The 68,371-nt window shown below is 38.6% G+C and overlaps 1 protein-coding gene across 1 annotated transcript; it reads right to left on the reverse strand.

Annotated features, from left to right (window-relative positions):
- Positions 1-16,641: 16,641 nt before the first annotated feature.
- On the reverse strand, positions 16,642-56,246 carry LOC149932300 (uncharacterized). The gene is made up of 8 exons (XM_090155902.1): positions 56,076-56,246; positions 40,004-40,209; positions 23,208-23,343; positions 20,835-20,968; positions 18,808-19,015; positions 18,496-18,629; positions 17,781-18,015; positions 16,642-17,692 (listed from the first exon to the last, which is right to left on the reverse strand). The coding sequence occupies exons 1-8, from the start codon at positions 56,110-56,112 to the stop codon at positions 17,601-17,603; spliced, it is 1,182 nt and encodes a 393-aa protein (XP_090012028.1). The 5' UTR covers positions 56,113-56,246; the 3' UTR covers positions 16,642-17,600.
- Positions 56,247-68,371: the final 12,125 nt, after the last annotated feature.

A 68,371-nucleotide genomic window follows, 5' to 3' on the forward strand; every position in this document is an offset into this window, starting at 1 on the left:
TATTAATTAATTATTATTCGTAATGGAGGTTGAATTTGTATTGCTGCAGAAACTATTTGGTTTGATGAACTCACTGAAGTACAATCAGACATTTAAATCAATGATTTAAAAAATCTATTTATTTTACGGTTTTAAGACATTTCAGTTTTTTTATTTACACTATTCCTTGTGGTAATGCACATGGAATTTACTAGTATATTTCGTCTGGGAATGTTTTTGGTGGGTTGAAATTTGTACAACTCGCATATTTACCTGAATTTACCGAAATGTTCAATATTGGCTTTTACTAGGTTTTCTATTCGATCTATTTGATTGATTGATAACGTAAATATAATTAATGATTCATTTTTATATCAAAAACGTAAACTAAAATATAATTATTTCCAATTAGATTAAATTACTAACTATAATGCGGTTTTAATTTGCATGTCCACATAAACTATTTTGTTAATAAAGTCACTGAATTATAAATTTAACTTAATCAATTAATTTTAATCGCTAGTTAAAGCTTTAATCATTAAGAATAATTACTACTCTACGTTCTACAGGTAATTGACCGCGTTAAAACACGTTTAAACGTGGCTAAGATTAACTAGAATTATATATTTATATACAGGATGGAAGCCTCAGCCGTGGTCCAGCCTCGGTACTTCTCCTAGTACACCAGAGTGCTGCGGGTCGAACACTTCTACAGGCGCTGGTATTACCAAAATAGACCAATGGGATAATTATAAGCGCATCTTTATCCAATCGCCCGAAAAAGCATTTGGAAGATGCGCTTCTAATTATCCCATTGGTTTATTTTTAGACTAGGAAAAGTACCGAGGCTGGACCACGGCTGAGGCTTCCAATTCTCCCATTGGTCTATTTTTGGCCTAGCAGCGCCTGTAGAAGTGTTCCACCCGCAGCACTTTGGTGTACTAGGAGAAGTACCGAGGCTGGACCTCGGCTGAAGCTTCCACCCTGTATAGAGTAGTATCGCTCTGTAACTTTGGGCTATGGCCGCCATTTTGAGGGCAGTTTTTTATCTATAGGAAAAAGCATGGGTGACGTCTACATACGTCACGCCAATATTACTCTATACCGGTCGGTTGAATCAACCTTCCATTTTTAATTATATCGCAGTATTTGGCCAAAACATTTGGCGCAGATCATTAGAGAAATATTCTGTGGTCGTTTTCTTGGAGGAAATTTATCGGTTTTATTCGAGGAAGGAGGGAGGGGGTTCTTCTCCGAGCGCTATTAGTGGGCTTCTCCGGAAAACGTCGCCAAGAGCGCAAAATGGATAGAAAAGCGGCTGAGGGGGGCGCCCCAGAAGTCGGAAGTTCATTTGTATTCAAGGCGATTAATCATTGCGATTTGCATTCTTCATCCGCGCGCGCGGCGAAAGAATATTTTGAGCGCCCCCTCCCGCACCTTCTTCCCGCCTTTAACTTCCATACATCTGGATAAAAATACAATTCAGTCTCCGGACTTAAGAGAGCGCGTGCCGGCGGGGGAGGACTGCGAAGGGGCGTACGCTCCCGCAAATTAAACCAGCCCCGAAAACGAAGAAAAAGAAAATATATTTCGTAACCCTCCCCTCTCATCTAACCGAATTTATACCTTTTTCTTATTGTATTTTCGGGCCAGATTTGATTCCGTACCTGGCCTTAAAACAAGCCGTTCAAGATCCTCGCATAATTGCGCGATTATTTTGCTCCCAAAGTGGAAAATTCAATATAAATCTTGTAAGCGAGTCACGAATAACCTGAACTGAATTGAATGGACAATTAGAGAAACGGATCTTTTTATAGTTGGTTTGCATATACATTGTTTAGGTTGGTAAATAGTTTATAAAATAACCCTTAAATTATAACTAACGATAAAAATAAGCGAGTTTAGTTAAATTTTAGTCGAAGAGGCATCGAAATTTTTTATGGGAAATGGCTTTTTACAGATTTCTCGAAATTGAAATATGTTGTTACAGTTGGTCAAAGGAGCAAAATGGTTCACTGTCATTTTTAACTACCTCACACAGTTTGTCGGTTTTAGGTGCTCAATCTTGAACGAGATTTAAATATAGCCTATTTATTCAGGGTTTATATAGAAGCGGTAGCTGAGGGTTTATCGCGGTAGCTGAGTATTTAAAATTGTAGCTGAGGGATAATGGCTGTGGCTGAATAATTAGAGCTCTAGTTGAGTAATTAGAGCTGTAGTTGAGTAATTAGAGCTGTAGATGAGTAATTAGATCCGTAGTTAAGTAATCAGAATTTTAGCTGAATAGTTGGAGCTTTAGCTAAATAATTAGAGCTGTAGCTGAAAGCTTAACGCTGTAACTGAGTAATTAGAGCTGTAGATGAGTAATTAAAGTTGTAGCCAAGGGCGTGCCAACCACGGGGGAAGTGGGGGCAACTTTCGCCGTTTCTATTTCACAGTGGGGACGCTGCCCCCGCTACTTTTCCCAGAGCAGACTTTGCGTAGAGGTGTAGTTCACTCAGGATACTTATTTGCCAACCTGACAGGACGACTAAACATGCGACACCCTTGTGTTTTGTTTTCTATCTCTCGTCAATTTTTTCGGACGCAGCCTATTTAACAAGGTATGTGCTTATAATAATTGTTTTAAAAACATTGGCACGCCCCTGGTTTGCAGTTAAGGGCTTGGAGCTGTAGCTGAGTGCTTGGCACTGTTACTCAGTCATTAGAGCTACATGTATAGTTGAGGGCTTAGCCCTGTAGATCAGTAATTATTCTGTATTTGAGGGCTGTATTTGAATAAATAGAGCTGTAACTGAAGGCTTAGCCCTGTAGATCAGTAATTATTCTGTAAATGAGGGTGGTCTTTGAGTAAATAGAGCTATAGCTGAGGGCTTAGCGCTGAAGCTGCTTAATTAGAAATGTAGCTGAGTAGTTGGAGCTGTAACTGAGGGCTTACACCTTTGGCTGAGTCCCTAAGCAACATTATTTAGTTTCAGTTTGGAATTTTAGTTTCTCTACACGATTACGTACAGCCTATTACTTTCTGAAGTCGAAACCAGTTGCTCTGGATTTTATTATCCAACGTGTTTTTTTTTATTTTTATTTTTAAGCCATCAAGGGTCTGGACTTTGACTCTATCACTCATCGTTGGCTGATTCATTCTCAAATTGGTTGAGAGAGAAAATGCCCCCCCCCCCCCATACTCTTTTGACTTTCTGGGGTTTGCGAGAGGCCGACCAGGTTTCTTACAAGTTTCATTTTCTTTTTTCTCTCTGGGGTCTGCTCGCGTAACTCAATTATGGACATTAGCGGGAGACATCATACAATTTGAAAAGCATAAAGGCGCTTATGATTAAAAGTTCAAGCGATAAGATGGAAGATTGTCAATTAAATTTAAAATAACGCTGTACATCGGTTGACATTCCTCCCAGGCGAATATAAAACTTAAAAGAACGAAACTATTTTCAAATGAGCTAGTTTCAATCACCACGTCGCCATCTATCGGTTTTAAACATAACTAAAAAGATAGTACTTTTTACAACAAGGGAAACCATATGCTGACGTCATACGTCACCTACGTCATGCTGGAGTATGACGTCAAAGTACCATCCTCGTCTCCTATTGTCTAACCTTGGAGGAATAAAACAAGTATACAGGAGTTGCGGAGAGCTGCGAAATCGGTTTCGTCAGTGACCGTGATCTCGCGCGAGACGAAGGGGTTCAAACGCGACTAGCGCCAGCTGCATTCGGAATTTTGCAACTATTCTCATTTTATATCATTGTTTTCGCGTCGTCTGGTTGGTTTTGAAACATTTCTAAATTCTTTGCGCCTTTTTCCAAAATGACTCGTATTTGTTTGGAGGAATAAAACAAACCAGACGACGCGAAAACAATGCTATAAAATGAAAATAGTTGCAAAATCCCGAAGGCAGTTGGCGCTAGTCGCGTTTGAACCCCTCCGAATCGCGCGAGATCACGGTCACTGACGAAACCGATTTCGCAGGTCTCCGCAACTCCTGTATACTTGTTTTATTCCTCCAAGGTCTAACAGCGAATGCGTCGGATAGAATTGAAACTGGCTTTAAATAATTATTTTTTCTATATTGTTAATAACAATATACAGTATGTTAGCTAGAATGTATTTATTTATAGTTAGGGAGAATTACTATCTTGAAACGATTCTTTGCAAATGATGGTCGAATTCCCCCCCCCCCCCAGCACGAGAGAGGGAAGAAAAACGTCACTGATGCGCGCTTCAATCGCGTCGGAAGTCTTCAGTTTTAGGGAACCAACGAAATAATGGACTGATTTCATTTTTAGTTGAACTTCGATATATATATATATGTATATATATCGAAGTGGGACTATTGCTATGGACGGAATGTCGTTAAGTGTTGTTTGTTTGTTTGTTTGTTTGTCGTGGAAAGCGACGACACGGTAGATGGAGCTGCGAAAAATAATTTATATAATAGGCGACGCCGGGATTCGAACCCAGATTTCTGGCCGAGTAGTTTCCAAAACCGACGCCTTTATCAAGCCAGCCACGCTGTCCTCTTCGAATGGCATGCTTGAACTTTTAGCCTTGAACACTTTTATAGTTTGTATTTGGCTAGTGAAGTTGTCGCAATTGTCGTTCCTTTTTCCGCGTTATTTTACGTATATTTACAGCGTCTAAGGTCACGTGAACCTCAACCCCCCCAACCCAGTGGATTTTTTTACGAAGGGTGACACGGGCGTGGCGGGAAGTTTGAATAACGGTGTGGGGCTACACAACTTTTACCTATGGCCAGTTTCAGGTCTGTCAGGTAAACAGGGGCACAATTTCGACCCCATCTTTAATAACAATACGTTAAAGTCAACTCTTTAACTTAGAATGGTACTTTTTATATCAAACGATTGAACGCGCAGTGCCGTTAATTTCCGCCCCCTCCGACCAGCCCCCTTAAAGGGAGAGTGATCGAAAAAACAAGTTAATAAATTCATGGGCAATTGTTTTATGAAATGCGAATTTACATGACTTTTGGTGCCTAAACTACCCAAATGTTTGATATAAATTTTCTAAAATAAACCCATTTTAATCCCAGTTTAAGAATTTCTTTAAATCATATTTCCACTAATTTCAATAATTTAAAAGAATTATGTTCGTCGTGTTTTGCTTACCTATTTCACCTTTGATACTTTCCGTCTATCTAACGATAGGAAATCACATGGCCTCAACTGCTTTTGTATTGGTTAATTTAGTTTGCCCACCCGGGTATCCTGAGGGTGGGCGGTTGCCACTCTTTAACATAGGATGGTAAATTATATATCAAACGATAGGAAATCACATGGGCTCAACAGCTTTTGTATTGCTTTGCCCACCCGCGTATCCTGAGGGTGGGTGGCGCCTAAGTTTTAATCCTTCAACTTAGGATGGTATTTTATATATCGAACGATAGGAAATCACATGGCCTCAACAGCTTTTGTATTGGTTTTCCCACCCGGGTCTCCTGATGGTGGGCGGCATCCACTCTTTAACTTAGGATGGCAATTTATATATCAAACGATAAGAACTCACGTAGCCTCAACAGCTTTTGTATTAGTTTGCTTACCTGTGTCTACTAAGGGTGTATGGGTTTGCCCACTCGAATACACTGATGTGGAACTAATATTACGGCGTTGTATATGAACGCGTTGTTTGGCGGAAAAGTGTGTACAGCGTAGGGTGACAAATTAATTGGTATATCGGATACGAAAAACTAATTTGACACCAACAAAATTGCATAGTCTGAGCGGTTCTTTACTTACTAAAACATTTGCGTGTTGGTCTCCCCTTTTGCCGTTCAAACTGCTTATTTCATCCCAATTAGTTTAGCAACCTTGGTGGCCAAACTACGTGGCCTTTTAAATATGTATTCTTTTATGTATTCTTTTGTCCTTTTGTCTGGTTTAAAAAATTGTCACTTCATGAAGAAAACCTTCAAGTATTAATATGGCAAGAAACAAAACAAATCGAGGGAAGTATCCCACTTCGATATAACAAGTCGGCCCAGCCGTAATACAAGTTCCACATCGTATGTGTTAAGCTACTTCCCCAGGTATGTCCAAAACACTACACTCAAAAATGTATATCTCAAAGGGGAACCCAGTATCGTGTAAAAAACTCTTAGAGCGTCATTAAGTACCATACTGATTGATTTGGTTATTTACGATGGTACATTGCGCAGTTTCACTTACAAGGAGACGACCCGAGGTGTAACCCACCGATTTTGCTTAAACTTGGCGAATTAGTAGACCTTAACGTAACTTCAAAATTCCCAAAGGGAAAAGTTACGCTGGGTTTTCGTTTTGCCATGGCAACCGAAAAGGTTTTTGACAACACCTAACTCAAATTAATTAAAATTTACACGTTATTACTTATATTGTCGAATATTTCTCGTATTTAACATAACTATACCAAAATGTATTGTGTTATTCGGGTTTACCCAATTTTCTTGAAATTGGTCCAAATTAGTCGAATTTATCCAAATAAATTTCTATTTTGTTCACAAATATTTGAACTTACCTCAATCTACCCTACCTCGATCGCTTTTACCCAACGACGGACCAATTCACCCAAAAATAGTCTCTCTTACACAAAAATAATTTTTTTTCCCAATTTACATATTTTTTAAATTTTAATTTTTTGAAATTTCTTTGTTATTTCATAGGGGGGACCCTTGCAATATGTGATTTTCCCATGTTAAATCACATAGATAAATTTGGGTTAGGTGTTGTCAAAAACCTTTTCGGTTGCCATGGCAAAACGAAAACCCAGCGTAACTTTTCCCTTTGGGAATTTTGAAGTTACGTTAAGGTCTACTAATTCACCGAGTTTAAGCAAAATCGGTGGGTTTCACCTCGGGTCGTCTCCTTAATTTGTTAAGCCCCATTTTCAATCATGATTTCTCCGAACAAAAATCACGCTTTTGCGTCAAAAGCAACCGCGAGAAGCTTCTCTATCGGCTTTTTTGTCACGAGGAGCAGATTTCTAAATGGATTTGATAAAGGCTTCTTTTGAAATAAAAGCGCGTCAAAAAAGCAAAAGCGAACAGCCTGAAATTTATCGTAATTGAAAACGGGGCTTTAGTATCATACTTATTGACATTGTTACGTCAGCGATTCCCAAAAGGTGTTATGATTGCACGTTGAACACATCACTCACAGCTTCATTTGGTGTCATATTTATGGATATTTTTACTTATGATTGTACGTTAAACACACCATTCTCAGCTTCATTTAGTGTCGTACTTATGGTATTGTAACTTATGATTGTACGTTAGACCCACCACTCACAGCTTCATTTAGTGTCATACTTAAGGATATTGCTATCTATGATTGTACGTAACACAGTTACTACAATTATAGCAGTTTGCTTTTAACCAAAGTATTCCTTGGTTAAAAAGATACTTCTGTAATAATTCCTGTGGAATTATATATATTATCTCTCTCATTGAGACAGATACTACATCAAATCTTGCTTAAATGGCACACTCTTAAAATGGTTGGGTTGTTTTTAACTTACATTGGGTTGTTTTGGAAACCCATTTTTGGGTCCGTATGCAACCAACTAAAAATTGGGTTGTTTGAATTTCAACCCAATTTGTGTCACTTATTTCAAACCATTATTGGGTTGTTTAAATTATAACCCAATTTGAGTAATTTATTACAATCCAATATTGGGTTCAGTCTCAACTAAAAATATGTGTCATTTATTACAATCCAATATTTGGCTTTAATCAAATATGGGTCGAATTTAAAACCAAATTTTAGTTAAAACGTAGCCATAACTTAAGATAAAATTCAACCATAATTTTAGTTAACCTTCTTTTTTAGCCCATATTGGGTTGGAGAAACTAAGTAATTTTGGATCAATCAGCCAGGCATCTTAACACTTTATTAGTTAAAAGCTCAAAGCCATTTTGTGTAGATTCTCCAAAGCTAGTGAAACCCACCCATTTATAGGTTAATTATCTACTCAATTTGCAGGTTATAGACTTAACCTTTCTTATAAACATTAGAAATACATTAAGGGATTACAATTTGCACAAGCCACAATTAACTCAAACCTTAAAATAATGTCATTTTGTTAAATATTTTGAAATTAGAGAAACAACAAATGAAATAAGGCAAGATCATTTTAATACCGTTTGGGTAGTCGTTACAAATAAAAATTAAACATTTCTATGAAAAATTTTGCGCATATATAACCGAATTTCTCACAGTGGTATTTGGTATTTGGATCTTGCTTATCGGTTGTATATTTGTTTTAGACAGATAAATGATGTTTTACTTTTGCTTTCGATTACTTCACCCTGTCCAAATTTCATTGGGGTTGTGTTGTTTTGCGGTCTTTTGGTTCTCTTTTACTCAATTTTTCTTATATTAAATTTAATAGTGTCTTGCCGTTAAATCTATTTCGTCATCAGTCCTACCTCATCCAACACGTACAAAAATCTCGTTTTCGATTGCACAAGTTGAGATGTTTTTTTTCTCACTTCGTCACTGTTGTGCATTAATTCTTTGGCCAAAAATTTTCTTTCAATAAAATGCTTTGAAATTGTAGATTTTCAACACGCGTTAACTTCACTAATAACCATTTGCGGAAATTTAAAAAAAAAATCCAGCTAAATGTCGATGCTCAAAAAACGGCACGTGCATAACGTGTTCCAATGGCTCAAAACGCGGAAAACGAAGCATTTTGAGGTATATATCATTTACATATTCAGTTAACACCCAAATCCCTTATTTGTTAGAGTTAAGTATAGTCTACACACTTATTTCTACGTCATGTAACCTACTGCCACTACAAATTTCATTTTCAGTATTACTACTTAGTATACACCAAACATACATGTTGATTTCACGTGTCCTGCTCTATCTCAGGGTAAAAAGTATAGAACTTCCATTAAACTAGTTACGAAAATGCATTGAAATTGGCGATTTTCAAAACGCGTTCACTTCACTAATTCTCATTTGCAGTAACTAAAAAAAAATACCATCGTACTCCTTACACACTGGGCTTTCATCTAAATAAAAACAAACAAAAAAGGTGGGTGGGCTGTTCTTCACTTTGGCCAGCAACGATCCAAGGTCTAACCTATTTTAAAAGAGCAAAATGTGATGCATGAAATTTATAATCTAAAAAAAATTAAAGACAGTTCTTACCTTTTCTATGTCATTTCCTAGATTATAGTCATTCAAAGATGACAAATGTCAATTTTGCAACTTTAAATAAAGTACAAACGGCCGAAAAAAATCCAACCGTTAAAATGGCTGCTTCGAACTTTCTAGAAATGAGACAGCGCTGTCGAGCGTGTCGTCTTATACGTAGAAGATCACGTGAATCTTTTTAAGAAACCCCGGATTGGGTTGAATGTTTTAAATAACCCAAATATACTTAAAAGTGACTAAAATTGTGTTTTAAATTTTAACTAAAAGTTGGGTCAAATATCTTGACCCAAAATTTTTACCCATTTTAAAATATCTAATCGACAAAACCCAAAGTTTAGTTATTTTTTACTAATGATGGGTTAAATATATTTTAACTATATTTTGTTAACCCAACCATTTTAAGAGTGCAGAGAAGCAAAAGCTATTCCGAAATTATTTATATTAGGCCTATTACTTCGCCTAACGATGTCAAGTGTAAAAATTACATGCGGATATTTATTTTTAAAGCATATTTTCTTTTTGTATTTCGCCCTGCGTTACTTTTTTCGAAAATTGAACGGGAGCCTTCGAAGGTACGTGTTTCTAGCGTATGACATAGAGTAAGCTTGGGTTTTATTTTTGCTTTTATTTAGACCTTTTGTAGCTCCGATATAGTTTCTATCTTACTCAGCGGTAAATTAAACACCAACATAGTAAGAAAAATAATAGAATAAAGATAGAACAAAAAGTCATTGATAATCAAATAGACTATTTAAATTTCGTTCAACCTTTGACCTCTGATTCTGGACATACGAAGTGTGCTAGAAAATAATTACAATTGATAGTTTAATTTCCTTGACACCATATTTCAATTTAAAAATATCATCTAAAAGACTTTGATTTCTATTTGATTTGATTTTTTATTAACCTAAGAGAGTAATATTGAAAAGAAGCGTTAAATAAAAAACTTAATCATCGAATTTCGCAGATTCGTCTTAAAATTAGCCTGGATTTTCGTCCGGGCAAAGCGTCTGCTTTATCCCGCGGTTGATGAACTTCTATCGTGGGCTACTAGGTGGCTCTATGTAAACTGAACTGAATCGATGCTCCGCTCTTATTTGTAGACTATATTATTTTAAACTTAACGCGTAATAACTTTCTATATGTGTAGTAACATTTTCACGCGCAAAATAAATGTATGTTTTATTCCACTGTAGTTTCGCTATATCTTACTCACGCGAGGGAAATCGAAAATAGCATTAATCAAACGTTATTAATCCAAGAGGAATAATTTATACAATTCCCGAATAAAAAAATGGGTAATTACGACGGTATGGGTGGCGCACCGACACTTCATCCGGCTAAATTTCCATCAAGCAGCGACCATCAAGGTTCCCCTCTCCGTTTCCCCGAACTACTGGCTCGTCTTATATAATCATGATACGTTCCAGCTGGTGCTACAATGACTCACGCCGCGTTTAGAGCCCCCTCCGAAACCTAGAACGCCCTTGATGCATTGTTCCAGACACCCCGCGCTCAAAATATCACGCGACGAAATTCAAGATCAAAACTACACTATTTTAAGCAACTGAATACGAAATTCAACAAACACACTAACTTGTAAGTTAGTTTCTTTTTTTGTTACTAAAATATTTGAAATTTAATTCATTTTTGTTACTAAAATATTTGAAATTTATTTCCTTGATGTCACTAAAATGTTTGATATTTATTTCCTTTATGTGATTAAAATTTTGGTTTTTTTTTCCTATATGTGACTAAAAATTTAGTTTTTTTTCCTATAAGTGACTAAAATTTTTGTTTTTTTTCCTATATGTGACTAAAATATTTTATATTTATTTCCTTTATGTGACTAAAATGTTTTATATTTATTTCCTTTATGTGACTAAAATATTTTATATTTATTTCCTTTATGTGACTAAAATATTTTATATTTATTTCCTTTATGTGACTAAAATATTTTATATTTATTTCCTTTATGTGACTAAAATATTTTATATTTATTTCCTTTATGTGACTAAAATATTTTATATTTAATTCCTTTATGCGACTAAAATATTTGAAATTCAAGTAAATTATTTGTTTAAAATATTAAATTTTAAAGATATTTAAGCTGTGGTTACATTATTTGAATTTAAAAGAGTCTTATTTGGTTATCAAGAGCTAAGCATATAAATAATAACAATATTTAATTTTTGCGTATTTTGAAAGATATAAAAACAAATATATTTTTATGGAACCATTTCAGAATTAAAGAATAGCTGAGAGGCCCATATAATAAACTTTCGAAATAATTTTAAACAAATTTATAGCTAATGGTAAGAGCAAACAAAATTATCATTCTAACGTACAAAGAATGCTAATAAACTAGACCGTTAAATTCTTACGCACTATATCGTTTTCGGGATTAATACTTCGTATGGATTTAAATACTGTATAATGATGAGCTACGCTATATCGTTGTTGGGGAAAAAAGGGGTAAATGATTTGTAGTTTGTAATTTAAACCCCTCCCAATCGATTCGACGAGGGCGAACCAACGCGTATAGACGTTTACTCGCGCTGTTGTAACTTTTAAGCTCCGCACTGGGAATTCTTGCTGAACAAAACTTAAATTCATACGGAGTAAGTATCGATTTGAGCACCCTCTCAAGCCGCGTTAAAGTGAAGCATTCTTCCATCAGAGAAACTGGCCGGCTTCCGACTAAATCATTTAAAACTCCCCCTCTGGCCTAGCTCATCTCTCAGTCGGCCGCCCGTCCAACTACATTTCGATTGTAATAATTGAACGCGTTACGGAAATACCCCCGAATATACGGATGAATCTGTATTACTTAATCAATATTTGGAAATAAATGAACGCCGTAGACGGGCCGTAATCGTAGAGAAGGATTCGTATTCGACAGGCCGTAGTTACTCTTTCTGTTAATGAACAGATGTTGGTCAGACAGGGGTCAATTTATCTACCGATGTAGATTAGGAATTTGCAAACGAATAAAGACGAATTGTTCATTTTACGCGATTTCGTTTAGAAATTTGTTTAATAGAACGAGAATGACGGGAAATTTTAATAATTAACCGCCTTATTTTCGTTCTGAAAATCGTGTCAGCCAATCTTCTCCAAAGAATAGGTCAGGACCCCTTTACGGGTCATTTCAACTTGAAGCGCGTTGTTACGAGAGCCACTATATTTTGAGTAGATAACCGACTTAATTAGTTGTTTCATATTGGATACGTATACGTTTTAATAAATGAACCGTACGATATCTAATCAGACGCGAATTCCCAAAGTAAACTTGAACAAAAGCCTATTTAATAAATTAATATTCTAAAACAAGCCTTTACGCTATCCGAAATGGTACATTACGAGCGAGAATCGTAAAACATTTACTTCCCGAACCGAGAAATAATCTGATTGGTAGAAAGCAAAGCCCGATCGCGAAGAAGATGAAACTAGGCCGCGCATTAATTTGCTCCTTTTTATTCCGTTCTTAGCATCGTTGTTTCGCTCTTATTTGGGAGGTGGTGCCACTGGGGGGGGGGTCGTCATTCTGATTCGAGTCCGTTCATAATGCCGCCAGATTACTCGTTTTCCGCCGAAAGAAAACAATCTCGAAGATTGTCTTCGGTAGCCGAGAAAAAGACACGTGTTCGCGAGTGCTCGCTATTAATTTAATGACTAGCAAATTCGGGTTCCGCGGCCCCCTCTTTCAGCGTATAAAAAAGGGGCGCTCGAAGAAACGGAGGACAGGCGGAAAATCCTTTTTGGAAGCGTTTCAAATTAGCTCTGTCAAGGAAAACGGAAAAATAATATTTCTTCGCCATTTGCTCGTTTAATCGGATTGCTTTATTTGGGAAGCGAAGACGCGATAAGAAAGAATGAAATCGGCGCGCCTGGATGCGGAAACAAAGGGCCCGAACCTACTTTAAATATTCATGAACTAATGAATAGCACTCTTTCGGCGTCGTCAAGAGTTCGGAATTGGAGGGGAAACGCGCTAAAAGGCGCCGGATAATAAGAACGAATAAAAAAGGACGGATCGGAAAGCCTCAGTCAAGGTGAACCATTCCGAGATGTTTCGAGTCGGAAGAGCGAAATAGCGTTTCTTTCTCCGCGCGCATTTCGGATCGAAAAGACGCAAAAAGAGATCGTCCCAATTGACCCTTCTTTCGGGGGAAAGGTTGCTTTTTATTCCTCCTAATTGAGAAAGGAAACGATTTCAAATTAAATCTCGTTGGAAAGAGAGACGCGACGCATCACGAAAAGAGAACAGCCGCTAATCCGCTTATGAAGAGAAGGAACGGCCGACTCCGCCAGCGTCGCTATTGTCACGTCAAAGAAGCTTCGAAGCTCTTTCGAGTCTCCTTTATAGAGAGAAAACGTGTCGCGAATCGTTAGAAAGTCCTTTTAACCCGACGTTTGAGTGTCTACTTTGAAAATCAATGTACGAAATAAAATAAAAAAAATTCTATAAAACTTTAAAAAGATATAAGATTTAATATTTTCTGTCGGTCTATTTGAAGTTGGATAATACACCCATTCGAGGCTTATTTTGTTACGTCTGACGTCGAAAGATAACTACTTAGCTTTGAGAAGAAAGAAGGTGAACTTGAAAGTGAATTTAAAACCTGGAAAACTTCGCTATTACGAGATGATTCGTAAACCTCTTGAAATACTCAAAACCCGAACATTTTTACCAAAAAAAACTCTTCAGAAGAATCCGTTATAGGGGTTGATTAATCTACCGATATAGATTAGGAATTTGCAACGAATAAAGTAGAACTATTCAATTTACTCGATATAATATATTATTTTATTTATTAGATCGAAAATGGAAAACAAAAGATTTAATAGTTTAATGTCTAATCCATCACTTATTTTCCATAAGCCTTTACCGTAACAGCGACCGAGTTTTTGAAAATCCGATGTAAATATTCAAACAGTCTTCGCTCTACGTAGCAACGTCCCCAAAATAACCGACATAAATAATAATTAAGACCTCGATTCTTTTCTTTCAGGGACCTTGGATACGAAACGCGTTTTCGAGGAGAAATTTCAACCGGAATAACCATCGAACCATCTTCTTTTTTATCTATATCCGCGAAAGAGGGTGTGAAAAAATTTAAAATGCTCATGATCCCTATTGCTACCCGCGAATATAACTCATTTATGCAAAAAAAAAACCCCGTCGACTGAGAGAATGTATATACTCGGCTGCTTTATTCAACAGCGACCGAAGACCACGCATACGTTCAAGCAAAACTGGCGAAGGAAAATAGATTTTTGCCAAGATAGTCAAACAAGGCTTTATTTACTCGGAAAATATAAAATATACGCGCTCAAGTTGGTCGTTCCGTATATAAGGAATACACGTAGTCCTCTCCCTCCCAAAATTGGCTACTGTGGCACAAACCAGGGGCAAGAGGGGGGGGGCAGGAGGGCGTTGCCTCTTGGCGGACGCTTTCTGTTCTTTACCTAACAATTTATAAGCATACATTAACTTTCTTTCTTTCGATGGCGCGAAAGAAACACGCGCAGACGTTTTTATTCATAAACAACTCTTTCAAAAGTTTTCCCTCTCTCTCTCTGTCTCTCTCTCCTCGCTCTTTTTTTTTACTTCTTTTAGAAAGTACAATAAGCTCCGTAAGTCCACATTCATGAATAAATAAAATATGTAAACACGTGCTGAAAGATTGCACCACCCAGAGGGAGGCAGGGAGGCGACCGACGAAAGGGAAACGATTTTTCGGAGAACTTTTCTCGTTCTCTCTCGCTCGCTATCCTCTTTTGTCTAATAAAAGATTACATAGTTCTTTTCCTAGCGCGTATATACCCCTTTCGCGCGTTAAATAAATATATCGATTTTACAGCATTTTCTCGCAACCGCGTGCGCCTCTTACGAAACCCCCCTCCAAAACCCCCCGGACAAGTTAAAATGGCGTCTTTTCTTTTTTACAGAGGAAAGGAAGACGTCGCTACCCGCCTACCTCGTATAAAATTACCGTATTGCCAGCAATCTAGACGCTGGCTGGCGGGCTTTGAGAAATAGGATAATTTCGCGGCTTCTTGAAAATGAAAAATATTGTAGGAAAGGTGCCCTTACTTGGCCATTTTGAAGATATAGTTTTGGCGTTTCCCAATTTCGGGGTGGCTCCGTCGCCGATGTTTCCTTAACAGATTCAGTGGCCTTTGCTCAATGAGATTTCGTCACGGAGGCTATAATCATTCTAAATCTACGGCCGTTGTCTTTGAGGGTTTGATCCAAAGCCCGGATTCATAAGACTAAAATTAAACCATAAGTTTATTATTTTGTTCCGTAAGATACGTCGGCCAACGGGCTGACCCCTATCCGTAATCGCTGTACAAGCCCGTAGCTTTGACTGTACTAAAGTGATTACGTAATCGATTACAGATTTAGTGCTATCAAAGGCTGTACTCCCTGTATTCGGTATACAGAATTTAAGGAAGTGGTTAGCCCTTCGACGTCGGCGAGACGTTTTATATTCGGGGCTAATGTTTGCCGCTCCTTGCGGTTTCCACCTCTTTTGGTCTCAGGTTTCCACTGTAATGGCAAATATTTGAGACTGAACACGGAAGTCAGCGTAAATCGGTTTATTTTTTGATACATACAGTGGCGCACCCATGGGGGAGGGTTTGGGGATTCAAACCCCCTCGGAAAAAATTCAAATATTTTAAATAAAGTTTAAAATGTTAGATTCTAGTTACAATTTACAACTAAGACTGGTATTTTCAGCGTTTTTAGAGATATTTTCTCCACCTTTTTAACGGTACTGCTCAATTGCACAGTAATGCGCAAAAGTAGTAAAACATTCATGCGGGCTCCAAAGCGACCGCACTATACTATGGAAAAAGTCGGTCAACCATACCTCTAAACTATTTTTTAATATTTAATTTTAGTTTTTTCTCCCTAACCCCTCCTCTCCGAAAAAAATCCTGGGTGTGCCACTGGGTCTACAGTCCCAACTGAAGGATTAGCTTTCCAGATCGCAGTCTAAACCGCTATCGTATTCGCAGATCGGAGTCTGGGAAACTGAAGCTGCCAATATTACGAGGACACCCTCTGCATTACCGCACCGGGTGACACCTACCTTACTGCTGAGAGTCAATGGTGACATAATTCCATGGAACAGGAATCCTAAATCACTAGCAACTCTGACTTGAAAAGCATTAATATGGAAAATCAGCAAATCCTGGCATATTTTATTGCAAAGAAAATAGAAAAACGAATCGAGGTCTTTTGTATGTTAGGGCTACTCACTTCCGGTAATGTTATGACGTAAGCCTGGTCTATTGAAACGCTAATAACCGGAAGTTTCTAAAATAAAACCAATATTTTGGAAGTCTCACGGAAGCTACAGTTTCTTTTCCTAAACATTAGTGCGTTAAAATTAAATTTTCCAAAATTTTAGAGCAGCTATGTAAATGATATAAGGTGTATAAAATTTTTAAATTGAAAATATTTAATTGCAGACTTTTTGATGGTTATTTTTACACGTCTATTTACTTAACAAACGCATTTTCACGTTTAATTGTATTAAGGCAATCTCTTGACCGTCGACCTCATGCAAAAAAACTCTTTCTCCGGATAAAACAGCGACATCTCTCGCTCATTTCCGTCAACAACAAATTTCAATCAAATCGTTATATATGGTTTTATATATAGAAAGGGGGTTTTAACATTGAAAGATATATTTAATTAAATGCGCCCTTTTTTTGTTTTGCTTTTTTTTTTCACGCAATGCTGACTACGAAAGGTCGAAATATATTTTTACATTTATATTTAGTGAAATATTATAAATGTTATATAATTTTAAAGGCTTAAAATAAACGTATATATACTGTACAGTTCCGTAAAGAACAGAATCAATTATCGAATTTTTGAAATACATCAGTGAAATCTGAAATGATAAGATTACGGGGATTTCGAATTCCGATACTTGAGGAGCGTATTGACTTCCGCTATTTGAATTAGCCGAGATACCTTCATCCAAAGCTAAGAACCTCCGAGTATATTCACAGACAGACACCAAACTGAAAATACCGAGTCCATTCAAGATACACATTTTCAGCACCTAAGTAACGTAACAAAATACACGCGCGACTGACAAAATGTTGGCTTTCGTAAATTCTTCCAGCGTGGAAAATTTACGGGTTGACGGTTTATTGAGAGATCTCGGTAAAATATACGTGCCGACGATTACGCAAAAACACATTGAAATGTATGACTTTTGTTTCGAATAACATCGCGTTCAATATAGAGGTTTCCAGAGTAGAGTCGAGTAAAAACGGTTTCACAGTGAAAGCGGACTAAATGTTTCGTCTGTCGGTGACAATTTCTCGTTTTCGTACGAGTCAAACGAATGACGGACTGGCTATACGATTGACGGTGTTTGCTGGACTGATTTCTTTGATTCTGCACGAGGGTGGTTTTAGCCTAATAACGGATACAACACGCAAAGGAAGGGAATTGCTAGCGAAAGAGCGGGCGAAGTCGTCCATTTGAATTTGGCCCCGTTCAGTTCTGACGAATAAAAAGAAAAACGAAATTTTATTAGAGTAAAGCGAGAGAAAGAGATCGATGATTCGAAAAGGGTTTAAATGGCGCGTACTTGGGTTCTCGAAGATATGTAGCAAAGAACTCTGTTGGCTGCTTCCCAAAACCGGCTCGTGCGATTCGTCGTTGCTCATATTAATGACTTTCGAGTGCGTCGCCGTACACTTGAGGCGAATCTCGTTGGCGTTGAAATCGCTCGCTTTCATCGGGAATCGCAGGCCCAACACCGAAGACTTCAGCCCATCCTGATACGCGATCGGCTGGTAGTGAATGTAATGCTCGCTGGAAGCCTGCGTCGGAATCACGGATAATAATTCAATCATCCACCGACTAAGTGGAACCGCGACTAAACCGAAAAGTAGTAGGGACCGAAGTGAATGGAACCGAAAACCGGATTCAAAATTGGAGATAAATCTGTTAACTACATAAACTTAAAAGTTAAACTACCTCGCGCAGCTATTTTTGCTAATTTCTCCATTTCCACATATTTGGAAGTAACGTAGAACACGGGACGAAATGAAAACCAATAGTTTAGACCAAATTAAATTGAGTATTCTTTACATTAAACAACGCAATAACACACGTGACACAAATACTTTCGAAAAGTATTCGGTTCTTTCGGTTTGGTTCCGGGTTCCAATTTCTTGGAACTGGAACCGAACCGAACCGGGTATTTCGGTTCGATTACGGTTCTTCCGGTTCTAAACGGCAACCCTACTCCGATATGACGCGAGAACTAAGATACGAAAAGCGTGTCAGGGTTAGCTTACTTTTACGTCATTCAGATACCATTCGAGTTCCGCCGGTGGCTTTGACCTTGACGCCGTGCAATTGACGTTGACAATGTCTCCCACTTGATATCGGGGTAGGCCACCGGTGATAATCGGCCCATCACCTTCTTCGCCTATCCGTAAACAAAGACTTTGTATAAAAATCTTTGGCTCGGATTAAAGAAAATTTATAGGCCTTCGAATAACCGCGATCACTTTTGGAAAATAAAGAAGGCTTTAAAAACGCTAATTGATTTCTAAACTAGGGTTTTACGCTAGACGGATTGAAGGGTACGGGAATGCGAAACGTACTATGTTGTATTCGATAGGGATTATCTCCGACGAGAATCTCCTCGCTGCTCATCGAATACGCTTGAGAAATGACGGCCGTGCATCGAAGTTTGAGGATTCCCTTTTGAAGATGCTCCGGATCGACTCGGAAAGTTAGCCTCAGCACGGAACTGCGAAGTTTTTCCGATTGTTGAATTGCCGGTAAACGAGTTATCCACTCCTCGGGTGCCTGTGTCAGTCGACAAATTAAATCACTTACTACCGCCGCCAAAAGGGGAGTAAAAGTTTCAAAGTGGACCCGCTGAAAATGTTTAAAAGTGATACGAAACGGCTCTCCGCGAAAACTAACTTAAAACCATAAAGCGTTCGATTCTTCCATTCTTCGGAGCACTCCTGCTTTTCCCGCGAGGAAACGTTTGATGTTGCTCTCGTTTTAAAGCTTATTTAACACCGTAAACAGAAGAAATTTAATCAAGTTTAATACATCAAATTCTACTAGATCGAATTGAGACCATTAGAACACGCTTTTAAAACTTTATTTCCAACTTAATTCGCTATCTAAACCAAAAGTAACATAATGCCGTTAAATATGACAATTACCACAAAATATCCACGAGCTGATTTTTAGAAGTTTAATTCGGCATAGAGCCCAAAGTGCACTATAATAATAATCATCATCAGATAAGTTAATACCCAAGGAACCACACCTGCCTATAAGTCAACTAGTGACGCCAATTACCGGTGGCCCCAGTTAAATTGCCAACGAGAGTGGTGGCAAGCCCTTCGCACCACGCGAACCAACAGCTCCCTACACTTACTGTTACCGTTAAACTCAAGAAGTTTTGATGGCAGGGGAAGCCGACGAGCTCGGGGGAAAACCCCTCTAACCAGCAGGGAGATAAATTAAAAACTCAACGCGGTAGAAGTGGTTCCGAGTTTTCACCCAGTGGTTAGCATATTCGTCTCGCATCGAGAGGAGTCGGGTTCGATCCCAGCTTGTGGTGTGGGTGAAAACTCGGAAAAAATCCCACTGCGTACAGTTTACGATTTCTATCCCCACAAGATTAAGGGGTTTTTTTAGAGTCCTTCGGTTTTCCCTTAACATAAAAACTTGAAGAAGTTAACAGAAATAGTGAGTGTAGGGAGCTGTTGGCTCGCGTGGTGCGAAGGTCTCGCTACCACGCTCCAAAGTATTGTAACCAGGTCAACTGATTTAAAGGCATTTAAAGTAGCTAACTGAGTTGGGCCTAAAGTGGTCCCCTGGGTATCAGCCTAGCAAATTATTATTATTATAAAGTGTCATACTTAAGTTATTACGTTACTTACGTATATAATTAAATATGAAAAAACTTGACCAATATAATTTTCTTTAGACTAATGGCGTACCCTGAAATGTCAAGAAGATCTCAAAAACCTTCTAATAATATCTAATTTTAATATTCCGCAGACGTCCTAAAATTTCATTTGTTTTCGGCAATAATTTAAAAATGATCAAAAGGAATTAATTTTCCCAATTCATAAAGAGATTTTGAAGCTTCAATAAATTTTTCAACCTCCTGCTATAAATAGACTTCCAACGTACGTGGAATTAATTCGTATATTTTTAGCAGTCGCGAATATCTTTATGGTTTTGGGCGCCGAAGATCAAAGGAGAGGTTCGAGTAGATGACTTAAAAGTCCCGAGCGCTCATTTCTCCAAAGACAAAAGCGAAGAAGCGTCTAAAACGCGTACGGTAGAAAGCTTCGACTACGAATAAAATGAGCGGAAATTAAATAAGTGAAACATCTCCTAACAGCGCTATCTTCCGGGGGAACCTTTATACATATATATCAATAAATAATCGTTTATTATAAGCTTCTCCCAAATGCCTCTGTTGTTTTCATATCAAAGTTAGGCCAGTCATAGGTTAACGTTTATTGGTCAAAACAAAAGACCAAAGAAATAAAAATAATCAGTTATCTCTCTCCGCAGCCCGCCTTCATTCTAGCACGTACAATTTTAATCCGAGGAAAGGAACGGCGCGAAAAAAATGGATAATCATATTGACCTTCTTTCCGTTAATGTACCACTTGAGAGTGGCGATCGGCTTGGAAGGCCCGGAAACGCACGTGCTGTTGACCAAATCGCCCACGTGATACTGAGGTCTCGTCCCGTTTATCCGTGGACCCTCTTGCGGTAATACTGGAAAATAAAAACAATACCCGATTTGTGGCATTTGGGGTTAAAAAAGGTACTTGGATTATTGGCATTGTATCGTAAGAGGTTCTAAATGTGTCTGCGCCATTTGAAGAGCAACCCTGCTACAATGTTTCTTTTTAAGTAGGCCTTTTTAAGAAAGGAAACTAATATTTTTAATTATTTAATTTGGTATTTTAAAAGTCGATGACTTTAATATAGATAAGCTAGGCACCACCTTAGGCCTATACTCACTGATTTTAATTCATTGTATAGGGTTTTTCTAAAACTATTACATCTGGAAAATGATTTTTAAATAAGTATATATTCCAATACAGTGTAAATTAACATTTTACGCGGTTAACTTTAACGGCGATGCAGTTTGGCGGGAAATTCGCACCTAATGGAATCTGAGTTAAAGGGGAACGGCCAAGCTTTTCCAAATATGTCCTTATTTCCGTATCAAAAGATTAACAAGACGTTCAATATACTAACACGTACCTTTTTTTGTCTTGAAAAAATAGCTTTTGGCCCAAAAAGTTGTAACGAAAACTAACGCCAGGAGTTTGGGTTTGAATTTTCGCCGCCATCTTAGGGGCTGCCGCCAGCGCCTCTAACCCCGTATGAGCGATTTGCGAACTATCCTAACTTTTAAAATCGCGCAATTTAGGCTTAGGTCTCTTATAACTGGAACGCGCCGCGCGCGCGAAACAAATTTTTTGCGTCTTCAGCAGCGCCCGCTTTTACGTGGTTTTTTCTGTCTCACCGACTTCTCACCAGGTGTCGCGGTGGCCGCGCGCTTTTCGATTTCCCGAAATTTCTTTATTTTATTAAAAATTAACCACTCAATATTTTTTGACGCGGTTTTCGCCATAAATATTAGTTTTTAATGGGCTATAGGGCTATTTAACTGGTTAAAGCTTGACCGTTCCCCTTTAAGCCTGCGAAGGTACGCGTTTCATTATGGTCTAGTAAGTATAATATATAAGGCTGGGTGAATAACCGAATTAACCGAATGATTCGGTCGAATATCGAGACGGGTAACTGTCTCGATATTCGTTTCAAGTCTCTTTTGGTATTTGATCGAATATCGAATAACATTTGTATTATTCGGTAAATCTTCGATGAATATTCGGAAAATATTGCCTCCCCAATCGGTCTGTGCCACCGCATAACTGTCAATGGGGTGAGTGAAGCCAAAACCTGTTTTGGGGGAAGAAATTTCTATGGTAGAGCTCTCACTTGGAGGTTGACGGCTAGGACGGCAGCGCCCAATAAAATCAAATAAAAGAATCTATAGGGCAATTCCATATAAAAGAACGTACGACATTCGTCAGTTGGCTCTCAGTCTCAGCAGATACTTTTTTGTGCGTACAGATAGTTTTACTTTTTTATTTATTTCATAGTCACCTATGACGTCATTAAATAATTCAGTTCTACAATTTAGATATTTAAATTTAAAATATTTCGACTATTAGACCAGCTATTCGCCTAATATTTGGGCCTATATTAGACGAATATTTGAGCATATATTAGAAGAATATTTGAGCGTATATTTGACTAATATTTGAGCCTATATTCGACTAATATTTGAGCCTATATTCGACGAATATTCGGTATATTATTCGATGAATATTCGATAAAGTATTATTTGCATTATGCCTAACTATTCGGAGTTTGGTTCGAAAACTACTATTCGTCTCGGTATTCGATTAGAAAATGTTTGGGTATTCGATATTCGTCTCCATAGGAGAAAAGTGCTATTCGTCAAGCCTTAATAATAAATCTATATATTTAAAACTGGCCCAAAATTCGCCTCAATCGCTACGGCCCTTCATCCAAAGCACCCCAAACCTGCACTTACAATCTCCTCTATGAGGTTCGGAATGACGGACGTAGTGATGGGTAATGGCTTTTTGACGCGAAACAAAATCTTGCGGATATAGTTAGATAGGTCACGAAAAAGCTGGATTGTAATTCTAAACGAATCTTATTTTTCGATCGCGAAGGTATTCTCGATTTGTAGCCTATTCCTGTCGCAATTTTTCAACTTGAGAGGAATGTCGTGAGCTTATTTGGACGATCGTGCGGGGAAGCGAAATGTAAAAACTAGGCCGGGGGGATTCTAGAAACTTCAAAATCGAAACGATTTCCGAGGCACGTGAGATTTTTTCGCAAAGCGATGATGGACTGGTATTACGCGTTCTTCCCGAGTCTGGGCGGCGGGGATGATATCGTGACTTACCAAATATCGCCAAATCCTTGTCTTCCCTGACGCTGTGAAAGGAGGGCGACTCGGTCGAGACCTCGCAGCGATACTTTCCTTCCGTCTGTTGCGTTGAACTGTTGATGTACACGTTGCCGAAAGTCGACCTGGACAACTGCGAAAAACCGAGAAAAAAAAAACAAATGTAATCTCAGACTTATCAAATACGATGAATTATTTTTATTCGTAAGTTATTGATTAAGGATACCTCCGCGTTTGCTTCCCGAACTAGATGGTAAAAAATCAAATAACCTCGGGCGGTAATCTGGAAAATTGTAACTCAATAGAACCCAATTGAACACGATCGAGTCCTTCCAAAATTGATTATGGCGTTAAGAAGGATACCCAAAGGTCGCGAGTTCGTTTCCTGCCCAAGGTGATTTCAGTTTTATCCGTCCCGTTTGGGAAGCGAGAGCCGAGGGAGTAGATGAACCAAATCCCAAGTCGCTGAGACCAAATATCGCTTTGGGATCGGGCCCTTTACGAAGGAGGGGGCGCGTGAATAGTGGTTTGGGGCTACGATGGTATTACGCCCACTTGACTAAAACATTGGCTGTCTGTCCCTGAGAAGTATCCTTAGCCCATCTCTCACTAAAAATTAATTTCAAATCCGTTTAAGATCCGTTTATAGTGCTTAAAATCATCAAATGAATACATAGCGGAAATTCATAATTAATTGTGGTTGTATACTATTGGACCGAATCCCGTTTGACCGAATCCCATTGAACCGAAAAGTATTTTCGTTTATAGCCCAACATGGCGGGATTCAGTTGAATGGGAAATTTAAATCTGGTTCGTTTTCACTTCGGGTAGGTTAGTTCAGGTTGCGTTAGGTTAGGTTAGGTTAGGTTAGGTTGGGTTGGGTTAGGTTAGTTCAGGTTGGGTTAGGTTAGGTTAGGTTAGGTTAGGTTAGGTTATGTTAGGTTAGGTTGGGTTAGGTTAGATATGGTAGGCAACTATTTCACGTCGGGTCTTATCAAGATTATTTTCCAAAATTAAACCCGGAAAATATCAAATTTCAAGGGAAAAAGGTCTAAAAATACACGTCGGTACGAAATAATAAATATTTAAGACATAGTTTAGTCCAAATTAGATATACTATAGTCACGTAACCTACGATATATAAATATGTATCACTAACGGTATATTGAATGAAAATCGCGCAAAACACGGTTTTCGGTCGATTGGAATTCGGTTGAATGGTACATTCGGACGAATGGGATTTCGGTCCAATGGTCTACAATCATTAATTGTTAGTTTTGGAACTAAGGCAAAATTTGGCGTGTCTGTCTGCCCGAAGATACCGGACAGAAAACTATCTGGAGGTTTAAAGGCTACGTTAGCCTTTAAATAATATTTAAATAACGAAGTAAATGCCATATCGTTACAAGAAGCGAGTAAAGCGAATACATTCCGGGGGGCTGACCATCCATCCCATATTTTATATGGTCTGCCATATATTACCAATATATTCAACAGCAGAATGAATACAATCGATTTAGCTCGTATAAACTGGAGCCCTCGCGTGTCTAAAAATAACAATACTAATTCCGTAATTTAACCCTACGCGGCTATCTCGCGAAACCAGCTACGGCACATTTCCAAATGGCGCGCGTTTCGTGTTAGACAATCGTATACAATCCAGCAAGATAGGCAAGACGTAACTTTCGTTGGCGGTAATCGGCTTCTGGTAATAAATTGGCAGAAATTAATTGTCGGGGCGGCTTCTCTCGTTCAACACTCGCGATATGAAACGCGCATTTTAAGCCACTGCCTCAAAATCGAGTTAAAGACGGGCCCGAAGATGATACCTTCTCCGTATCCGTACTCTAAATGCGAAAAGTTAATTATACTTTTAGAAAGTTAATAAAAGCTAGCTGCTAAGAAGGGGGTTGGGGGAATGGAAGAGAGCGTTTTTAACCGTCGTGAGAACGTATACCCGACGTATCTGTGGATGAAGAATGCAAATCGCCATGATTAAGAGTCCCGAATACAAATGAATTTCCAACTTCCTTTTTCGACGCAGTGTCGGCTCGGCCTCGAAGTTGGCTCCGCTTGGAAACAATTGTAAGGAGGCACGGAAAGCGTCCGTATGACCGATATATTTCGCGGCGAAAGGAAGGGAAAGTGCCATTTAATGACCTTCGGAAAGGGACACTTAATTTGAAGACCGTTTCGCCGTATAATTGGAAGTAGAGCCGCTCGCCTTCGTGTCAGCCGAGAACATTTTGCATAAGTGAAGGAGCGAACCGGGAAATGAAGAAAACGACGCCGGAATACCAACTAACTTAAAGGAACCACCGCCGAAGACGCCAAATTATAACGCCGATAATTAGCGCACCCCCTTTGGCACCCACCCCGACTTCGTCATTGAGAAAAGGAAAGCGGCTTTTCGAAAATGCTAGAACCTAATCCCTCCCTCCTCCCCCTCCTCGCCTAAAACCTCGAAATTAGAGAGTTATTAAAGAAAACATAGTGCTTGCCCCTCGCGTTTTCGCGTCCTATTTCTGGACACGCCGCTTTTCCGAAAAATAACATTTACTAAGCTCTTAGTAATTAACGAATTAAGTAATTTTTAGAAACGGATTAACAATGTTTTCGTCTCGCTCCAGTTCGAGTTGCGCCTGTCACGTTGTTGGTCCTTTTTCGGAATCTAACGTTTTAACGGTGCTCGACTATAGATGGCGTTATTAGTCCCAGTCCCCGTAAATTAGCTTCTTCCTGAACGAAGGTGTCGCGCGTGTAGAACACTTCTACAGGCGCTAGTAGGTCAAAATTTCCAGTTGGCTATTTATAAGGTTTTTATTTTATAATTAATGGGAGACGTTTGAATAAAAGATACGAGATACCGTAGCGCACCCAATTACCTAAAAAAATATAAAAAATAGAGCGCAGTTTGTTACAACATCGCCACTCGGATATCGACCAAACCATAAAAATGTGGGCTGAACAAAAATAAACCAACAATGGTAGAAACGTGTTTCTATCTCTCGGCTCATTTTTAATGCAACTCACAAAACATTGCCAGCTTGCACGCCTTTTTAGCGTGCCTCGAATCCCTCTCTTACCACACACGGGCCTATCGACGTCTTTCATCAAACAGCGAAGGAAAGTCAACCGTCACTTCATGTACCAAGTTACCAAGTTTATCTTTTCTTCGCCCAAAGCGCCAAAGTTTTCACTCTGTTTTGTTCCTTTCCCTTTCTCGAATCACCCCCGACGACCGCGGTGGGAGGAAGGAGGCCAAATTCATTTAGGGGTTGGGGTCTTACAAAAACATATCGATTCATTTTCGCGGCGCGTGCGAAGAAGCGTGGCTGGAAAAAAGCGTTAAACATTCCCACTAAAAGTGAGAATGGCAGTGAGACGGCGAATGCAGGAGGGGTGGACGTTTAAATAGAAAAGAATAGCCAGGTTTTCTTGCCCTACAGGTGAGAATATTGGGCCTCCTTTTGTTAATCTTTTCACGCGAGGTTGAACTCGACGCGGACGGTGAGGAGCGTAGCTAAACGCATCGAGACCTCAACATTACCGCGTCCCCCTGTGTAAACGACGTCCAGACCCCCCTCCAGTTCTCGCGTCATTCCCGTTAAGCTTACATAACTTAAGGGCGTTCCTGGACAATGAGAGAGAGGGGGAGAGAGAGAGAGAGAGAGAGAGAGAGAGAGAGAGAGAGAGAGAGAGAGAGAGAGAGAGAGAGAGAGAGAGAGAGAGAGAGAGAGAGAGAGAGAGAGAGAGAGAGAGAGATAGGGAGAGAGAGAGAGAGAGAGAGAGAGAGAGAGAGAGAGAGAGAGAGACAGAGAGAGAGAGAGAGAGAGAGAGAGAGAGAGAGAGAGAGAAGCGCGCGGTGTAATCAGGAATGAAGGCCTGCCTGCCTAAAAGTAATAAAGCCAAATAGGAAGGCTTACCCGTAGAGCTCGGCCTAGTCGGGGTATGCGCGCGGGGAGAAAGCTAACTTAGAGAGAGGCTCTAAATATCGCCGAGGAAATGATTCAGAGAGCGTAGCGTATAGCGGCACGCTTGTAAACGTTTTTCCTCTTTTGTCGTCCGTTTTTGCGTCCGCAATTCCGCATGCACGCTTCTCCGAGACTGCTATATAAAGTCCTGTCCACCGGAAGCTCTTTATTACGGACCACGATTTCCCGGCGTATTGATGGGGTCTTGGTTGGACCACCCTTCTCCGACACACCCTCTCTCTCACTGGCCGAGCGGGTTCAACCAGAAACACGAAACCCATTGAAAAAGAACCAACCTTTTTTCGGTCTACAAATCTCTCTTATTATAGGCATTTTTTCATTTCCTTTCTAGTGTGTCTCGGGCGATTTCTTTCCGATTCAGCGTTACATTTAGAGAGAAGTAAAGGCTTTTGCCACCAATTGATATTAGATGATCGAATGAAAGGCTACAATTACGGTTATCCAATTTTCGACAAAAAATGAGACTTAATATTGAATAGTTGGATAAGGCTATACACCCAGGCGTTATTCGCTCTCAGTTGCCTTAAAAGCTTGCCTAAAACGAGAATCAGCTGAGCCGGAAATAAGTTACGCGACCCGGTCCCCTTTTAGAGACAAAAGCCAAATATAAGTACCACAAGAGCGAGCTTCAGTTTTAATATTAGGTTCTTTTAACTCTAGAGGCTAATACTCAATTCTCCACCTTAGGCCCAAGGCGGCTAGCGACTTTTAATGCCTTTAATTCAGCTGGCTGGGTTAAATTGCGTAAGAGGGTGGTGGCAATCCTTTTACGTCACGCGAGCTTACAGCTCCTACACTAACTATTACCGTTAACCTCCCCAAGCTTTTATCCCTTTAACCAGTGGGGAGAGAACTTGCGTACTAAGTTTTCGATCGATTTCGGCTCCTCTTGCTGCTAGCCAATTTACTAATTCTTGTATTTGATACGCTTGCCGCTGGGAATACTCCAATAGCCAATATTATTGTTTTCATTTGGACTGTAATTAGCAATTTATTGGTTTAGTTCCAAATGTCATTAGATTAGACGGATTAAGCCCACGCTAGAAAAGCGTAGGGTTAAGTGAAGGTCAAACAGTTTACGCGCAATCAAACCAAGTCAGCAATCCTACATACTCGTTTTCTGTCTTAAATTCGGAAATAATATCCCCAAAATTGGGTAAACAACTTAAACGAACGAATCATCGAGACAATTCCGAACTGAGTTGTTTGAAATTCGATACGACGAAACCCAGAGCTAAGGGAAACCTAAGTAAACCATCATCCCAATTCGCACCTTAAGAACCGCTCATTTTAAACTATATAGAAATTCTAAAGAAAGCGAGAGCGTGTTCGGCCAACCCCTTTTTGCGTTTTCGCAGCCTTCAAAGGGGAGCGCTCCCTGGAATGTTCCGTTCGAGAGAGATAGAAAGATTGTTGACTCTCAGGAGCGGCGAAGACGTTGCGCCTGAAACAGGCTCCGTTAGGATTATTACGGGAGACCTCTAGAGATTCAGACGACGGAAGATGACTGAAAGGGAACGAGCCGGGGCTCGGAAGGGTCGTTCTAAAGAGGCAACCAACGGGGGGGGGGTCGAGCGGTGGGGGCAGCCGAAGGAGCGGCGAAATGACTGTCCAAATAGCGGCGGTGTTGCTGCCGCAGCTCATTTCGTCTCGCTCTCCTCCGCCAGCTACTTTGGAGATTTGCTTCCGCAGGGTCCCTGAAAAAGAACCCTTCTACGGAAAAAGGGAGCCAAACGCCAGCCACCACCATGCTCGCTTATTACCAACTCATATTATGTTCTCTCCTCTCGTATATACGGAAAAGCCTCGCTTTACGATGAAATATTCGCGAGCTATATAGCGCTGCATCCTAACACGTACATACATACTATATATATATACACGTGTTAGGATGCAGCGCTATATACCGCGCGAATATTTCATCGTAATATATATATATATATATATATATATATATATATATGTATGTTGAGTAATATAAGGCGAGGTGGAAGGAGAACGCGTAGAGAATCTTAATATGTCATAAGCGGAAGTGTGTTTTAGCCTTTCAAATACAGATTTGAGTGTCCAAAGCAGATGGCATTACAACTCGGTAAAGAATTATTCTGGTAACTTTTCCGTATAAATCTGGTAAATGCGTTTCTATTTGGGAAGGGTCCCGCCTCCTCGCCGTTACCAACTACAACCGCCAAGGGTCAGACGACATTCGACCCCAGGGCTGACAACTATACGCCGTAGCTTTGCGCTACGCGGTTACTCTTCGAAATATTTAAGTCCGGATTGAAGTTATTCTTTCATAAAGAACAATAATTAAGGTTGAAACGGCATCTTCATCCGATATTAGGACGCATTTATAAATACGCAATAGGCGCTTCAATAAATGCCCCTCTCTTTTTCTTTCCTCCCCTACGCGCATGCGCGAGTCGCTGAATAAAATGGACACGTGTTAGTTTTATTTGTAAGGCTAAAGTTGATAGCGCGCGATTGAATGAGCCCTTCCGTATTGAAATATTAAGCAGCGCGCGCTTTAAAATATAACGTTTTTAGAAGTATGTCCTACTTCTCGGTATTACTACTTCTAGGCAAATCACTGAACAGGTTTTATTTAAACATCTTTTAAGTCATTAGACTAATAAAAAATGTTTTGGGAAACGGGATTAGAAAGCATTTCGAAAGAAATCTCTTAAATATTTACTCTGTAAAGAAATCAATCCGGAAATTGGTCCAAAGTACACAAATAAAACAATCAAGTTCGTAAACCAAAATTACGTTCGTTCAAACCCTTTTAAAGATATTGAAAATGATTAACTCTTAAAGGAATCTCCGTCTTTTTGTTTGCTTTAAACTTATTTTTCAGGAAAAAGAATCTTATCCGAAGAAAATCAACTCGTTTCTCGAAATGTCAATAGAAATAAAAGATTCCAGAAAGGTTTAATAAAAAACGACATTACATTTGATTTCGAAAGAAATTTTGGAGTCATATTTCAATGCTATTAGATTTTACATATGAAACTTTAATTCCATTAACCTCAATCCTTGTGGTAGACGACAGTAATACTAGATATAAACGAAAATATCACCTCTAAAAGTATCTCGATACTGGAATTTTTTTTATTTTCAGTAATTTTTTTTATATATAAACATTTTATGCCTATTTTTTTACAAATTTATTAATCATTTGAGTGCAGCTGTAACTTAACTAAACTTTAAATGAATCATGATGAAATTTAGTTATTACTTACAATTTAGTTTGTTCTGAATTGGCATTGCTACAACAACTACTTTCATTGATGTGTAATAGGCGATTTATATCATTGATAAATAATTTGATTTAAATTGTGATTTAAATAAGTTATTTTTCAAAAATTATTTGATTTACATCGCGATTGAAATTGATGTTTTTTAAAAACACTATTTGATTTAAATCGCGATTGAAATCAGTAATTTTTTAAAAAAACAATTTCATTCAAGTCACGATTGAAATCACTGATGAGTTGAATGAGACAATCCTGATAATGACCATTCGTATCTCATGGTGTCATCAATACTTTACTTGTTAATGTACCGTAATTATAATAGCTAGGATGACCGGAATAAGAATAAACCTCAAAGATCATTAACCGACTATGGAGTACAATATCACGAAAATAAACAAATTAGATTAAACTGACAAACGTTTTCTATGCTAGAAGCCCCAGTGAGAGTCACCAACGAAGTTCAAATAGCCATTGGACATTTGTAGTTTAATGCCCAAGGGCAATCTTCTTGGAGGTGCCACGGGGTACCGTCTCACTGGGGCTGGACTAACCATTATTCAAAATAAGCAGGTACTATATGGCATCAATGTCCATTGCCTGATTTACCGAAGGTGCAGCTGAACCATGTTCCACATAAAAAGAGACCTGGTTCAAACGCACATTATTTATTTTAAATATTTCAACTGCACTTTTTGCACCATAATAAATACGGTAATGGCCAAATGGAATTAGATATATATGATGACACCCTAATTTTGGAAGTGCTTAAGGCCCAAAGATCTTAACCCGGCCCAGACTGAAAATGGGGCTGATCAAGGATGTTCATGATCTTGCGTAGGTTTACTAAGTCAGTGACCTGTTGTATTTAAAGTTCTTTAATGATAACTATCAGCTAATTCAGAAGTCACCACCCTAGGCCCAGATCAACTTTGAATGATATAAATAGAAAACGTAATTATTGTCTTAACGATAAATGTAATTTAGTTAAGACCTAGGAGCAACAAACACAGCACCCCACACAAGGAGAACGCAACCCGTCAATCGTGGATTTTCTCGCGTACATTTTTCATTGGTTAGACGCTTTAGCGCCTGCTGCCGTCGGAAGGGAGAAAATCGGAAATTGTCTTCCCCCTTTCCCTAAAACGTTAAGCGTAAAGGTTCGTCCAATGAAATTTGTACACAACACTGCGTTAGCGTGTTTAAAGGCTAGGTGCGTTCTCCTTGTGTTTGTTGCTCCTAGGTTAAGACTTAGACAGAGCCACTGCGGTGACTCTTATACGCATTTCCTTGCACGTCACTTTGACTGTACTAAATATCCACCCCCATTGTCTGATACAACGCAGTGTTGGGCACCGCTCATCTCATTGTGAGCGCATTTGTTATTATGAGCGAAAATGAGCGGTAAAATATCTTTTTAAAAGAGCGCAAAACAAAAATGAGAGGAGCGAAAGTTTTACAGCTCAAAAAAGAGCCGAAAGAGAGGAGCGCAAATTTTACCGCTCAAAAAAGAGCGGAAAAATTAGAGCGAAAATTTTACCGCTCAAAAAAGAGCGGAAAAATAAGAGTGAAAATTTTACCGCTCAAAAAAGAGCGCCGATTTTACAGCTCAAAAAAGAACGGAAAAAAGAAGAGCGAAAATTTTGCCGCTCAAAAAAAGAGCGGAAAGAGAGGAGCGAAAATTTTATCGCTCAAAAAAGAGCGCAAAGAGAGGAGCGCCGATTTTACCGCTCAAAAAAGAGCGGAAAGAGAGGAGCGAAAATTATACCGCTCAAAAAAAGAGCGGAAAGAGAGGAGCGAAAATTTTACCGCTCAATAAGACGTGAGCGGGAGCGGCTCTTTGACGAAAATGCACAAAGTTGACGAATTTTTACCAACTTTACTGGTAGCTTAATTTTAGGTATAAACAATGATTAAACTAATTACGAGGCTATTAATCAATATATATCACGACAGGGCCTATTATAATAAACGTATCTAAATCTGTCAGTTCGATATAGCGAGTTAAGCGTCAGCAGCCGAGAGCCTTCCAAAATAAACAAAATAAACAACTGTCGGGGAAATCGTGTTTTTTCACTTAAGTAGCAGCCTTCAAAAGCACGTCGAGGCCGAGTCGAGGGTGGCAACTCGAGCCGGGGAGGAGTGAGGAGTGAGGGAAGGCGTTGAAGACTAGTTCTCTTCTTAGGTAGCCACACTTTTTTAAACGTCTATTTATTTTGTCCGGGCGCGCTCGACGTCGATGTAAACGAATTGTAGCCGAAACTTTTAGAGGCGTCTAACAATACAAAATCCCGACGGGCCAATCCATAAGGACAACAAGATAAATGGGGTGGTAAAACTTTTCAATCATTCCGCTTGAAGAGCTTCATTGATCATATATAGACGGGAAAAAGCGCGCGAAATAGTAAAGGGGAAAAAAGCGGCTCCGAAAACCTCTCTCCGCCGCTCCTCTGGCTAACCAGTGATAGATCTATCTCTGGCTTCCAGTTTCGTTACTGACAGACGAAAGCCGGCAGAAAATTTGATAACATAAACTTTCGGGAACGTTCTCTTTCCTCTTCCACGAGCGGTAATGTTTATTTTGAACCCCCGAAAAAAGGAGAGACGGAGAGGGGATCGGGTGGGCCGCGGACGAGGGATCCGGCAGCTGCTAAACGTTACGGAAGCTTAAACAACGGCGGAGTTAAATCCCCCATCTTTGGCATAAAGGGGGACCCTTTCGGAGGCCAGCCGGAGTACCAAGGCCATCATCCGGACCTAAGAAACTAGAGTACTATAAAATCTATCGTTCTTCTTATAGCGAACCGGGCTTCTCGAAGAATATCACAAGATTTTCCTCGCCTCTTTCTTATACCCCTTTATACGGACGCGGAAAAATCCCCTCCAAAGAACTACATTTGAAACTTTTATGTTTAGACGGTGCGCGGGGTAAGAAATCATAAAGTATATATATATCCCGCGTGTGGCATCATCTTTGCGGCATTCTTAACGGGGGGGGCGAAATATATGGCCAGTAAAAATGTTTCGCGGCGGCACTGAGAAGGCCAGAGTCAGGCTCGATTTAGCCTACCGGGTCCGGGTTTAAGAGAATAAACCGGTGATGGAGCGATTTGAATGAAGGAAAGCCCGCACGCACCTGGAACGCATAAAAATGACTTACGCCGATGTTACCCTCTCTCTCTCTCTCTCTCTCTCTCTCTCTCTCTCTCTCTCTCTCTCTCTCTCTCTCTCTCTCTGGGCTATAAGTCCGCAATGCTCCAACCGGATTCCGCGCAGCATCAATAATTCAGAGATTTCAAAAACCAGCCAGTGGCTCGCGGTTTATAGCCGTTAGATTTGGGGAGGCGAGCCGAACTCGGATGGACCGTGGATTTTTATCCGCGTCCAGATACGCTCCGCTATTAATATTTGTAACAGTAATAAAATTCAATGGATTTTGTGTCTCGCGCGTGCACGCGCTTTCACTCGGGGGAGGAGTGAGGGGGGACTTATTTTTTGACCGATATTTCGCGGCTTAGCCCCGGCGCGCGCTCATTTATATTTTATATTATTCGGAAAACGCATTCCGCGGCCGGCTTTCAAATATTTTGATGTTCCGACTTTTTTTTTCTTGGCCGGGAACAAAATGTTTGTTTGGTGTATTCGAACGATAAATTTGCGGCGACTTTCTTTAAAGTTTTCGAGTTTCTTTTTACGAGCGGTGGTCTCCGGTATATTTATATATTTATTTCTACCTTCGATACGTCGATTTATAGAAGGCTTCACTCGATCTTATTATTATTACATACTCTGAAAACGAGGATAAACAAACGGTAAAATAATTTTGAACAACGAGAAAATTTACCCGACCCACACCCTTTTTTGTTTGCTAAGAAAAACATTTAAACAAACTGGAAATAAATGTTTCTATAAAATAAATTGAACAAAAAGTAGAATTATAAAATGTTTCTCTAACGTCACAAGATTGAGCTTTATTAGTATGATCGTAGCACGCGCGATTTTGCACGCGCGCTAGAAAATCCGAAATTCCTCGCGACTCAATCACGCGCTCCTAGACCGATTTCAATATTACGTTTTTGCGCGTGACAGTACCTTTACACTGTGAGTTATAGCTGATTTTCTACCCTAACATGGCGGCGCATTTTCGCGTGCAAAATTTATTTTATAGAAAGACTTTTATAAAATAAAAAGTGCTCTTGCCCAACTTGTTAAAATGTTGCTCTTATTTAATTTACTAAAATTATTTGAGGAAGTTTACGCGTGGACCAAGAATCTAAGGGGACTCACTGTTCCCGATATTTTGACACGGTAGGCGTGGTCTAAATCGGAAGGCTTACTGAGGTACGCCAGCCGCTTTGAAGCGCCTCAAGAATTATGTTCAACTTACACTACGAGAGTCTTAGGCCAGGCGCCCACTGCTCTTCGTAACGTCTCCGTCCTAGCTTTCACAAGCCTTTGCTTCGTAACGGAGACAATGGCTTGTGGAAGGCAGGACGGGTACGAAACGGAGAGCCAGTGGGCGCCTAGCCTTAGTCGGGGCTTGGGCGACAGTACGCGCGAGAAAGTTTAGAAATGAAATGGATTCCATTGAATTTGATTAAAAAACCTCAGCCATATACGGCTTACTGGTTATTTTTACCTAGATTAATCTAGGCGGCTATGTTTTTACTTAACACAATGGTTAATTGCCATTCCTTAAACGTTAATGAATCAATTTCAAAAATTAAAGATCTAAAACTTACTAAGCCTCATAATAATAATAATAATAATAATCAGCTAGGGTAATACCCAAGGCACCATTTTAGGCCTAAGTCATCGAGCAAATTTTAAAGCCATTAATTAATGCGTAGGAGGGTGGTGGCAAGCCCTTCATGCCACGCGAGCCAACAGCTCCCTACACTCACTATTACCGTTACCAGGAATCCATAACGCTACTTGGAATGAGTATCTCCCCATATCCCCTGTGGTATTTTGTGGCGGAACATTGTGGGAGGGGCTAGAACGCTTATACCGCCTTAAATGACGTCAAATTCAGTGACAAACAAAGGCTTATAAGCTCCGCCTACTATGTTCCACCACAACGGCGGGGAATCGAAGCCGTTATTCATTCCAAGTAGCGTTATGGATTCCTGCCGTTACCCTCAACAAGTTTTTATGGAGTAATAGTGTTAATAATAGTGTAGCACTATTATTAATCCCAGACTTAACCGACAACAACGGCGCCATTTTGTCAAAATTTAACGTGAACTCTCCAGCTTCTCTACGAAACTACGCGCCAAGTTTGTCTACATTGAACTAAGTCAAATTTTCAAGTTTTATAGAAGCGCCAATTTGTATATTAACAATAACAAAATCAAAGCAAATTTTTGTTTTTATAAGAATTGCGATCTAATATTAGTGTAGTAACGCGTTATCTTTATCCCTGGACTTCCGCGATGCCACTATATCGCCTCATTTACATTGAACATTCCCTCCGTTTTACACATTTTACGGTATAATTATTCCCTTAACCGCTAGGTGGGGTGGTGGAGTGGTTAGCACTTTAGCCTCGCAACAAGAGGAGCCTGGGTCGAGAACGTATTTAGGTTTGTTATTGAGAACGTACGAGTCTACCCTTCAGCTCTCAATATTGTTTTCCAAATTGTATCCCGCCTCGCAGTGAGATGAGCCGGGTTCAATCCCAGCTTGTGGCACTGGGTGAAAACTCGGAACTACCCCTTCTGTGTTGAGTTTACAAGTACTCTCCCCACTGGTTAAAGGGGTTTTCCCCGAGTTCTTCGGTTTCCGCTTTCCATTAAAAAAAACTTGTAGAGGTTAACGGTAACAGTAAGTGTAGGGAGCTGTTGGCTCGCGTGGCATGAAGGGCTTGCCACCACCCTCCTACGCGTTGTAACCCGGCCACCCGAATTAATGGCTTTAAAAGTCACTAGATGACTTAGGCCTAATGTGGTGTCTTGGGTAATAGCCTAACTTATTATTATTATTATTTTTGTTGGAAACCCCAAAAAGAAGCCCAAAAATCTTCCTCCCGCCCAAGCCTTTCCCCCCGCAAAGCGCTTCGAAAAGGAGCCCAATCGGGCGGGAAAACCGCCCATCTGGCAACTCTGGTAAGCACTAATGCATAATAATACACGAGAATACTACTTAAAGGTTATTTTCAATAAACATTTTAGGTTGGTTTAAAAGGGGGCGTAATGGGGAAAGGGGCAAAGACTCAAGTGATACACATTTTTCACTCCATTTAATATAGTCATATATAAATATTTACCAAATGTAATTCTAAACGCGAAGAATTAGTCAAAGGAAGAAGAATCAATTAGATCGTATTATCTAGAGATGATGTTTGGATTTTAAGCGTACGGCATTAGCGAAGGCGATGGAGGATTACACGCGAGAACAGGCAAATGGATGTCTGGGAATTTGGGATAGACCGAGCTACTTAAGCTAATAATTTGTCGCGTCAATAAGTCAAGGGTCTCGCTCTACACTATTCACCCCAATCCATGGCCTCAAAGAGAATCCGAAATGTCGTTTGTTCAGCGAATTACACGCTGCTATTGCCACTGACATCATAACGGGCTCGCGATCTCAATCGCGAGCTTATTCCCTTCAATTGTGGACATTAGGAGAAAACAACTATTACGTCAACAGTTCCATCGATTTTATAGTATTGCCCGGTCAAAAGGCCATGACCTATGTCATTTTTTGGGATATCAAAATTCAATGTTTGTCGAGATTAAGGGGTACTTGCGTAAATGGTTTAACTACTCATTTTCGTTAGCCCCCGGTTCTCTACATTTCACGAGATTGAATCCGGCCCATACGCCCCTAAATACGCCTTTGCTAAAAGATGATATATTTCTTAACCTGTAAATTAATTTAAATGCCTTTAAGTATAGCGCAAAATTTGACTTTTGACGAAATATGCAAACAAAGCATTCGAATTAAGTAAAAGTCTTATATTAATCAACGTGAGTAACCAATTTTAATCAATATTAAAAAAAATTGAGTTTAAATAATTAAGTACTTTACGAGAAGAGGCACGCGGATTGTCCAATTAAAATTTTCCATTTGGGTTTTTAGATTTTTTTTTAATTTGACAATCCGCGTGTGTCATTTTGAAAATCAAATTTAAATTTTTTAGCTATGTAATTATCTCAAGTGGCCGGCTTTCCGCAAACTATGTTTAATCGGGCAAATGAATTCATTAATTAAAAATTTATTTGATTTTTACAATAAGGAATTACCGCAGTATGTATATAAGAAATATCTTAAACGAACAAAAGCTAAAAATTTGAATTTTCTATTAGCATTAAGAAATAAGCTTTTTAAAAGATTTTTCAAATCGGCAACCGTCTAATATCTAACCATTGGCTTAAGCCGCGTAACCTTGGACCTTTAAATAAGGATACATTAATTTCAACGGGGTTCAGTCGGGACCGTCCCTTGTCAATGACTAGGCCTATTTATCTTCAAAAGCGTGGGGGGGAGGCTAAAAAATTCCATTTAAATTCCTAAATCCGGCAAAAGTTGCCATCAAGGGCCTTTCTAAACACATGGTTCTTTTCCAGATTCGACGAAGTGATAAGTTTGTAAGTATCGAGAATATTCGGCTGAAAATATCCGAGGCCAACCGAATCTTTTAAGAATCTCTCTCGGGCCAAGGGTTAAAGATATATATATATATATATATATATATATATATATATATAAAAGTCAAAATCAAAACTCTGCCCTTATCTAAACATTTAAATAGGGAAATTTTCGAGCTCTTTCGATTATCCGACTTTCGGCCGAAAATCCGGGGCCTCTCAACGAATCTCCGAAAGTCTTAACATCGCGAGGGAAAGCGGGGGTGTGGAACAGCGCGGGTGTTTATAAGAGCCGGGCTGCTTACCCCCGCGTGACCCGAGCTAAAGCTGATAGGCCTAATGGAAAGGATTAGAAGATTTCGTAATGTTTACGATAAGAGTTTTCGTCGCGGGTTTTTTCCCCCGCCTTGATACGTGTATTTCGGGAGGAGGATGAAGTGACGAAAAAAAGCCGAAGCCAGAAAGGAGCCCCGGTGACAAAAAAGAAAGAGGGATTGAACTTTGCGCCTCGGAGTAAATCCTGGTAAGTGTATTGTTATTTTTCAATCCCCATTTTAAAGCAGGAGATTCTTTTTATTAAAAAGTAGCCTTCTAAGAAATTGATGAAGGGTTCGACGGAGGGAGAGATGGAGACTTTCCAGCCTACGTCTCGTAATACTTTATTAATCCGATGATTCGAAAATCGAACTAGCTTCCTTTCTTTTAAGGAAAAACCGATATTATTAAAAAAAATCCACCCAGAACGCGCAAAAATGTCAGAAAGGCAGTTTAATAAGAAATTGAAAGCTTCGTTTGATGATCCATTTAATCCATTTCGCGATATTTCGCTAAAAAACGCGATCGAAAACCCATTTCAATTTTCCGCATCGTGGTACTTTGTACGTATTTACATAAGTTGAAATATTTTAAGAGCTTACTAAAAATAAACGGCTCTCAAAGGAAATCCAAAATAATAACTTTTTGGAGCAATCTAAAACTTAAATCTAGTCTATGAACCTTACACTAACTAAAATATTAAAAACGAAGAGGGTCAACAAATCAAAAGTTAAAGCTTCGCCGGCCCACAGTTGTATCATTAGTTGATCACAGCCTACACAGTTGTATCATTAGTTGATCACAGCCTACACAGTTGTATCATTAGTTGATCACAACCCAAACAGTTGTATCATTAGCGGACCACCACCCACACAGTTGTATCATTAGTTGTATCATTAGTTGACCACCACCCACATAGTTTTATCATTAGTTGATCACCACCCACACAGTTGTATCATTAGTTGACCACAACCCACACAGTTTTATCATTAGTTGACCACAACCCACACAGTTTTATCATTAGTTGACGATAACCCACACAGTTGTATCATTAATTGACCACCACCCACACAGTTGTATCATTAGTTGACCACCACCCACACAGTTTTATCATTAGTTGATCAGAACCCACACAGTTGTATCATTAGTTGACCACTACCCACACAGTTTTATCATTAGTTGACCACCACTCACACAGTTGTATCATTAGTTGACCACCACCCACACAGTTTTATCATTAGTTGATCAGAACCCACACAGTTTTATCAATAGTTGACCACAACCCACACTGTTGTATCATTATTTGACCACCACCCACACAGTTATATCACTAGTCAACCACAACCCACTAAGGGGGGAGTGGTGGTAGGGTAGACAATTACCTGACCCCCCCCCCCCCCGTCTCGAAGCAAAATCCCAAGTAGCTTTATGGATTTCTGGTAAAACTTTGTGCCTTGTCTTTATGATATGACATTTGAAGTCAACTGAAAATCGAAGTTTAATATCGCGCGCTCATTGTTTGTGATACTCTCTAAATTTAAGTTACGTTTCCTGAGTCTTCTTAGTGACACCCGAAAACCCGTTCAAAATACCCCGAGTAGTTGAAGTGTTTAAAAGATAAGTGTCGGAGTACTTACGTCGATATTGACGCCTTTCAAGTCGTACTTCTGGGCCGGAGGATTGTCGCTAGGCAGGTATCTGTAGAATTCGACGTTATTCTTGTACCATTTGACCGAGTAGAGCAAGTCACCCTCCAAATTGTAGGAGCAATTCAACCAGAAAGGATTCCCCAGTATCACCGCAGTCGGCACGTCGATCCGATCCAGACGGATACCAAGGATTCCTAACAAAAAAAAACACTTCAGACCAACACATTTTTGGACCACAGCTAAACTTCAGAAGAAAAGCACTCTAAAAACCACTTTTTAGATTTAATATTTACACCTAAAAACTCAAACATTCCTCTCGAGTTAAAAATGATTTTGGTGGTTTTTAGTTGATTAGTTAAGAAGGGTTATATTACGCAATGGCTATGGTACTCTTCATTTCAATACATTTCAAGAAAAAACATTTAGTTTCACCGTTTAAATGAATTAGAAATTAATTTTAATATTTGCGGTGCTTTTTAGACCAGTTTTTTAGTTCAGCTATTTGGCACTGCAGCAGCGTTTTGTTTACGATGAAAGAAAACGCTAATTTCTGACCACGGCCACCATATTTTAAAATGACCTCGTCAAAGCGCTAGAAGTCGAAGAATTATTAACTAAATTTGTTTTATTCAAATTGAAGAGCGCTATCATCTCATTATTTATTTTGGTATTTTTACGCTAAATAATACAGTATAGTCACGTGTTTTCCCATCTTGTCAATATAAATGTTTTAGTTTAGTCATTGCCACGGAGACAAAGCTCTCAGTATGTAGGAATTATTAATATTTTCTTTAAAGAGAAGCTTCCACGTCTTAATTAACCTTTCCAAATAGCTCGCCGGTCGACGCATCATCATTAATTATGTTGACTAATGTTTCACCCCTACACTAAGTGGTCAATAAATTAAATTACCTATAAAAATTCCCCCTTACAAATCTAATAAAACCAAACTAAATATTTATTTTTAATTTGATAGCACATCTACATCCAATGTTAGTCTAAGCTAGATATTTCACCAAATCGAACAGAATGGATTTGAAACAAGAGGGAGTCACTAGAGTTTCTCTATATACGCATCCATCCATCCAGCCCCTAGGATAGGTTCCGGTTCATAGCCGGAAGATATTTCCGCGAGTTTAATATGACTCTCTATACGCCCATTTCCCCGGCATAGTGAGACGCTCCAACTCCCCGCTTATACCTACGCAACTGCTATACCTCTATACTCGAAACAAATGTATCAGGCCAAATAGGATCCAGTCCAATTTCCTAAATGATGGAGAAGACTTGAGAGGGATGCAAACTGTTTTATTTCTAGGAATCGGGTGGTGGACTGTGGTAGTGGTGGCGCCGATGAGGGAACGCGGAATATGTAACAAAAATCAATAGCAAGAATGAACTTTGAGATAAATTCAAAAATCCAGCCAAGCGTTTAAGGTGGTTGAAAAGTTCCATCGACGCTGGCTTCCACCGAAAATGAAGCCCCTTCTTCTTCCCGAAGCCCTCGAAAAAGTGAAAATTGAGAGGGTAGAGAATAGGCAGAGGCCTACGTTCTCTCTCGGAAATATTAATTTCGTTTCGGAAGGGAGTCGAGACATGATTACATTTCGCGTAGAGTTCGTGCTTGATCCGGCCATCCGCGGCTCATCCGGGCGAAGGAGGCGCCTGTGAAGCCGCTCGGACGTCAACTCGCCCCAAATATAATCCAGGGACGCGGCCAGAACAGTTACAGCCCGATCTTCCGCAACCCGCGCTTTAAAAAAACCTATACACTTATAAAGACCGCTTTTCTTCTGGCTAATGCCCAAAAACCTTAAAACGAATTTGGCATTTTCCCCGTTAACTCGCCCCCCAAAAAAAATTCCCTTCGCAAAAATTGCCTTACAAAATATTGAACGCCCAAAATATAACGTTTTAATAAATTGACTAAATTTATACTTTCGAAAAATTCCGGGCGAGTTAATATAATTTGGTCCGGGGATAGAAAAACTAAGAATTTCATCGCTACTAAATTAAATTAAAATTTCACGAACGTATTCGTTCGTAGGGATTGTAAAGAACCAACTGTAATAATTTAAATAACTGGATGCCATGAGGAGTAAGATTGTAAAATAAAATTTTCTTTTTAATAAGAAATATAAACTAAAAAAGGAGCGTAAGGCGGATAAATTAACTAATAGTATTGTAAAGGGTTATAGGCGACAAATAACCGGCTCACTCTCTTTCGGAAAAATATACTTGTAAATTTATTAAACGAAGCCACGCATTCGGGTGTTAGCGACTAGAACGTGCGGACAAACTGGCCAAGATGGAATGGCTAAAGAGGCATGCCTATAGGCGTAAATATAGTATATGTAGAAAATGAGAGATGGCCCCCAAATAATAAATTTTCCTATTTAATATTGGAGCCCAGCCCTCGAGCCAAGGCCAGATGGTGGTCGCCCAGCCTGCGTTTACCCGACAAGCAGAGAGAGAGAGAGAGAGAGAGAGAGAGAGAGAGAGAGAGAGAGAGAGTGGGTCTTAACTGACCGTCGGTGGCGAACGAGAGGGGCGTGGTCCTCCTTATATTGCGAAATTAGGGCTTTACGCTCGAGATGTTTAATGGGGTTAATAAGGTTTTAATAGGAGGCAATCACCGAGCCCTTAAACAGCTTAAGCCCGTTGCCCCCACTCCCCCCACTCTCTTTTATTTATTTTTGCAGCGGGGTGTTCTTTTATTCGTTCGTGTTCCGAATGGCGCTGGATTTGGGTGACGATTTACGAGTCCCCTCTTCTTTTCCCCAAAAAAATAAAAAATATATTGATTAGTTTTACGAGCTTTTCACTTATTAATTTTTGAGCCTTGCCTAATTTATTTAGCGCTATCGCGATAAATTAACCGCAAAGTGTTTCGCGGACTTTCAAAATCGTTTAAATTATAACGAATGAACCTTTAATAGCCGGGATGCTTAATAGTCGAAATAAATTAAAGGCGAGATAAAGAGCGAGTCGGACGTACGCGTGACAACTACGTCGGAACCCATTATCCACTCCAAAGGGCTCGCGATAATATTCGATTTTATCGTTTGGTTGGCCAAATTGTCGCACCCATCCCAACAACTACGCGTACAAAATACGATTGCTTATCGAAGAGCAAAAACGGGCCACCCCGGGATGAGTCGGATAATGTCTTTGGGAGGACAACCCTTTTAGTACACAAATTCCGCGAACCGTCGGGCGACCTATAATCATTCATCTCGGGTTTCGATTATTTACCAAATTCCAATAATAAAGCCCCAACGCGACGATTAATCTTTCGGGCTAGCCGAGAAAAACGCGCCTTTCATACATCTAGATCCCATAAAAAGGTCGTCGCCTCAATTTATAAATATAAATTCCCAACTAAAGGAGAAATGGTTGACTTTGGAAAGGCAGCGGGCCAAGGTGAAGGAGACCCGCACTCGATCCCTTCGGAAAAGAAATACGATCGGAAGCTTTTCAGTTAAGCATTTATGTAAAGCGCTTCTCGAAACATCCGTTATCCGCTTTCCCGCGGCATCGCCGAGTTTCAATAATCCAATACGAGAGAGCCTAGCTGGCCGCGTCAGACCAGCCGGAGCCCGGGAAGATGCTGATGTTCTTGAAGGGCTCTCCTAAATTATGGATTGGCGCGGTGCCGATTAAGAGGAAGCGCGCCTAGTTTGGCCTACAACGGGAGCCTACCCCGCCACGCGCCGGCGAAGGCCAGAGGAAGTCCTTCCGAGTGGAAACGGAACCCTCGAAATCGAAAGCGTGCTGCCGACAGAACGGAAATGATCGCTCATTTTTTCCGCTTTTTCCGTTCCACGGCGCTCCGCAGTCGCGGCGCTGGCCGCTCTATTAGACTACGCGCTTTACCGTTTAAACACGGTTTCCGTTCTCTCTCTCTCTCCTTCGTATATCCCTCCGCTACGGAGCCTTTTTCGGCATTCGGGATTTCTCACAAACCGACGTCCGACACATTTCAAACTTAAGTCGATCGAAAAACTTTCACCTGGATTATATATATTTACGCGTTCTATATTTGATGATTTTTCAAGAACGTTTTAGAGATTTATAGATATAATATAGGCCTATACGTAATTTATCAATGGAGAATGAAAGCGCTCACGTGTGGCAACACCCAGCGAGTTACGTCATTTCCTGTTTCCGCACGAATGAACGCTAACATTGTATTTTATATTTTTTGCTAATATAACTCATTTTGATTAGCTTTTGCGCATTTAAATGCGTAATTGTATATTATATATAGTTAGTCAAAAATACAAAAAAAAGGTGGCGCTGCGGTGACTGAAATTAACCCACCTTGTCATGGTGCCATCTCTAGATTCATTTCTAAATTATTAACTATTAATGCTTCCTAAATAGTAGTTCAGAAACGAAGCTAGAGATGGCGGTAGATGAAGGACTAAAACTGAGACAAAATATCACAATGGTAGTCTGTATTCTATAATTCAAAAAAACAATTTAAATTCCAGCCTAGGTGTTTTATGACAACTGAAAAAGCTCATTTCTCTTAGTATCAAAAATATTATGAATATTGAAATTCTCTAAATATTTCGCGAGCATCTAAAATTTATTTATTTATTTATACTTATAGATAATGACTATAATAAAATTCCATAGAGTGTCTTAACATAGTAATTCTCCTTATGTATATAATTTTTTTTTCTTGCCAGCATAGCTCATAGCATATATCTAAACTAATATATCATCAGTCAGTATGGATTCCTAAATGTGGGCCTCTTTCAAAACACCGGCGCTCTGCTACTTGAACACTTCTACAGGGGCTAGTAGGTTAAAAATAGGTCAGAGAGAAGAGAGAATTTACGGCTACGTCTAAACTAAATCTAACGATTCCGTAGCAAAATATAATCTTAACGGTTCCGGACTTATAGTTTATGACCACTGTAGACCTCAGATGGGCTCGATGTCAATAAGTGAGGTTCAATAATAGCACCGCCATCTATCAATAACGTAGAGTACCTCAAGTACGAACAATTTCTGTACTTTTCATTTTCTCGATTTTCCATTACGTAGTTACTTTGCGCGAGATAAATTTTAACAACGTGCCAGGTTTTTTTGACTCTGACTATTGAAACTGACTTAATGAATAACGTAATAATATGTAAATAATTATCAATAGTTGATTTTATAAAATAAAAAGTGGTCTTGCCCAACTTTTTAAAATGTTGCCGTTACGTCACAAGACCCGGCTAGAAAAATCTATACTTGTAAAAGTAAGAGACTGTGACGTAAGAGCAGCATTTAAACAATAAGGTCACGTTACTTTATAAAAAAAACTATTATTATAAATAATAGTAATACAATTAATATCAATTAACTTATAATAGAATTAATATCAATTAATTAATAATATATTTAGTATTAATTAATTTATAATATATTTAGTATAAATTAATTTATAATAGAATTATTATTAATTAATTTATAATACAATCAATATCAATTAACTTATAATAGAATTAATATCAATTAATTAATAATATATTTAGTATTAATTAATTTATAATATATTTAGTATAAATTAATTTATAATAGAATTATTATTAATTAATTTATAATAGAATTAATATTAATTAACTTATAATAGAATTAATATTAATTAATCCTGATTTTAGAAATCGCGGATACAATTCTCAATAGTCATTGCGTAGAAGACGAAATTTTGAAAATCCTCTATATACTTTAGTGTGTAGATATAAATGTGAAAAACAAATGCTTTAAATGTTTGGATTATCTAGCCCTTTTCCCATTGGTAATGTTTTGATCCCCCAATACTTCCGAGGCCACTGGTTCAAGGTTAACTATAGTGCGCTAAGTTAACTTTAAATGGCGTATTCAATGAATTACAAGATTATACAAAAATATGGAAGGGTTTTAGTTTTAAAACGAAATAGCGAACAAACCCCAAAATTTATAGGATACCCGGTCGTAAAAGAACACCATTCAACTACAACGTAATGGACCTTAAGGTTTCGACTGTCGGGGTTCAACAATAGGTAGCAAATTTAAGCCTAACTCGCAATATTAAAAGAACAAGGGGCTAAATGAAATTCGAAAGACATCATTTTAGGGAAGTCAATTATTTTTCACTTAAGCGGTGGCGAGCGGACATTAAAGGTGGTCGTATAATGGTCCGAACGGGACCCCATCAATCGTCCCATTTAAAAAAGGCGTTTAAGTGGCTTTAAAAGTCGAGTCGGCGCCGGTGAAAGTATCGTGGAGCACGCGACGACGAATCGAATGCCGGAGTGGCTGGATACGCGTACCGACACACGCTTTGCCCTCTTAGATATAAAGAAAAGAGCGCGCGCGAATCTGGGCATCTTGAGTTACGCCATAAAGAGAGCGAACGAAGAGTTAAGAATACCCTTTTAGCGAAAACATCTCCATCGTGAAAGAGAGAGCGACTCTTGAAAGCGCGCGCCGCGTTCGAATTTTGACGGTATTTCCTTCCTGTTTTGTTCCAAGACAGTTGGCGGGGGGGGGCATAGAGCGCCTTTTATTGGGATTCCCCTATTCCCCCCTCCCCCGCGAGTGCCCCCCCCCAGCCAGTCTTTCGTTCTTATATCCGCGTCAAAAAGAAACGACTTGCTTAAATGCTTTTACAAGAGTTTTGCGAGAAGCATTAAGCGTACCGTTTTCGAATAGAAATATCTCGGGTGTCGCCTCGGGGCCGTTACGATTTCTGCAATAAACTTTTTTCGCCTGGTTCCCGACGGGATATATAGGTCCGCTATACGGGAACCAACCGTGACCCCTAGCGGGGGTGCTTCGGAGATATATCTACTTTTAAAGTTCTCGGCACGTAGGCTGCCCGGAGATACTCGGAACGGGGCGCTCCGGCGAAATGATGGAAACGCCACTTGGATTACTCGGGATTATTACGTTGTCCCGGCGTGTTACAAGCGCGCTCGCCCAGAGAGAGAGCGAGAGTGAATTTAGCCGTAATGAAACTTTACCCTATTCGGCTCTGGCGGAATAATAAAAACGTGTGTGACAGAAATGACGATTACCGCTCGTTCGTCTCTCTTTCTTTCTGGCTCTTCTCGGGATGAAGATGTTCTTGTAATTTCGTTTAGCTCTCATAGGGGGCGCTCACTCGGCGCGTACGAGTTTTCGATCAACTATTAAAGATAAAGCGCGAGCTTCTCTTTCGCCAACGCTCGGACTGGCGGACGTAACAACTCCTCTTTTTTGGTTTTACGAGAGGAGCGCGCGCCAATATGGTCGTCGTATCTGCCGTTGGAGGGATCAACGTGCACGCGATATTTTGCCATCGTTCAATCGATCTAATTCGTTCTTGGCAACTTTTACTCGAGTTGGGTTAAGTTTCATTCGCCCGTAAAAGATATAATAGCGAGCGCCTGAGTCAGTCAATTAGGATTGGAGCCCTCAATTTTACATTAGCCCTCGGCCGGATATCAGTTCAGGAAACTTCTTGGACTGTTTCCTTTTCCTCCGTAGATTTTGTTTGATACTGGAGAGAAAAAAAATTAAGGCAGTTCTCCACTTCTCTTTTTTATTCTATTTTTTTTCTCGCGGGGTCTCGGGGATGTATTAAGACTTTACTCCGGGAAAAAGGTGGTCGGATCGGTAGAGATTGACTTAGGTTGTAGGGCTTGTAATATGCTAGGCAAGTTCCACAAAGATATTGGCAATAAAAATATTTATTTAAAAATATTAATATGTTTTTCCTTCTTAAAGGGATAGTGAAGTTAAAACTACAGAGTACAATAAAAAACAAATTACTATAAATAAATTTTTATGTATAAATTATTATTTTCTGTCGAGTTCTCAACGGGAGTGGAAACTAAACCCACTGGCGATTTACTTTTAACCTAACTAGTGTCAATCATCACTGACTTCTGTTAAAAATGCGAAATTCGTTGATCCATTACTAAGTTTATTCCCCTTTTAAACTCGTATAAGGGATCGAATTTTGCCAAAATCCCGTAAAATATTGGGTAAAAATCCGCAAATCTAAAATCCTAGAATTTATCTAAATCCATAAAAGCAAATCCAGGATTGTAAAAAGAAATCCGAAATCTCAAAATAGTCAATTGTCAAACCTCCCGTCCCCAAATAATAATAATAATAAAAAACTCTAACCCCAAGGTTATGATTCCACAAATAATAAATTGCACCAGCGATGACCGAATTAATTGGTCTTATGGCTGGTCCAATTCTTTTAACGCCCAGGAAAACAATCTTCTATACCGACTGGTTTACGGAAAAATACTGACTCCAGACATCGCGAGCCATTTTATACCAGACTTTCCCCGCCGCTGTCCTTTTTGTCATGCCACAAACCCAACTTTCCCTCACATTTATGTTCTCTGTAATATTACTGTAGTCTTTTTACGTTACATAAATTTATTTATAAAATCCTTTGACCCAATTTTTGAGTTAAACACAAAAAATTACTGGCTGTTACGCGATATAAGTGAACCGTATTTGTCAACTAAATATTTAATCTTAAGCATTACGAAATTAACAATATACTCCATGTCATTGTGTAACAACACCCTAACTGATCCCTCAGTATCTCTTAAAAACCGGTTTCAGCAAAAATTAAAAAACTTTGTAAACATTGAAAAACAGAAACGAAAGTGCAATCTTAAAAATTGTTACCACGAGCTTAGAACTTTAAATGTAACAGAAATTGATCCTGGTTAAAAAAAAAAGAAAAAAAAGAAAAAGTAAAATTGTAAAGTTAAAAGTGCCAAACTCTTAATCTAAATGATACTAATATGTAAATATGCTCCTCTCTAACTTAGAATACATGTAAACCCCCCAAATGTAAATAAAAAGTTACAATAAAAAAAAATAATAATAATAATAATAATAATAATAATAATAATAATAATAATAATAATAATAATAATAATAATAAATCAGCTAGGCTAATACCCAACGCACCACCTTAGGCCTAAGTCATCGAGCGACTTTTAAGGCCATTAATTTAGGTGGCCGGGTTACGATGCGTAGGAGGGTGGTGGAAAGCCCTTCAAGCCACGCGAGCCAACAGCTCCCTACACTCACTATTACCGTTAACCTCTACAAGTTTTTACGGAAAGGGGAAACCGAAGAACTCGGGTGGGAAACCCCTTAAACCAGTGGGGAGAGAACTCGCAAACTCAACGCGGAAGGAGTAGTTCCGAGTTTTCACCCAGTGCCACAAGCTGGGATCGAACCCGACTCCTCTCGCTGCGAGGCGAAAGTGCTAATCACTACCAAAAGGTATACTCATTCCATTAGAAATTATCTTTCCAAAAATATCATAAATCAACAGTTCTTAATAATACAATTAAAGCGAATATTTCCGTTCGAAACTATTCTATAATTGGCATCGATCAGCAGTCTTATGAGCGCCACATTTCCAGATTCGCATTTGGGAAACTTCAAATGGAAACTATCAGCATCTTTCGGTTTGTCACCTCGCTCCTTCGGAACAGAGTGCAAATTTAAATCAGTCGCGTGATGAGCGCTCCAAAGACGCGAGCGGCGTTCTGTTCCATCTTCAATCGACTGTCGACGGAGCAGAGGCTCTTTCACCCTCCGCGTAACATTCAGAGCGCTTCGAGTGGAGGGGTGACAACCGAGGCTGGAGGCTGAAAAGGAACCGAAGATAAAATCTCTCCGTAGAAAATTCAAATTTCGCACCTTCTCCTCCAAAATTAACACGAACGATTTATAGAATCGGGCGCAATAAGTTGCTAAAAGCGCAAATGTTAATCAAGATGGGGACACAGATCGTTCTTTTTTCCGTCGGTAGGAGGCGCGGCGTATCAATCGCGAAAATCCGCCACCGAAAGAGAAGGAATTTTACGGCTCGTCCACGTATTTTAATAAAATTTATAATGTTCGAGAGGAACTGGCGAAATTTGTCGGCTAATAGAGGGCGGCAGCTGCAGATAAAGCACGGAATCGCGATAGCGGAGAGAGTGGCCCCTTTTCGAATGAAAATCCGCGACTGGCGTAGCGGTGTCACCCGACAGTAAGGCTCGAACCGGCGAGCCGGGACACGCGGATAAAACTAAAAGTGACGAATAAAATATCAGCTTACTTCGTCGACCAGTGACCACTCGAATATAGACCAAAAAGAGCCCCTCCAAATTCGGCGCGCGCCTTTTAGCCCGGCTTTTACAAATTACTCCCATTGTTAATTTTGGGAATTTCACTCTCAAACACACACCGACTATCCTCGACGGTAGATGGGGTAAATCCCGCGACTTCTCAAGCTAGAAGAAGAATGGACCCCTCTGATTCATTATGCGCGGAGAAGAGAACGCTTTGCTATTGAGTTTACGACGCGTTTGCATTTTCTGCCGTTTCTCGTATAAAGAGTCATTCGTTTCGCCGGTAATTCCCGAGAAAAAGAGCGAGAAAACTCTATTTGTTCTATTTCTCCGCTCGCGGTTTAATGTCTCGAGACGTCCGTGTAACGGACGTTGCCGTTCGACGCTTCTCCGAGTGGTATACCTTTCCGTTTGAAATATAAACGCACCGGCGCGTGACGGAGTGGAAAGCGGGGGATAAACGCGTTCGGGAATGACGTCGAACGTCGGCCGTTACTCGCGAGACTGTATAACTACGTGTCGAAAACACGCGTTCGAAGGGTTTAGCGCTCTCTTACTTACGCCAGCGTAACCGGAATATCTTAGAGTGACGTTACTTATGAATAATGTCCGGCCGTTACGATTAACTGGGAGAGCCGGTGATAGTCTCAGTGCCCAGTCGCTCTCGGATTTGGTACGCTCACCCAACGAGCCAACCGCGTTAATTACTTATGCAAATTTCTGGCAACTGGCAAGCTACGAAGCGGACGTTTTGCATATGATGATTGAATCAAAATATCCATAAACAAAGATACGGGTCTCGGACTCGGCCGGGAATTTACCCACTTCGTTTACGGCAAAATGCGGATATTTCTTACATCTCGAACCTTTCGGCGAACGCTCGCTTCAAATCCAAAACAATAACAACGGCTCGGGCTTAGTTCGACAAAGCTCGGCTCAATAGAGTATTAAAAGAGAGCCCTCGGGACGCCGCTCCACCAACTACGAGTTTATTAAATAAATTCAACTTTCAAGTTTCCATCGTTTTAATTTAAGACCTCTGAGACGTCTATTGTGATTAACTTCTCAACTTTTCGAAAGTAAAGTTTTGAGGGTTAAGAGATATAGTGTCGGGAAATTAGATATCCACTTGATTTTTAACGCGGAAAACTTTCAGGAAATTGAGTTTTCCAGAAAATTTTAATCATTACTGAAGTTTGCCATACGCTATAACGCTTGTTGATGTTAAAATTGACCCCATTATTGGGTTTAATTGAATACGAAACGCGAGACTTTGGACTTTTCTATTTATTATCTACGACAATAAGATTAATTTTTTACAAAGATATTAGCGTGAATAATAATTCTATAAAAGTGAGTCGAGATTAAAAATAATTCAAAGCTAAATTTCACATTTTCATTTTATTTAAACATAAAATTATCTAACTTCGCATCTCAAACAAAATAAAAACTGAAATTCCGCTTTGAATTATTTTTAATCTCGACTCACTTTTATAGAATTATTATTCGCGCAAATATCTTTGTAACAAATTAATTTTATGAGTGCAAATATTTCGTGACCAATATTCATCCGAATAAATGTCAATTGCAAAGATAATTTATTTTCAAAACTTAATTAGTTTACTTGAAAAAAATATTTGTTCTCTATTATAAACCATATTTTTATTCATTGATAATAGATATGATTTTAATCATTCGCTTTTTCAGTTAATACGAGAAACTCACTCAACAAACGCTTTGTGTTTTAAAATGATAAATGATCAGCTTAGCGGACGAAAATTCAGCAATTAATGAAGTTCTCGCGTTAGGCTCTTTTTAAACTGAAAACGTTAATTGAGTTATTTAAACAATTTTTCCTCAAATATACCTTTTATCCATCGATAATTTCGTTTAGCATGTTTTCTTCCTGATAAAATTCAGAGTTCCGTACTTACAACTGACTATATTTATATTTTTATAATATTATACATTATATTTTAGTGTTGGTAATTTTCCGGAAAAATAAAAATTGAAACATAAACTACTTTTTAATGGTTTTTAATGTTTTTTATCGATATAAAATGTCTAATATCAGTAAACCTACTACTAAACATTGATAGTGTTACATTGTTAATCAGTTTAAACTAGTCTAGAAGTTTAGTTTTACTTTTATATTCGAAAAAATGAAGCGAAAGTACCGCTTTATTTAAATTTGCAAACAATATATTAGACTAATCATGGAATTAAACGTTTTTTATTTTTTTTCGGAAAATGTTCCGGAAAAAAGGCCTCGGTCATTTTCTGGAAAATTTTCCGACTTACAACACTAAATTGAAACATAAATTACTTTTTAAGGGTTTTTAATTTTTTTTAACTTTTTATCGATATAAAATGTCTAATAACAGTAAATATACTACAAAATATTAATAGTGTTAAATTGTTAATCAGTTTAAAGCTAGTCTAGAGGTTTAGTTTTACTTTTAGATTCGAAAAAATGAGGCGACAATGCCTCTTTATTTAAATTTGCCAACAATATTAGACTAATCATGGAATGAAAACTTTTTTTATTTTCGGACTTACAACACTATTATATTTATTATTTCTTTCAGTACTATCCGTGGATAAGGGGATCATTTTGAAATAAAATCATAATAAATGACTTCCGAATATTTTTCGTCGAAGCTATAGATCGTTCCGGTAATATTCGAGGCTGAAGGAAGAATGAAGAACGGAACGGATCAAGAAGAAAGCTGAAGCGAAAAGGGGACGAAAAAGAGAACGATAAATATTCATTTAGCGAAACATTAGCGTAGCAGTGTTAATTTCAGGGAGCAAGCATGCGTGATTTTTGCGCATTACAATTACCAGCCAGCCCCCGTCGCGCGTGCATTTTCTTGGGTGTGTCGCCAAAGTTCAAATTAGGCTTATCCACCCCCCTCTCCGGGGCCGCCGGGTCACCGTCACTCGCGAAACATTCGTACGCCGTTTAACTAACGACCCGGTCAGCGCAAAGAACAGTTCACTCTGGAGAGAGAGAGAAAGTGGACCTACATATTATTCGCGAACCATTAACATAAATCCCGGCCGACCTAAACTAACTTTTCTCCCTTTTTTACACCGGGTACTTTAGCTTGGGTGTTTTTTTCAGGGAGGTTTATGGTATTTCATTTTTAATATTACCACTATTAGTCCTCTTATTTATACGAGTTTCGAACAGCTATGACAACTAAATTGTTAGTGGTTACGAGTAGTTTTTGCTTTAAAAGGTTTACGTAAGCTGATATTTTTTAAAGTTATTTATGGAATTCTTGTAGGCAAGAAATTAAGGGTCTGTATTACTTCACCAAATTCTAGCCCTTACGAAAATTATAAATCTAATTTTATTTCAAAATTATTTCAAAGTTGGGCAGCCCCAAATTTGATTTTCATAGAAATTTCGATCCAAAATATGTAATATTTGATCCAGGTACGAAAGTCAACTTTATTCCAATATGATTATTTGATCCAAACAGAAATATTTTTCAACTGGATATGCCTTGATTTCAGAAAGATCAATTTCGGACGTTGGATCAAGCCATTTTCGTAAATTAAGAGCCTGAGTTCCAATTATAACTACTCCCCTCTCTATAGGTCAAAATTAAGGGCCTGTGTTCGTTTACCAATTTTAATTACTCCTGTCCCTATTTCAAAATTTAGACACTGCACTGTTCTTTTATCATTTCTAACTACTGCCGTCTCTATAGGTTAAAATTAGGTGGCTGTGTTCCTTTATCAATGTTAAATACTCCCGTCCTAGCTATGAAAATTAAGGGCCTTTGTTCGTTTACTAATTCTAACTACTCCTGTCCCTATTTCAAAATTAAAAGCCTGTGTTCTTTTATCAATTCTAACTACTCTTGTCCCTATTTCAAAATTAAAAGCCTGTGTTCTTTTACGAATTCTAACTACTCTTGTCCCTATTTCAAAATTAAAAGCCTGTGTTCTTTTATCAATTCTAACTACTCTTTTCCCTATTTCAAAATTAAAAGCCTGTGTTCTTTTACGAATTCTAACTACTCTTGTCCCTATTTCAAAATTAAAAGCCTGTGTTCTTTTACGAATTCTAACTACTCTTGTCCCTATTTTAAAATTAAAAGCCTGTGTTCTTTTATCAATTCTAACTACTCCTGTCCATATTTCAAAATTAAAAGCCTGTGTTCTTTTATCAATTCTAACTACTCCTGTCCCTATTTCAAAATTAAAAGCCTGTGTTCTTTTATCAATTCTAACTACTCTTTTCCCTATTTCAAAATTAAAAGCCTGTGTTCTTTTATCAATTATAACTACTCCTGTCCCTATTTCAAAATTAAAAGCCTGTGTTCTTTTATTAACTCTAACTACTCTTGTCCCTAGGTAAATACGTAGCCTTTTGAATCATTTTCATTGAAGTAAGTCAAATTGACGCCATTTTCGATATTCCTTTCTCGATCGATAGCAAATTTATTCGATGATTTTGGACAGTTACCATTTTTTTTTTTGATATTCATTCGCGTAGAAATTTGAGATTTATTTCCGTGTTGAGGTCTTTGTATTAATTCGAGAGGGGAATAGAGCCGTATACAACCGTCAAAGTTTCGATGCCATGACACGCGAAAAGAGAGAACTTGGCTGGCAACATTGGGAGACTGGAGCCGATGCCGGAAGCGGCGAAAGGAAGAGCTTGTAGAGACGCTATTGACAAGCGCGTCCATTCTGGGTAGCTCCTCCTAAAATAAACGATACCAACAACGGAATCCGTACCCGCAGCGATTTAGCCCTTATCAAGCCCGTCAACGGTAATTTCGTTGGCAGACGTTGAAAGGGCTAAGTATTCCATCGTTTTTGAAAGTCTGATCCAGATACGTGGTTGCTCTCCCCATATGCAAAAATTCTTCCGATCAAAAAGAACGCGTTCTAGTTTAGTTCGCATCGTGCGTTGGAACAAAGTCCGGATCAATTTTAAAACCAAGAAGCCGTAATTTTAAGTAGAACAATTTTGAAGGATATTCGACCACTCGTTTTCCCAAATTTTGCATGTTAAGAATTTGTAAAAAAGGGTGAACTTGATGGAGATGACTCGCCCTTAGGGACCTTACCCAAATTCACTTGATTCCTAACTTCAGATATAGATTGCAGATATTAACCTCTTAAAGTAAAACGGCTAAGAAGCACAGGTACTCGTATAGACATCAATACGTTCTCCGTAGACGTTTTCCTTTGTAAATATTTATTTTTTCCTAGCTCATACCACATATTAGTAACCCATCTCACTCATGGAATATTTGAAACCCATCTCACCCATGACATATTAGTAACCCATCTCATCTATGAAATATAACCTTTGATTTTGGACATATCAGTCACATCGCAGAAATGGCGATACCCAACTATCCAAGGCAGCCTAGGGACTGTATTTAAAAGTTAAATTCCAATATCGGTAACTACTTATAACTTACACGGATCGTAAATAAAGCCTCAGAGGCTCAGTTAATCAAGTCGGTTAATGACTGGCGACTGGAATCGTAGATAAAGTATACAACTGGCCGTAAAAATCGAGCATTCGTGTTTAGATTAAAACCTTTAAGATTTATTTATACGGAGGGGGGGGGCGATGTTAGAGCGTGAAAAAATATCCAGGGGCAGACGAAGAAAGGGGGGCTTAACGTGATAAATAAAGATAATAAAAGGGTTAAAAAAATCCAGTGGCGGCGGTGGCGAATTGATCGGAGCAAATAACGGCCGCTAATACCTCAGGGAAAAATAAAACCAGCAAAATCGACGATAAATCTTTGTCCGGAATAAAGAAAAGCTTCTTTTGAAAGTATATACGCGGTGGGGGGGGCGTGTTTTCTCCGGACGTCGGCGGCGAGAAGCGAGCCGTCAACGACTGGCTCCGTGATGAAAAGCGCGGCCCGCCAAAGAGATAAGAGAGGACTTACCTTTGATAATAGCAATTAGGAGCAAGAAAGCAATCATGACCCGGCATGCTTTTCGCAGCTCGCTAGCGGAAAAAGAGAGAAGGGCCTCCACTCGGAAGCCCGCATCCAGGGGCTGTGGGATCGGCGACGCGCGGCTTCGATGCCAGCTGGCCTGTGACTGGAAATGAGCCGAAATCGCCCCCAGTGAAGGACCACCGTCTCTCTCAAAAAGCGCGCTCTGGCGAGAGAACACCGAGATATTCGCTACAAAACCCGTCTATAATATCGGATTTTGGAACGAGTCGAAAGCTTTTTACTCTCGGCGAGTGGGGGCGCTGGCCCCCGTATCTCGCTCTCTTTGCCGGCCTCTTCTCGCCACTTCTTCGCGTAAACTTTTCATCGTCAAACATTTTAAAGCCTTCCCAAGTACTCCGAGTACTTATTTAAGGCGCGAGCGGGCGCGAGATTTTGGGCTTAGCGTAATAAGGTTTACTTTTGTTTTACGGTAAACCGCCGTAGGCGATATCCCCCTCTCCCCCCTCCTTCGACCGAATCCCGCTTTTACGCGCGCCCAGCTATAAACTACGATTTTCTACGGCTAAATAATAAAGATTTATCCTTTTTTGGCGCTTATCGAAGGAGAAGTTACTCGGGCCCATAGGCCGCCTCGCGCGACTTTCATCACAATCGTATTCTCCCCTACATTATGGCGCTGATCTCTTTCGGCTTTGCTTTTTTATTCGCGGGGGCCTTCTATTCCAGAAATAACGTTTCTGCATAAAGGGAGCCGCTGAAAGACTCTTTTTTCTCTGTTTCTCGGAGCAGTCGTATCGGTATTTCACTTTACGACGAATCTACATCCCGTATCGGGATAAAAAGCCTCTTAAATCAATATTTTCGACTCTTCCTTTCCTCCATTCGAGCAACCTGTTCGGACTGAACCTTTCCTGTTGATATATACGTATAGATACAACAAGGATCACCGAATAAAGCTGGAAAACGGGGATTTCGGATTTTCCTATAAGATATTACCATTTTTCTATGGTTTTTCCGAACCAGAGTTTGAAACGCTTGTACGGGCATTTTTAGATCAAATATTCAAATTCTTAGATGTTTTCGTTTTAAAAAAGTAAACAAATATGGATGAAATTTAACGCGTGTTGTTTGACGTTTCTAAGATATTTCGTACGAGGAACGGATTCAACGAGGCTTTCCAACGAAGCGATTGCCTACTTCCGGTACATGACCTCCGAAAAATCGAGCTCCATTACTTGCGGTAGGGCGCTATCTATAGTTGGTTGCCATAGTATCTGTGGAGCTAATGTTTTCGGAGTTCCGGCGGCAAGTGGGTAAACAAATCTAAGGTACGAGCTGTCTATATTATTTATAATTTCACACTGCACTATTTTTCTTTCTGAAGAATGAGCTTGAGCCTGGAAGACTATTCTGTAAAAATCCAAATTGATAAAAAAATCTCGATCCCTCCAAAATTGTAATGCGCATGTGTAGAAACGGATCGCCTGAATAACGTGGAATGGAATAACGTGGAAAATATCAAGCCATTGGAATAACGTGGAACCGGAATCACGTGGAAAATGAATAATGTGGAAACTAAATAACTTGGAAAATGTTAAAACTGGAATAACGTGGAATTGGAATAACGTGGAAACTGAATAACGTGGAATTGGAATAACGTGGAAAATGTTAAAACTGGAATAACTTGGAAACTGAATAACGTGGAATTGGAATAACGTGGAAAATGTTAAAACTGGAATAACTTGGAAACTGAATAACGTGGAATTGGAATAACGTGGAAAATGTTAAAACTGGAATAACTTGGAAACTGAATAACGTGGAATTGGAATAACGTGGAAAATGATAAAACTGGAATAACTTGAAAACTGAATACCGTGGAATTGGAATAACGTGGAAAATGTTAAAACTGGAATAACGTGGAAACTGAATAACGTGGAAACTACATAACGTGGAAAATGTTAAAACTGGAATAACGTGGAAACTGAATAACGTGTAAACTAAATAACGTGGAAAATGTTAAAACTGGAATAACGTGGAATTGGAATAACGTGGAAAATGTTAAAACTGGAATAATGTGGAAACTGAATACCGTGGAATTGGAATAACGTGGAAAATGTTAAAACTGGAATAATGTGGAAACTGAATAACGTGTAATTGGAATAACGTGGAAAATGTTAAAACTGGAATAATGTGGAAACTGAATACCGTGGAATTGGAATAACGTGGAAAATGTTAAAACTGGAATAACGTGGAAACTAAATAACATGGAAAATGTTAAAACTGGAATAACGTGGAATCGGGATAACGTGGAAAATGTTACAACCGGAATAACGTGGAACCGGAATAGCGTGGAAACTGAATAACGTGTAAACTAAATAACGTGGGAAATGTTAAAACTGGAATAACGTGGAATTGGAATAACGTGAAAAATGTTAAAACTGGAATAACGTGGAATTGGAATAACGTGGAAAATGTTAAAACTGGAATAACTTGAAAACTGAATACCGTGGAATTGGAATAACGTGGAAAATGTTAAAACTGGAATAACGTGGAAACTAAATAACATGGAAAATGTTAAAACTGGAATAACGTGGAATCGGGATAACGTGGAAAATGTTACAACCGGAATAACGTGGAACCGGAATAGCGTGGAAACTGAATAACGTGTAAACTAAATAACGTGGGAAATGTTAAAACTGGAATAACGTGGAATTGGAATAACGTGAAAAATGTTAAAACTTGAATAACGTGGAATTGGAATAACGTGGAAAATGTTAAAACTGGAATAACTTGAAAACTGAATAACGTGGAATTGGAATAACGTGGAAAATGTTAAAACTGGAATAACTTGGAAACTGAATAACGTGGAATTGGAATAACGTGGAAAATGTTAAAACTGGAATAACTTGGAAACTGAATAACGTGGAATTGGAATAACGTGGAAAATGTTAAAACTGGAATAACTTGGAAACTGAATAACGTGGAATTGGAATAACGTGGAAAATGTTAAAACTGGAATAACGTGGAGACTGAATACCGTGGAATTGGAATAACGTGGAACCGGAATCACGTGGAAAATGAATAATGTGGAAACTAAATAACTTGGAAAATGTTAAAACTGGAATAACGTGGAATTGGAATAACGTGGAAAATGTTAAAACTGGAATAACTTGGAAACTGAATAACGTGGAATTGGAATAACGTGGAATATGTTAAAACTGGAATAACTTGGAAACTGAATAACGTGGAATTGGAATAACGTGGAAAATGTTAAAACTGGAATAACTTGGAAACTGAATACCGTGGAATTGGAATAACGTGGAAAATGTTAAAACTGGAATAACGTGGAAACTACATAACGTGGAAAATGTTAAAACTGGAATAACGTGGAATTGGAATAACGTGGAAAATGTTAAAACTGGAATAATGCGGAAACTGAATACCGTGGAATTGGAATAACGTGGAAAATGTTAAAACTGGAATAATGTGGAAACTGAATAACGTGGAATTGGAATAACGTGGAAAATGTTAAAACTGGAATAATGTGGAAACTGAATACCGTGGAATTGGAATAACGTGGAAAATGTTAAAACTGGAATAACGTGGAAACTAAATAACATGGAAAATGTTAAAACTGGAATAACGTGGAATCGGGATAACGTGGAAAATGTTACAACCGGAATAACGTGGAACCGGAATAGCGTGGAAACTGAATAACGTGTAAACTAAATAACGTGGGAAAAGTTAAAACTGGAATAACGTGGAACCGGAATAACGTGGAAACTGAATAACGTGTAAACTAAATAACGTGGAAAATGTTAAAACTGGAATAACGTGGAATTGGAATAACGTGAAAAATGTTAAAACTGGAATAACGTGGAATTGGAATAACGTGGAAAATGTTAAAACTGGAATAACTTGAAAACTGAATAACGTGGAATTGGAATAACGTGGAAAATGTTAAAACTGGAATAACTTGGAAACTGAATAACGTGGAATTGGAATAACGTGAAAAATGTTAAAACTGGAATAACTTGGAAACTGAATAACGTGGAATTGGAATAACGTGGAAAATGTTAAAACTGGAATAACTTGGAAACTGAATAACGTGGAATTGGAATAACGTGGAAAATGTTAAAACTGGAATAACGTGGAAACTGAATACCGTGGAATTGGAATAACGTGGAAAATGTTAAAACTGGAATAACGTGGAAACTGAATAACGTGGAAACTACATAACGTGGAAAATGTTAAAACTGGAATAACGTGGAACCGGAATAACGTGGAAAATGTTAAAACTGGAATAACGTGGAATTGGAATAACGTGGAAAATGTTAAAACTGGAATAACTTGGAAACTGAATAACGTGGAATTGGAATAACCTGGAAAATGTTAAAACTGGAATAACTTGGAAACTGAATAACGTGGAATTGGAATAACGTGGAAAATGTTAAAACTGGAATAACTTGGAAACTGAATAACGTGGAATTGGAATAACGTGGAAAATGTTAAAACTGGAATAACGTGGAAACTGAATAACGTGGAACCGGAATAACGTGGAAACTGAATAACGTGTAAACTAAATAACGTGGAAAATGTTAAAACTGGAATAACGTGGAATTGGAATAACGTGGAAAATGTTAAAACTGGAATAATGTGGAAACTGAATACCGTGGAATTGGAATAACGTGGAAAATGTTAAAACTGGAATAATGTGGAAACTGAATACCGTGGAATTGGAATAACGTGGAAAATGTTAAAACTGGAATAACGTGGAAACTAAATAACGTGGAAAATGTTAAAACTGGAATAACGTGGAATCGGGATAACGTGGAAAATGTTACAACCGGAATAACGTGGAACCGGAATAGCGTGGAAACTGAATAACGTGTAAACTAAATAACGTGGGAAAAGTTAAAACTGGAATAACGTGGAACAGGAATAACGTGGAAACTGAATAACGTGTAAACTAAATAACGTGGAAAATGTTAAAACTGGAATAACGTGGAATTGGAATAACGTGGAAAATGTTAAAACTGGAATAACGTGGAACCGGAATAACGTGGAAACTGAATAACGTGTAAACTAAATAACGTGGAAAATGTTAAAACTGGAATACCGTGGAATTGGAATAACGTGGAAAATGTTAAAACTGGAATAATGTGGAAACTGAATACCGTGGAATTGGAATAACGTGGAAAATGTTAAAACTGGAATAACGTGGAAACTAAATAACGTGGAAAATGTTAAAACTGGAATAACGTGGAATCGGGATAACGTGGAAAATGTTACAACCGGAATAACGTGGAACCGGAATAGCGTGGAAACTGAATAACGTGTAAACTAAATAACGTGGGAAAAGTTAAAACTGGAATAACGTGGAACAGGAATAACGTGGAAACTGAATAACGTGTAAACTAAATAACGTGGAAAATGTTAAAACTGGAATAACGTGGAATTGGAATAACGTGGAAAATGTTAAAACTGGAATAACGTGGAATTGGAATAACGTGGAAAATGTTAAAACTGGAATAACGTGGAATTGGAATAACGTGGAAAATGTTAAAACTGGAATAACGTGGAATTGGAATAACGTGGAAAATGTTAAAACTGGAATTACGTTAAATCGGAACAAAAAGATAATGGCAGCATTAATTTCATTTCATTTAGCTGCTCAACTCCAAATTTCAAACATATTGTTTGATAAAATTACCAATTATATGAGATATTAAATTTTTTCTTAAAGGGAGTGTATTTATCTAATTTAGGATTCAATGTACTATTGAAGTCACCAACGACAATAAAGTTATGAGGATTAATAGCTTCTATATCATTCCTTCCTAACTCAATCATTTTTACAGCCTCAGAGTCTACTTGAGAGAAATAACAATTATAAAGTATTATATTTAAATCGGAATCCAAATTGATTCTTTCTAGAAAACCTGGGATAATATCAGACACCAAAATTCCTTTATTATTTAAAAAAAATTAAGTCATAACTGAAACCTATACCAGCTCTGTTGTTTGTAAAACAACGTAAAATTAATAGTAATCGGAGCACGATTAATTAAGGTTTCTTGCCAGCACGCGAACGTCAGTTTACAATTTTTCATGTTGTTTATTTTCTTTAAAAAATCAATGAAATTGTTAAGTCCTCGCGTATTATAGGACATGTAGGATAAAAGCACAAATAAAAAATAAAGGATTAGTTAAAAATCTGTATAATCAATAGAAATAGGGCTCATAAAAATTAAAAAGGTAAGTTTAGTATTTAAGCACACTTTTAGGCATATACATTTTAATCTACTTTCCAAGTTATTCCGGTTCCATGTTAGTCCAGTTTTAACATTTTCCAAGTTATTCCGATTCCACGTTATTCCGGTTTTAACATTTTCCACGTTATTCCGATTCCACGTTATTCCGGTTTTAACATTTTCCACGTTATTCCGGTTTTAACATTATTCACGTTATTCCGATTACACGTTATTCCGGTTGTAACATTTTCCACGTTATTCAGTTTCCACGTTATTCCAGTTTTAACATTTTCAACGTTATTCAGTTTCCACGTTATTCCAGTTTTAACATTTTCCACGTTATTCCAATTCCACGTTATTCAGATTCCACGTTATTCAGAATCCACGTTATAGAGTTTCCACGTTATTCGGATTCCACGTTATTCAGATTCCACGTTATTCAGATTCCACGTTATTCAGATTCTACGTTATTCAGATCCCACGTTATTCAGATTCCACGTTATTCAGATTCCACGTTATTCCGATTCCACGTTATTCGGTTTCCACGTTATTCGGATTCCACTTTATTCAGATTCCACGTTATTCAGATTCCACTTTATTCAGATTCCACGTTATTCCGGTGGCCCGATATTTTCCACGTTATTCCATTCCACGTTATTCAGCATCTCCTTAGAAACTATCGATTGCGAAAGTTCAACTTTAAGTAGTGACAGTATGTTACGCTATATCCGGTTTTCTAGTCAAATCTTAAACTAAAAGCTTAAGTAAAATACCGGTTTATTTTTGGTGCCCAAGACTTAAATTGGCACCATCGACCGTATCTCGAAGCATCACATCTAAATCACTTACGTTGGAATTACAGACCTCCGCGATTTTGAATTTGACCAAACCTTTCGATAGCTTGACATTTCGATACCAGCGCTCTTCTGCACAACGCGCATTGTCATTTTTGACGTATCATGATTTTTTTTTTGTCAATTTTGATTTTTATACAATAGCCTCCCTGAGAATAACATAAGCTGTATAGGAAGGGAGATACTTTTTTCGTTCAAAACATATTATTTTCTTCCGGTATTGAATATAATTTCTGTAGAACTAGCTAAATTATACTTTAAATTAAGGCTTTATATTTACTGAAATATGAAGAGTTGAATAAAATGCGTAATCCCTTCTATTTTCCGAGAATAATAAATGTCCTACAAAAAAATTAGTTTTCAAATTTTTATCGGAATAGTTCTCTACACTCATTCAACTGAGTAGTTGATATATTTTAACCCGTATGTGAGAAAAGGTATTAACTATTAATATTTTACGTTACTAGTTCTCATAAATGGTATATTGATTATAACATTATCCAAAACTAGTGTTGTTAATTTTCCGGAAAAATAAAATGCGGAAAATTTTCCAGACAATTTTCCGAATTGCGGAAAATTTTCCGCTAATCGTAAAAATAAAAAATTCAAACATAAATTACTTTTTAAAGGTTTTTAATGTTTTTAACTTTTTATCGATATAAAATGTCTAATATCAGTAAACATACTACAAAACATTAATAGTGTTACACTGTTAATCAGTTTAACTAGTCTAGAGGTTTAGTTTTACTTTAAGATTCACAAAATTAGGCGTAATTACCGCTTTATTTAAATTTGCGAATAATATATTAGACTAATCATGGAATTAAAACTTTTTTTCGGAAAAATACGGAAATTTTTCCTCGGAAAATTTTCCGACTTACAACACTATCCAAAACACAAAACTTCCGTAACATCGAAGCAACTTAAGAATTAATTAAATAAATATTAGCGATTCACTTGCGCAAATTGTATACTAAAAAATTAAACACCAACAAAGTGGTCTTTTTAAAAAACCTCGACCGCAGTATTTATTTAATTTAATTTTTTCCAATTATTTAAACATTCTATGCCTGAACCAAAATCTCTATTGAGGGATAAATTTTTAATTTTTTATTGTTTAATGAGGTAAGATTCCCTAATGTTAAATTCCATAAAATTATTACCTTCGTTTTACAGCGTGATGTTATTCCATTTGTACTTCGTGACCATATTTGGCAATATGTTCCACTAATGCAGATTTTTCTATTCTTTCGTGGCTCACATTGGCTTTATGTTATTTAATTCTTCAATCAAGTTTGGAACTTAACATTAGGGAATCTTACCTCATTAAACTACAGTCGAGGTTTTTCTAATTCTTGTGCACAAGACAACTTTTTTGGATTTTAATTTTTAATTTTTTAGTAAACTTAAAATTCTGTCAAGTTTTTCCTGAAGGAATTAAGATTTTCCCCGTATGCTAAATTTATTTTTGGGCTCACAGACTGAAACTACTTTGCTAGCTTAGAATTGTATAATGGATAGAGTTTTAGATTGGAATTTAGGAGTCGTCTAGAGAAAACATTACTCATCGTATATAAATTCTAAAACCAGCAAACGGAAACCTGACATTTGAAACATTCGTTCTTTCAATATTTCAGGATATTTCCGGTTAATGTTCATTATTAAATCATTAATTTAAAAAAGACGTCGGCCCGTAAAGCTATCGGCATAGTCGGGACAGTAGCTGGGAGAACGACAACTGCAGCCAGAGAAAGTTCGCCTGTAAAATGTTCGGGATAGCCGATAAAATGCATACAACGAAAATTCATTATGGTATCTATTGTATCGTTGGTAGAATTTGGAATACGTTTAGATTAAACGTTCCAATTCAAGTGCGTTTTAACGAAAATCAGGAAAACGCAACATAGCCAGACAGTTAAGAGTTTATCTGCATGTTCGTCTGCTGGATGGTACGACAAAATGTCCAGTACACAAGAGTCGTAACACTTCTGATTTGGTACACGCCTACCATGTAAAACGGGAGGAGAGATTGTCTCTAGATTCTGATAGCGATTTCCATTGGAGTGCTCAAAGATTGCTTCAGATTAGACAGAAACATCACGGTGCTTGCTCCGAGCAGGCCCATCTCTACCATTGGACTAGGTAGGGCTAAGCCCTAAGGCACCGCGCTCCGAAGGGGCGCCGTCTGGTCCTTTATATTTTTTATAATTTAGTTGTAAAGTATTCACTAAAGACCCGGCCATATTAAGTAGGGCTCCTAGAAGGTAAAGACGGCTCTGGCTCCGAGATGGCACTGGTGCTCCGTAGCAACGTCTCGTCCTGTCCATTTTTTCGAAAGCCAAACAAAAGGTGAGAAGTTCATATTCCATTGGCGATTGGAATGCTCGGAAAATGTGGCTGTGTCTTTCGGGAGCATCTCATAGCGGGTTCAAATTCTTGGTTCAAGGATTGATAGTTTGTCTCACCAATGACTATAGAAATCATTAATTAGGAAAGCCTGAAAGGTCACCGTCTATTAAATTATTACAATTAATAATTAATTTAAATTAACGACAGTATTTTTATGTGGAATAGAGTTTAATAGCGGGTAAAATATTTGACTAAAACAAAAAATAGGCAAATAAATCATAACTTTACTAATAACTGACAACATGCACTTCACGAGTATTCGTAACTTCTTAGGAATATCAATAGGCCTATTGGGTAATTCAAATTTTAAAATGATGTTTAATCACCACCAAAATATATCGCTACGCCCTCTACTAACGGGAAAACTGGAAAAACCTTGATTTGGATAAAGCTTCAGCAAACGCTACATAAGAAGTGTTAACAAAATCTTTGGCCGCAGTGCTACCAAGACTAATAGCTCCTTTAAAGGTCCACACCGGCGTTTGTAAGCTTTGTCCAAGGGCCGGGTAACACCATAAGTCTATAATATTGTTTCATAAGTTTGTCACTTTGAGGAATATTTTACTGAGAGCTAGTAACGGAGTGATGTCATCACAAGAAGAAAATATCCCCCAAGGGAGGCGCTGTCAAAGGCTACGTGTGACGCGTTAGTAAGCGGACGCAAAACGTCGACGAAGCCCGTAATGCAGTCTGTCTTGTGAATAGCTCTCAGTAAAAATTTTGCGTGTGAAGAATAAGAAGCGTCACACTTGTGTAACACACACTTATGTAACAATATTATACACTTATGGTGACACTGAAATCCCCCTTAGTTTACGCCACTCCCTTCTTTTCGTATCTCTTGGTAGGAGATCCAAACACTCCTATTCTGGAATTTTCCAACCTTTTTTTTTCGGAAATTAGTGACCCTCTAATGAATATTACTTCCTTAAAGGGCCACAGAATCATTTGAGAGGTTCAGGCCGAATTTCAAGTAGCTCCTTCCTTTCCGTACCTCGTGATAACCGATCCGACCAATCGTAATTTGGGATTTTTCTGCCCTAGCGCTGCTACTAGATGAAATTGATCGAATCTGTTTACTTTCTGCAATATTAACTTTAAATAAAATACTTTAGATGGACCTTTGAAGTATAATATTTCCTATTCTTCACTCGCAAATAAAGTATAAACGCTCTAGCTATTCCGCCATGTCAAAATCTGGAACAACAGTTTCACCATAAATTATAAAATTAGATCTCTAAAGATAAGATTCGTTTCTTTCGCCGCAGTGGCGACATCTCCCGTTCCACATTGAACCCGTGTAAACTTTTTCCATAGGGATTGATGTACGATCGAATCCGGCCGTCGTGTAAAGGAAAATTTTTAATATAAACTAAAAATTAAAACTTTAAAACACGTTATAATGTACAGAATTAAAATTATAATAATGTTATTATTACAAAAATAAAATTTTAAAGAACTTTTAAAAAACTACAATGAGAAATTTGAACCTGCGACGGTGCGACCATGGGCCAATAAAAGATTTCATCTGCGACCATCCACTCGAAAAAAGCGTACAATATCAATAGACCATCGCGCAAGCTTACAATGCGTAACTGAAAATTACTGAACCAGTACTTTCCCCCAAGAGTTATACAAAGTATAGTTCAAAGTGGATCCCAGTTGTTACTCGATTAGACTAAGCTTTTCTACAAATTATAAATTCGTTGCTCCACCTTCCATGTAATACCATAAGTGTATAATATTTTAATATAAGTGTGACACTTCCTATTCTTCACATGCTAAAGTTTTACTGAGAGCTATTCACAAGACAGACTGCATTACGGGCTTCGTCGCAGTTTTGCGTCCGCTTGCTAACGCGTCACACGTAGCCTTTGATTTTCTTCTTGTGGTGAAGTCACTCCAGTCACTAGCTCTCAGTAAAATATTCCCCAAAGTGACAAACTTATGAAAAATAATTATAGACTTATGTTAATACCATAAGTAACTTAAAGGGATCCCTCACTCACAACAGGGGAAGGCATAGGGGTCACAAAAACTGGTTTTGAAGCACACTGCAAGTCTGGATTTTATGTTACCCCTATGTTATTGTTATTAAAGGGATCCATCACTCACAACAGGGGGATCCCTGTTGTGAGTGATGGATCCCTTTAATAACAATAAGAATGACAATTAACGAGATTTACAACCAAACTGATTTTCATAGTTATTGCGTAATCAAGATGTTTTCTCAGCACAGGGCCTTCTACATGTAGCTGGGGTGTTGTGTTTGTTGCTCCTAGCTTCTGTTGTCTAAAATTTGCGAGACTTCCGCTAAGCCGAAATATCTGGTTTCCGGAACTCCGAAAACAATTGCTCCTTAGCTACCTTGGTTACTTGGTAACCAACTAAAGATAGCGTACTACCGATGGAGGCGAATTTTTCGGAGGTCACGTGCCGGAAACATATCTCAGAAATACAGCGGGAGCCGGCCCAAGAATCCAACGTGGATAACCAAGATATTTACAATTTTCCAGTATATGCATAGGGAGACTTCTATCTAAAACAAATATAGGGACTTGGAAGCATGACGTCACGCCGTAACTTTTGCTATGGCCGCCATGCTGGTATTCTTTTTTTTTTCAAATTGGAAAAAGCATGGGTGACGTTTTATATACGTCATGCTGCCAAATCCCTATTGTATTCGCGACCGAAAACTATCGCTACGCCCCCTTTGGTTCGCCATTGAAACCTAGATAGGTAGCGGCTAAAGCAGACGTTAATA

This window comes from Leiobunum rupestre, chromosome 8 (genome assembly GCF_980474605.1).
Source record: "Leiobunum rupestre chromosome 8, qqLeiRupe1.1.hap1, whole genome shotgun sequence".
NCBI classification, from domain to species: Eukaryota; Metazoa; Arthropoda; class Arachnida; order Opiliones; family Sclerosomatidae; genus Leiobunum; species Leiobunum rupestre.

Excerpts from the sequence above, each read along its gene's own strand:
- LOC149932300 (XM_090155902.1), bottom strand. The coding sequence starts at position 56,112 with ATGATTGCTTTCTTGCTCCTAATTGCTATTATCAAAG. Across the intron at positions 18,016-18,495 it reads GGTATCTGAATGACGTAAAA|GCTTCCAGCGAGCATTACAT; the intron begins GTAAGCTAACCC and ends ATTCCGACGCAG. Across the intron at positions 17,693-17,780 it reads ACATATCTTCGAGAACCCAA|AACTGAACGGGGCCAAATTC; the intron begins GTACGCGCCATT and ends TTTATTCGTCAG.